Genomic DNA, 72089 nt, shown 5'->3' on the forward strand with positions numbered 1-72089 from the left:
AACTTACTCAGTAGTGGGGCGTTGGGCATTTGCCGGGCCTCCTGGATCCGAAGGTTCAATTGGACCTGCTTCCATCTCTTCAGGTCCGCTTGGTCGTGACGGACCTGCTCACCAGTCCTTGGAATCCCTGTGGCACTGGTGAGATCATGAGCCAACCGGTCCCACGCCTCAGCCCTATATGCTCCCCACAGGACCTGGCCCTGCATGAGTTGGGCCTCATGATTGTGGAATAGGAGTCATACCATGTATCTGGACTCCTCAATGCCCCACCTCTGTGCTTGAAAGCAACTACCCTCACCTAACCCTGACATTCTGGCTGCAAGTTAGTTCTACAATCGTTTATGCTGTGTATTCCCGCCTATGGGGCTTATATAGCCATTTTTCCCGCACATATCTGTGATTGGCCATTTTGGAATTGTATCAACTTCACAATACATGCTTTGTCATGCTCCACTTTGTATTCATTCCTAGATATTTGCTATTACTGCATTTCTAGGTACTGCTGTCATGGCTTAGTAGTTCAGTACCTTGACTATGGTGCATAGTATCCTGGGTTCGAACCTGGCCACTGCTTTTTATTTTTTATGACTGTCTAGACAAGCTAGGGGGTGTGTCTGTGTAAAGGCAGTTTTGATACAGCTTGCTCAACGTTGCCCGTCGGTTAGCTTGTTGGCGCGATGCACAGCTCCGCGCAAATGGGGTACGCTGGTTTACGCTTCATTTGGCTGTTAGCACGCATATTACGCTCAGCTCAGCTAGGGGCACACAGTTCCAGCATGTTAAACCACTGCTCACCTACAGGCACTCATTTTACACCTGTTAAACCACTGCTCACCTACGGGCAGATGCACTCACCTTGTTAAACTGTAGTTCAGCTATAGGCACATCTCGCATTTTTTATTGTTTTGTTATCTCACATTTCTTCAAAATGAATGCACTATTTCATTACATTTTACATAAACTATGATTTTATATGTGTACATATTTGTCAGGGACTTGTTTCGTGCTTATTTTACTAAAAATAAAAATTGATGTTGTGGGGGCTCTAACCATGAATGCCTGCTCTTCAGCCGACGTCTCTACAGCTACGCTATTGCTTCTTGGCTTACTTTGCATATTTAGTTCTTATATCCTTTTCCACTGACTGCTAACTGTGGCTAAGCTACGGGCATGCCCGCTCAAACGAGCGCACTCACGGGCAAACATCTTTACGATTTAAAAAAAATATATAACATGTTCATTTATATATTTTATGTTCATAGTCTGTGGGGGCATGTGTTGTGTTGTGTTTATTCACATTTCCATGGCCTCTGTCGTGGGTGTTTACTTTGGGCAATTTTACTCTTCTGGGGGCGTGTCCGCTTGCAGGGCTCGGCCTATGGACACGCCCCCTACTGTCTTCCATGGACCGTGTTAGCCTTAGGTGTGATTCAGCATGCCCTCATGTATATGCATGACATGCTGACATCACACCGTTTAACTGCAGCCTCCGTGTAAGCAATGTATCTCTTACACGGAGGCTTCGTGAATCCTGCCCACAGTCTTTTGTGTAGGTTCCTACACAGTCCTAAGGTTCTTTTCTACATCTGGATTCCTCTTGTCTGCCATTTGATGCAGAAGATTAATGGTCTGAGCTATTAATATTTATATCCTGTAGTCAAAGATAAGAGACTGATATACATACAAATAACAAGGTAAATGATTTGATTCCTTCCACTACCATTTGCATTCTGTATGACTATGAACAAGTCATAGAATCAGACAACGTTTTTAGGTTTCCCCCAGAAAAAAGACACTTCATCCAGTAAGCTTATCTGGTTAACAAATAGTGAAATAAGTAAATAAATAAATAAACTAATAAAAAACGTACATGAAGATGTCCTTGCTCTTTCCAAGATACAGTGTATTAGACTGTCTATGTTACAGTGTAATACACACACACACACACACACACACACACACACACACACACACACACACACACACACACACACACACACACACACACACACACACTCACACACACACACACACACACACACACACACACACACATATATATATAGATAGATTGACTGATAGATACAAGATGGCATTTGTTTTTCTAGTGAACGCTTTCACCAGGAGTATAATATAATTGATTCCAGTAAGACATCATGCAATAAGTGGGAGCAGTGATGTACAATTGTTATAAAGATGAATTAAAAAGGATCATGAATTCAAGATTTAAGAACACAGTTACACTGAAGGGTCGATGCATTGAATTTTAATTTTAAAGAAAGACTAGATGTAAAGGTGGTTGGGGTGGGATGATACCTTCTTCTCTCCTGCTGGATGGAGATGTAAATGGATGTAATGTAAGAACACTTAATAAACAAAACACAGACTGGTTGTGGTTTACTTTCCATGAGATCTACATTTATGCTCAATTCTCTGGGACTTATGTGTAGCATATGATTTGCAAGTCACTGTGACTAGCTCATTAACATTGAATTTATACACCCTATATCAGGCATCCCCATTTGTTAATGTCAATACATACATGTCTTTAAGGTAGTATGCATTGCATTATTAACTTTGACACCAACTAAGTATGTAATGTGTTATATACATCAAATATTAAACTTTTGTACAAATCATTTGTGGTTCTCACATACCTCAGAGGTGAGAGCCAATATTATGTGAGAGTTCTATGCTATAGCCCTTGCACTTGAGGTTCTGTGAGTCATAGACTCTTCCCACATTAAAATAAAGATGCCACCTGGTAAACTGAGCAGTAGGAGGTATGTAAACTGCAAAATGTTTTGCTCCATCAAGTGCTAGGTGGTCTGTATTGTGCAAAACATCATCTACACTGTGTAGGCAGGCCCACTGAGGCAATTATTATGACTTCCATTTATGGCATACATGTGACCACACATATGGTACACATGTGACTTGAATCAATGGTTTTGTGAGGGGTGACATCCCACAGGGGCATATCATAGCTCTCAATTTATAGATTTTTGCAGGATGCCCCAAATTTTGCCTTGTATTTTGGTCTGTTTTTCATAAAATTGTGTTTTCCTGGCAAATTAGTGACAAATCATTAAAGACTGAAGTTAGAAAATAATGACAGACATTTGAGTTTCAGACTTCATGCCCTTCAGAAAATTCATGATAATGCAAAACCTGCTATTCTGTCAACTTTCTAAGTTTGTAAGATAAATATTTAAAAACTCTTCCTATTTTTGGGCCTTTGTCCCACTTTTATATATGGCTTTATACAGATTTATTGCTCTAAGAGGTTGAGAGGTATGACCATATTGTTGATAATACTGGATATACCTTAAAACCCTGACTCATGACACCCCTCAGAAATCCAAATAATCAAACTCTCTGAGGTAGAACTATGCACTATCATAAACCAGAAACAACACTGAGCATGGGAATGGTCTGGTGAAGGCATGCTTTTGCTGTCTAGATACATCTGGCGGTGCCCTGTATCATGACTCTGCATGAATGTCAAAGTACTGACTATATATGCAATTATTAGACAATATTTTAGTTAGGTGGCAGTTACAGCAGGATGACCTCTTGCAGGGCCAGCAATTGCCAGTACCACAGGCAGTGGAAGCTGAGACAGATAAAGAGTCACTGCTACTGTTTAATGTAATTTTATATTTCTAAAATATTCATTTTGTCTTGTTTTCCTTTATAAACCTGACACATAGAATTCTCTTTCTTCTGTTTAGGATTTCTACAGTCTGACTTAACATGATTCTGCTCAGGGTTATTTTGTCTCTTAGTATATACTACCCTCTTCTCTTTTTTGATTTTTCTTTTTGAGGTTGTTCTATTTCTGTCTCTGGGTGGATGAGCACTAGTCTCTGACTTTTTTCTCTTCTCTAGGATGCTCTCCATCTGTCTCACTGTAAGCTACATCAAACTCAAGTTTTCTTTATCCTCTCTGAGTTACTTTCCCTCTGTAAATGGTATTCAAGAACAACATTTATTTATATGTTAATTTTTCCTTACTTACAGGCATCTGTTTCCTAGAGTCTTCACCTACTTAAACGGTAGCATTGTCACCTCACAGTAAGATGCTGTCCGGTTCAACTCTCAGCTAGAGCGTCTTCTGCATGGAGACATGTGTGAAAGGGCGTACCTTCATTGAAGGTTGTGCATCAGGGCTGGCAACTCGGCACGTAAAAATCAACTGCCAATCATTAGCGGACCGGAGTTCCGCTGTGGCGACCCTTAACCGGGAAAAGCCGAAAGACACAACAACAACAACAATTTTGAGAAAAATTAAGTTTAGAACCCAGAATAAGCAGTGTTTCTGTTTTATTTTACTGGGCCAGTGAAGCCATTCATATTGATAAATCAGCCTTTCTTGTGCTTCTTAGAATTCTGAATTTTTGAGGGTTTCTGTTTAGCGTTATAAAAAGTTTTGAATTCTGTTCAGGTTGTGAATTTTTCATGCTTCTTTATTTCACTTTCACCAGTATATTTTTTCACTGAGAAAGTCCTTCTTTTTAATTTTACTAGTTTCTTATTCCCTGTTTTGCAACGCTTTCCTACTGCAATATTTTATTGTGCAGGTTGGTTTGGTTCATGCTGACATATCTCTGTATTCTCACAGCAGTTTTTGATATTTTTAAGATCATTCCTTTATCTTTTTTGTACTGCTATACTGAGTATGTCTGGTAGCTTATGTCTTCAGTTTTCCATGTCAAGCATAGGTATAGCAATAAGATCATTGACTTCGTGATTCCCTTCATAGCACTGATGAGGTGGTGTATCAAAAGGACTGCCTTCTTTCTATAGCATCCATTCATTTTTAAAGTGGGGGAAATCTTTCCATAACATCATAATATATGTTAAATTTGGAACTACAGCAAGTGGAGACATTGTTTACGATCTTCATGCATGTAGAACAATTTAGCTGTTTTTTTCAGTAAGGGTCTACTTTCTATACAATTACTGTTCCTTTCTAAGTTTAAAGTTACTACTTTGATCTGCTATTCCCTGTAGCCACTTGCAATCAGTTAAACCATTACACTTAACAAACTTTTCAATAGCACAATAGCAGACAATTGACTTACCATTCATTGCAGAGAGTTTATCACACAGTGTGGGTTCAATATAATTGGCAACATGGTTTTCTGTGGTTACAGTTTTTATAGGTAGAATGATCTTAGTGTCAGCATTACTAGTACAAAATATAGAAATACCACCCATTTCCCAAAGTTAAAACAGAGTATGCCTACAACTAGTGCGTTCTATTTCTTATATCTAGGCTTTTGAGTTTTAAACATGGTTTCATTGTGTAGCAATCTCTGCACCAGTCCAACAAAATATTCAACATGCTTAAGTTCGGTTTAAAACACATATATTGATAAAGAAGTAGGCAAAGCCCTCTTTAAATTTTTTAATACCTAACATTTCTATTGAAGTACTTTAATATTTTGACCCTCACAATCTAGATGCAACCTTTAAATCACATCTTTCTGTTTTGTTAGGTAAAAATGTTCAATTTTGAAACTTTTGAGCATGTGTCTCAGAAGCAGCAGTGAATTTATTAACCATTCCTTTTTTTATTGTTTCATAGTCCTAATGTTCAGATGCTTTAACATCCTTGAAAGCTTTTAAGGTTTCCCCACTAACAGATCTGAGGTGATTTTAGCTTAACCAATGTATTGCTATTCCAAATAGAGGGCCTTCCATTAGAAGGCTACCAGTCACCCTTTGAGGACTTCTTCACTGGCCAGCTGCTTTATTGGTGCAACAATATTTAGAATTGCTATGGCTTTTCAACCTTTGCCATCCATGAGACTGCAATAGCAATGGTCTGTGGCAGATGTCATATTCCTGAGAAGGCAAATGCAGGTGCATTCCAAAAAGAAGTTCCTACTGTGCAGCATTGGACTGCTTTCCTTTTCAGTCAGTAAAATGACTCAAACAGTTTTGTTCATAACACTCAATAGTGTCTGTCTAGTTGGGAAAATGTACTCACACAAATGGGGTTTGTGCAAGCAGTGAAAGCTATAAATTCAGGATTTTGTCATGAAGAAATGCAGCAGAATATGCCTGTATTCTCCACCAATGTGCTATATACAAAATACAGCACACTTTATAAGTTCGTAAAACCAGTATAATTGTATTAATCACAGCCAAATCTGTCAAGGCAAACTCTTTTCAAGTAAACGGAACCAATGGAAATAATGTGAAGTTCCTTTTCTGGTTCATAGGTTCATAGGTTCATAGGTTAGTACTAGGCTAATTGCCCCTTGTGGGCCATTTTAAGCCTAGCCAATTACCCTGTGTGAGAATCAAACCCTGCACCTTGTGTTTGCCAGGTAAACACCTTAACCATTATGCCATCCTAACCAAAAATACAGTCTTTTGTATAGGTTCCTACACAGTCCTAAGGTTCTTTTCTAAATCTGGATTTCTCTTGTCTGCCATTTGATGCAGAAGATTAATGGTCTGAGCTATTAATATTTATTTCCTGTAGTCAAAGATACAAGACTGATATACATATACATAACAAGGTAAATGATTTGATTCCTTCCACTACCATTTGCATTCTGTATGACTATGAACAAGTCATAGAATCAGACAATGTTTTTAGGTTTCCCCCAGAAAAAATACACTTCATCCAGTAAGCTTATCTGGTTAACAAATAGTGAAATAAGTAAATAAATAAATAAACTAATAAAAAACGTACATGAAGATGTCCTTGCTCTTTCCAAGATACAGTGTATTAGACTGTCTATGTTACAGTGTAATACACACACACACACACACACACACACACACACACACACACACACACACACACACACACACACACACACACACACACACACACATACACACACACACATATATATATATAGATAGATTAACTGATAGATACAAGATGGCATTTGTTTTTCTAGTGAACGCTTTCACCAGGAGTGTAATATAATTGATTCTACTAGGACATCATGCAATAAGTGGGAGCGGTGATGTACGATTGTTATAAAGATGAATTAAAAAGGATCATGAATTCGAGATTTAAGAACACAGTTACACTGAAGTGTCGATGCATTGAATTTTAATTTTGAAGAAAAACTAGATGCAAAGGTGGTTGGGGTGGGATGATACCTTCTTCTCTCCTGCTGGATGGAGATGTAAATGGATGTAATGTAAGAACACTTAATAAACAAAACACAGACTGGCTCTGGTTTACTTTCCATGAGATCTACATTTATGCTCAATTCTCTGGAACTTATGTGTAGCATATGATTTGCAAGTCACTGTGACTAGCTCATTAACATTGAATTTATACACCCTATATCAGGCATCCCCATTTGTTAATGTCAATACATACATGTCTTTAAGGTAGTATGCATTGCATTATTAACTTTGACACCAACTAAGTATGTAATGTGTTATATACATCAAATATTAAACTTTTGTACAAATCATTTGTGGTTCTCACATACCTCAGAGGTGAGAGCCAATATTATGTGAGAGTTCTATGCTATAGCCCTTGCACTTGAGGTTCTGTGAGTCATAGACTCTTCCCACATTAAAATAAAGATGCCAACTGGTAAACTGGGCAGTAGGAGCTATGTGAACTGCAAAATGTTTTGCTCCATCAAGTGCTAGGTGGTCTGTATTGTGCATAACATCATCTACAATGTGTAGGCAGGCCCACTGAGGCAATTTTTATGACTTCCACTTATGGCATAAATGTGACCACACATATGGTACACATGTGACTTGAATCAATGGTTTTGTGTGGGGTGACATCCCACAGGGGCATATCATAGCTCCCAATTTATAGATTTTTGCAGGATGCCCAAATTGTAGCCTCATATTTTTGGTCTGTTTTTCATAAAATTGTGTTTTCCTGGCAAATTAGTGACAAATCATTAAAGACTGAAGTTAGAAAATAATGACAGACATTTGAGTTTCAGACTTCATGCCCTTCAGAAAATTCATTACAATGCAAAACCTGTTATTCTGTCAACTTTCTAAGTTTGTAAGATAAATATTTAAAAACTGTTCCTATTTTTGGGCATTTGTCCCACTTTTATATATGGCTTTGTCCAGATTTATTGCTCTAAGAGGTTGAGAGGTATGACCATATTGTTGATAATACTGGATATACCCTAAAACCCTGACTCATGACACCCCTCATAAATCCATATAATCAAACTCACTGAGGTAGAACTATGCACTATCATAAACCAGAAACAACACTGAGCATGGGAATGGTCTGGTGAAGGCATGCTTTTGCTGTCTAGATACATCTGGTGGTGCCCTGTAGCATGACTCTGCATGAATGTCAAAGTACTGACTATATATGCTATTATCAGACAATGTTTTAGTTAGGTGGCAGTTACAGCAGGATGACCTCTTGCAGGGCCAGCAATTGCCAGTACCACAGGCAGTGGAAGCTGAGACAGATGAAGAGTCAGAGAAGGAGCTAGAAGAAGGGGATGACAATGTCAGATGGAGGTAGACACAGTATGGTTTGGCAGTAGCAAAGAGGAAGTGAAATGCAGATATCTTTACAGCATAACTATTAAAGAGTTACACAGATACACCACAGTAAAAATGATTTATGCAAAAATACCAGGCTGTGCTTACCTATACAAAGGCTGCCCACCCATTGCATCAGACATAGGCAAGTAAAAAGTACAAATGGGAGAGGGAGAGCACAGCTATCATTTGTACAGGTGAGCAAGGGAATAAAAGGGTTTATGTGTTTGAAATGGAAGTATGTGAGTGCTGTTGTATAACAAAGTAAAATATGATTTTATGGTTAGTGTGCAAACTGTTATGGAGAGTTAATGTTGGCAAGGGCCAGTATCAGTGTATATTTGGAATATGACTGAGGGGGGGGGTTGGCTCTATGTGTGTGTGTGTGTGTGTGTGTGTGTGTGTGTGTGTGTGTGTGTGTGTGTGTGTGTGTGTGTGTGTCTCCAGGGTCATGACCTCAGCAATTGGTGCAGCACTGTGGTTCAGCCTGCTAATATAGGGCATGGATTTCAGAAGGTTCAGCTTCCCATGCCAGCCCTGTCAGGAGTTGCACTGGCTGTGCCATGACCTTGGCTAGATGCTGATGTGCTCTGTGACCTCAAACAGTTTCTGTTGGAAGATGTTTGGGTGGGTACATACCCTTGTAAGGGTTGCAGTATATGTCCTTATATTGTTACAAGTTTTGCTGAAATAAATGGTGTTCGTTTTTATAGGTTCATAGGTTGATACTAGGCTATCAGCCCTAGGGCCTATACAAGCCTAGCCATAACAATTCCCTGGCTATTTCTTCCCACACTATTTCCTTCCCTGGACCCCTGTCTAGCAGGGTGACTGAAGTGATCCCCTGGGTGAATTTCGTTTCTCCCATCCAATCGTCAAGGTTCCTTTTGAAGAGGACCAAAGTGGCACTCTGCTTGACATGTATGGGCAATCTGTTCCAGAGTCTGGGGAGTCTCTGGGTCAGGAACCTATCCCTCCAGCATGTTTTGTTTATTGAGATGACAAGGTTTAGATCCCTGCAGTGTGTGGCTCTGAGGGATTGGGATTTCTTTAAGTGTAGCATGTCCAACAGCTCTGGGTTTGACATGGCCTTGTATGTTAAGCAAAGATCGCCTCTGAGTAGACGATATGCAACAGAGTAAAGCTGGAGTTTTTTAAGGTGGTCAACGTAGGGCATCTGCTTTAGGCCTGTGATTCTTTTAGTGAGGTATTTCTGTGGCCTTTCCAGTTGTTGCAGATGTCTTGAGAGGTACATACCAAACAGGGCATTGTATTCTATAATGGGTCTAATGAGGGATGAGTACAGTGGGGCAATGACCTCCTTTTTTCTGGATGAAAAGCCCCTAGTGATGAGGTGTGCCACATAGAAGGATTTCCTGACTGTTGTGGCGATGTGGTTATCAAAGGTGAGACCACTGTCCACCTGTGTCCCTAAGTCTCTTATCAAACTTTTGGTGTTTAGTGTACTGCCACCTATATGGTAATTCACGGATACATGTTTTTTCCCAAAGGGGATAACTATACATTTCTTGGCATTGAGCTTGAGCCCATGGCTCTGACACCAAGCATCTGTTTCTGTAAGGCCCTTTTGTAGAGTATCCACATCATTTGGGGATTCAATAATGGCTCCCAGTTAGCAGTCTTCTGCAAATGTTGTTATCCAGAGTCCCTTAGTGTTGGCCTGTACTTCAGAGAAGTAGATGCCAAACAAGAGCGGTCCCAGGACTGAACCCTGAGGTACTCCACTTGTCACTTGTCTGGAGCTGGATTTGGAGTCGGCTACTTTTACAGTGTGGGTTCTATCTGTAAGCCAGTTAGCAACCCATTGGGTGACGTAGGGATTAATGCCCAGCTTAGTAAGTTTATCTATGATTCCAGAGTGGGGGATGGTGTCAAAGGCCTTGGTAAGGTCTAGATAGGCTGTGTGGACCACCTTACCCTTGTCAATGGCTCTGGAGACTGATTCAAAGAAGTCAATCAAGTTCAGGAGAAAAGATTGGCCCTTCACGAACCCAAACTGGGTGGGGTCCAGTGTTTGAAGGTTGCCAATGTCTTTGTTTATAAGTTCCATGATAATACGCTCCATGGCCTTGCAGATAAGGCTTGTCAGACTGATGGGACGGTAGTTTCCAGGATCCAAGGTGGATCCCCCCTTGTGGAGTGGGATAACTGTAGCTGTGCGTCAGTCAGTGGGCACGAAACCTGAGGTGAGGCTATGATTAAACATGACACTTAGGTGAGGTGCCAGTTCATATTGTAGTTCATGTAGTACACAGCCCGGGATGTCATCTGGTCCTATGGATGCTGTATTCTTAGCTTTGGAAAGTGCATTTTTTACCTGTGTGGCAGTTATTACCGGAATTTGGCAATCTTCCGGTATTGAGATGGGCCATTTAGGGGGTGAGAGGGGGGGTGAAGATGGCACTGAATCGATCTGCCAGGATATTGGCAATATCCTTGGGATCAGTATATTTAATGCCATTCTGTTTTAGCTCAGAGCAAATCTGAGCATTGCCATTTAGATTCTTGACATAGTTATATAATGCCTTGTTGTTGTCTTTGGAATCTTTGGCAATTTTATTTTCGTAACTAGCTTTGGAGGATTTTATGAGGGATCTCAGTTTCTTACTGAGGCTGGTAAGGAAGTTTTTTGCATCCTGGGATTTTCCTCTTTTCTGCAACAGTTTCTTCCTTTTGTTGTAAAGTTTGTTTATGGCAGGGGACCACCAGATTGGCTTCTTTTTTTTGGATGAGAGCATCTTGGTTCTATTTGGGATGGCACGATTTATGCATGAGTGGATGTGCTTGTACAGTGCCTTAGTGTAGGATTCAGCAGTTGAACTTTCAGCTCCCATCTGCATGGGTGTCGTGAAGTTTGTCACTTCTGACTTGAGTAGCATGAAGTTGGCTTTGGAGAAGTTTTTTATGGAGGTTTCCTTACTGGGGGGTGGGGTTGGGATGTGGATGTTAAGGGTGATTAGCTTATGGTCAGACGTGGCTAACAAGGGGGTGACCATAGGTGTGGAGCATCTATTTCCCATGTTGTTAATGACCAGGTCTAGGATATTGGAGCCCCTGGTAGGACTATGGATTAGTTGATCCAGGGCGTTGGAATTTATGAATTCCAAGAACAGTTGGGCAAAGGTGTTGGTACATGAGTAGCTTTCCCAATTAATGGCAGGGTAGTTAAAATCACCCAATATTAGGGTGTTTGGTTCTATCTTAATATTTTCCAGTATGTTTAGAAAGGTGTAGTGAGAATCTTGGGGTATGGTAGGGGATCTGTAGCAAGCTACAATTTGGATTGCAGTCTTACCTAGTGTTAGTTGCACCTGGAGAATTTCAGATGTATTGTGTTGGGCAACTAGCCTGGTGGTGTGTATATCCTTGGTGAATATTGACACTCCACCACCTTTAGTGTTTCTGTCCTGCTTTGGTGGCCGAAAAGTGTGGTAAGAGTTTTAGCCTGGTATTGCAGGGGTGCTCTCTGGAGCCTTGAACCAGGTCTCAGTTACTGCACAGATATCGATGTTCTCCATTTTTAGGAGTGCCTCGAGAGACTGCATTTTGAGGTTTAGACTTCTAGCATTGAGTAGCATTATCTTCAGATTTTGCATGCTTGTACCTGTTACAGTGGTGGTTTTGTTCTTTGAACTTTGCCTAAAAAAGGCACTATAGGGGTGGCAAGAGCCTTAGCCAGTAAACTGAATCCCAGAGGTGACAGGTGCAGACCATCTCTGGCAACGTATCGTGGTCTGTCAATCATGTCGTCCCAGGCAGACAGATACCGGATCCCCTTTGAATGACACCAGAAGCTTAGCCAATTGTTGAAGTCAATCATTTTGTCCTTATATTGTGGTATCATTCTGGGCGAAGGCAGAATGCTACTCAGGGCTAGGGTTATACCTGTCTAGGCCACATGATCCGAGAGCTCTTCCATATCTCTTTTCATGTAGTCCAGGGAGGTACGTCTCAAGTCATTCACTCCAACATCGACAATGACAGAGTCATATTTGCACTTGTTGTGGATTGACTTGAGTGCATGCGTTATGTGGCGGATCCTGGCACCCGACAGGCAGCTGACTGTAATTTTCTCCTTGTTCAACCTGGTAACAGGGACATCAGTGTGCCGGACTATAGAGTCACCTATGACTAAAGTGTTAGGTACATTGTCTTGCCTTAGGTGCTGTTGCTGGATGGCACACAGGTGTTTTGAACTATGTGACACTTTGGTTGTGATTGGTGTTTGTTTGCATTTCAGCTTCAGAGGTCCTTGTTGCTTGGGCAGGTTACAGTTAAGGGCCTCTGCATATGTGAATTTAGTATTGCTATATGTGGGTGTTGGTGGTGTGGGTTTAGAAGGGCTATGTGTTGCTTGAGATGTAGTGTGGGTGTTAACCTTCTCCTCTTGACTGTCTAGCATAATCTTGGGTGGAGAGAGCTTTGCTTCCATTTTGGCTATGTAAGTGCATCTCTCACAGGTTGTAGTGTCGGGTGGTAGGAGGAGAGTATTGTCTGTGTACATGAGACAATTGCTGCATTGCCCCAGTATGCCCAGATTCACCAGGTGGACAGGAGAAATCACCGGAAGCTGACCCTTGAACATGCCTGGTTTGATGCTTTTTTTTTTTTTGAAAAGTACAGGAGCTGTTTTCCCTTACCTTAGTAAGGTACTTTGCAATTATAGGCTGTTTAGTGCCTACTATTAATTTATCCTTATTAACAAGGAGAGCTGAGTGCTTGTATCAGTTTAAGGCTTCCTAGTGCTTTCCAGCAGGTATTAGAGAAAGTGCTAGTCAAAGGGATGCTTAAAAGTAAGATGAAAAAAATGCACACTGCAGTGTGCACTAGAGAAGGTAGACGTGAAAGTAGGTAACTTAAGTTTTACCTGTTTAAAAAGTTAAGGTTTAGTGGAGAGTTACTATTTTTAAATCAGCAAGATGGGTTGAAAGGGGTGGTCACTTTTGTATTCTGGTACTATGGAATACAGTAGGATGGCCAATAAATTTAAGTAGTTGAAGGGGAGGGGTTTTTGATTTAGTGATTACTCACACAAGCCACTGAAAGTAGAGAGGAAATGAGATATATGGTCAGATTAACATAAGAGGCAGGCAACTAGAAAGACAGTGGTATTTAACAAGACAACTAAGACTGGATGGAAGGGCGGGGAAAAAAAATTCTGCCTGACTCAGAAGATAGAGCGAGCTGTGGTCTCTTTTGAAGTTTTAATATGCTGTTAAAGCAGAATGCAGGTAAAACACAAGGTAAAGAAAACAAACTACAGTATTTAAAATATACAAAATACAAAAAAAATAAAAGCAAAGTAACCTTTCCTTCACAGCAAAGTGTAGTTCACCTATTAGTAGATTTTCTTGTGAGAGTGAAGGTGTCATATATGCCTTAAAATGCCTCTGTGATCTATATTACATAGGGGGAAGTAAAAGAAAATTTAAAGTAAAAATACAAGAACACATTATGGACATAAAAAAGAATAAGGTTGAGAGTAATATTGCCATGCATTTTAAAGCAAGACATAATGGTGATTATTCCCTACTGCAGGGTTGTGTTTTGGAACAAGTTTCGGTGCAAATTTGGGAAATGTGTAATATTAAGGACAAACTGCTTTATAAGGAATCCATTTAAATTTTGAAATTTGATACAATGTTATCTGTGGGTTTAAATTTGGAATTAAATTAGAAACAATTATTATGCAATTGATTTATTGGTTTTAATTAATGCATTATATAAGCTGTGTGATTTTTGTAGTGTGTATATTACTCCTGGAAGGCTGTGAGCCTAGGCGCTAGAGTGTCTTAGGTGCTGAACTTTTTTTTTACTGTGGCTGGTTGTGGATTTTCTGTTGGAAGATGTGCTAGCATGATGATAGCCATTAGAATGGAGACACCTTCTTCTGAGTGTTGACACCTCCACTATTGATGTTACTGTGGCACTGCTAGAACTTTATGGGTGGAATCTTGCTCATCAATGGCCATGTTGAATAACAACTCTATGTTGCAGATGACTGGCTGCACAGACAGAACCTTAACCTGGCCAAATCACAAGTGAAGACAAAAAATGGTTCAAAGTGTTATTCAGTCTTTCCAAGGAATTACACACATGGCACATGCACTTCTCTATGTCAGTGTAAACAGCCTGTATTACCCTCATTATCTTTGCCATGGCTACATGATAGCCCTGAAGATATGTTGGGTTACACCACTGACACACCAACTTCTGGGGCGGGGATGTAACCATATCTCCAGCAATCACCATTGCCAACCCCCCTATATAGACGTTCCTGCCCACATGTGCTATGTGCAAACTCAGACATCAGTCTACTGGGGCCAGCACACTTCTCTGATCTATACTGTCCCCATAAACCTGTCATCTCACAGATGTTTGTGTATCCTGGGTATGCAGAGAGAGCGAATGTGTCCATGGTTTGTGTAGGGAATCCTGTGGTCACTCTCCCTGTAAGCACACACCCTGCATCCCCTGATTATGTCAACTCATCCCTGTCATCATTATTGGGGCTACTGGTCCTCCAGTATCAAACAGGATAGTTCTACAGTGCTGGTACCAGATAAAGTTTCATCTGTGAATACAACAAAAGAAAAAAAATTCCAGTATAAGTATGACCCAGCACCACAAGTACATATGCAACTGGCATTTTTTCCATTATAACCATGAGACAAAATAACAGTTTGGATGATACCTTATGCAGATAGATAGCCATGCTTTGCAAGTCTAAATACATCTCTATACTGTAAGTCAGACATATTTAATGAAGTACAATGCACCAATTGGAATGTACCTGGCTAGACATCTCCAGCAGCTGGAGAGACCACAGAGGTATCTAACCAAGAGGATTACTGGCCTCAAACAGTTGCCCTATGCAGCACAATTGAAAAAGCTAAGACTGTTCTCTGTTGCATACCGCTTTCTCAGAGGTGATCTCTGTCTAACGTACAGAGCCATATCCAACCCAGAATTGTTGAACATGCTCCATCTTAGCAAAACCAAATCTACTCGAGCTACACACTCTAGGGCTATAAACCTCAACACAACAATGAATAGAACAGGCTGGAGGGATATATTCCCTTTGCAGAGACTTCCCTTACTATGGAACAGGGTCCCAATCTACATACGGCAGAGCCCCTCACTATCACTCTTCAAGAGGAACCTTGATGAGTGGATGGGTAACAGAAAGTTCACACCAGGGATCACACCAACAGCACTACTAGATAGGGGCCAAGGGTACCAGCTGCTAGTACAATGGTCTAGGGAACTACTAAAGGGGCGGTGAATACCGCACAATGTGGCTGGGCTAATATATGCCTTCGGGCAGATAGCCCGGTACCAACCTATGAACCTAAGTGTCGGAGACTACAAATAATGAGAACTTACAGATGTAGATGCAATGAACTATGACAACATACCTCGGGCATGTGCAGTTGAAAGTCTCTGGAGCTTATAAAGCTTCAGCTCAACATTAAGTACTGTACTGTGGGATTGTGTGGAGGTGGTAAGTGAGACCAGGAACTCCTTTGTCTCTATAAGAGGTGGTTCAGTTGGTGGTCCTCTACTGTTTGCCTTTTGTTCCTGAGCTAAGGTTTCCAAACTCTCTGGGCAGCAGTATGGATCATATTCATGGCCCTGTGGAAGACCATTTCATAACCATGGTCCAGACCACCCTCAACATTAATGTTGTTGACAATTTCAGCTTATGCATGGTCATAGAAGGGCTGGTTGGCAGAATGTACAGCAAAGAGTGATCACCTATGGAGATGGAGGTTCTCCAGTACAACCTCATTTTCAGCTTGTGTAAACCTAGGCTTGTGGGTGGATGTGGAAACATCAAAAGATGCAGTAGTTTGTTTGGGACCTGGTTTTAAAGAATAGGTCTGTTGGGTATGGAAAACAGTGGAATAAACAGCCATCCCACAGTATGGCCCTTACTGATCTCTACACTACTACTGTCCTACTAGGCCATATACTATAGTATAATTGTATGTGCCAATTAAAAATCTGTATCCACAATCTTTCAGTAAATGTCAGATGTGTTGTGTATTGTGAACAGATTCTCAGCAGCACAAGCACATACACTAGAAAGAAACAACATGTGCAGTACATTACAATAGTACTGTTATAAAGGTCGTAGCAAATTACATATGTTCAAGGCACACAACATTACAATAGTATTGAACTTTTCTCTCAGTAGAACCTTTGGAGTGGGTCTACTATTTGCATGAGCAATCCTGAATGCTTCTATAAAAGTATACTTCCAGTGTCACATTTAGTTTACTTTAGGATAACTTGTGTACAAGTTCTGACAAAATGTCAACCATTATAGGCCTTACAGTAAATAGCAGACAAAAACAATCACTGTATAAATCTAGATATCTAAAAGGTAACACCTTAGTTAAGCAGATACACAAACATCTTTTTTTTTTTTTTTTTTTTTTTTTGCAGGAGGCAATCCCTCTCACTCCAACACCCTCTGTTAATTACATATACTAACTCGAAGGTCAAACAGTACCTGGAAAAGGGGCATATTTCCCAACCGAAGAGATTATCAATCTCATATGCCTGTCAGTCATCTGTGTTGTCAAACAAAGTATGTCAGCAAAGCGGGTATCAACATTTGGGAGTTTTTATCAGTCACTACTCCAATATATATATATATATATATATATATATATATATATATATATATGTATATATATATATATATATATATATATATATATATATATATATATATATATATGGGTCTACTTCATATGATCAAAAGACCATTTGACCGAAACCCATTTGATCGAAAGTTCATTTGATCAAAAACCAGTATTCAAGGCATAAAACTGGGAATTGTCCCCCTCCCCAATGTCGTGCGGCCCTGGTGTTGGTAAATATAGTTAGGGTGTGTGTGGGGGATGTGGTGGGCAAAGCCCCTCACCTATTTTCATTTAAAATCTGTATTTTTTGTTTTATTTTATTCTTTTAAAGGAAACTGGGTGGACGGCTTCACCCCCCACACCCCCCCACTAACTATATATACTACCTCCCGGGTTTCACACCATTGGGGAGGGGGACAAATCCCAGTTTTATGCCTTGAATACTGGTTTTCAATCAAATGAACTTTCGATCAAATGGGTTTCAGTCAAATGGTCTTTCGATCATATGAAGTAGACCCATATATCTATCTTTATATATATATATATATATATATATATATATATATATATATATATATATATATATATATATATATATATATATATATATATATATATATGGGTCTATCTGAGATGGTCGACAGGCCATATGATCGACACTCATTTGGTCAACAATTCATTTGGTCGACAGGCAGATTTGACCCCCTCCCCAATGTTATGCAACCCTGGAGTTGATATATATAGCTGGGGGGGTGTGGGGGGCACATCCCCCCACATTGGGAATGCGGGGGGTGAAGCCCCCCACATAACATGCCTGTCGACCAAATGAATTGTCGACCAAATGAATGTCGATCATATGGCCTGGTCGACCATCTCAGGTAGACCCATATATATATATATATATATATATATATATATATATCCGTGCGGTAGCATTGTTGCCTCACAGCAAGAAGTTCTCCCATTTGATTCTCAACTGGAGTGTGGGGAGTGCCTTCTGTGTCGAGTCTGCATGTCCTTCCCGCAGTTGGGTGGACGTTCGAAAGACATGCGTAAATGGGCATGCCTTCATTGAAGGTTGCCCGTCGAGCTGGCACCTCAGCATTTGTGAAAATCTACTGCCAATCATTAGTGGACCAGAGTTCCGATGTTAGGACCCCTAACCGGGAAAACCGAAAGACAAACAACAGATATATATATATATATATATATATATATATATATATATAAATATATATAAATATATATATATATATATATATATATATATATGCATATATATATATATATATATATATATATATATGTGTATATATTTATATATATATATATATATATATATATATATATATATATGTATATGTATATATACATATATATATATTGGATTTATATCATAATGAGTTTCAGAAAATCAAATTTTATTTGGTTGAGACCGTATGTTCAAGTTTCTGAAAACATGAATGTAAAAAAAAAAATCAATGTTTTGGTTGCACCCCATTCAATCCCTGCAAATTACATATATCAACTCAGAGATCACACTACATTGAGGAAAAGGGTAAATTCTCAGATCATTATGGCACCGTAATCTACAAGGACATGTTTTGAAAGGGAATTTACCCTTTTCCCCACTATTGTGCGTTCTCAGAGTTGCTAGATAAAATTTGCAAGGGGTGTGAGGGTGCAGCCCCCCACAATAGCTGTCCATACTTTACTCAGGCTATGATGTGGTCCAACACTATCTTCCCATAAGTCCATACTGTGGCCTAGATGTGGACATGCTCATCTTGCAAACATGGCTGGCTACATGCATTCTTAATGAGACTTGGGGACTGTCATGCATTCATGGTAAACAGTGTTGACTTGACCACAGTTTTGGTTGTGGCATTTCCGAATCCCTGGCTGATCTTACTTTTGAGAGCTGTTTTTGCTTCATGAAATTTCATTTTAGCACCAAACTTCAAAAGTCTCTTTTTGCAAGTCTTGAGTATCACAGGTTTTATCTCTAATTTCTTGTAACAGAACTGTCTGAGACAAATCTGGTTACTTTGTTTTCAGAAATTTCAGCTTCAATGCATTTCTCTTGTACAACATCTATGATTTCTTCTACATATCTTACCCTCTTTTACACAATCTACACAGGACTTTGACTCAGTCGTATTATCCATCTTCACCATCAGGCTATGTTGTTTTCCATGTCTTATAATTTATATATATATATATATATATATATATATATATATATATATATATATATATATATATATATATATATATATATATATCTATATAATGTGTGTGTGTGTGTGTGTGTGTGTGTGGATCTATGTGGTTTTATCGAAGTTTCAAAATTTCGAAACCCATATGGCCGAGACCATATGATCGAAGTTTTGAAACTTCAAAAATACAAAAAAACACCAAACAAAACCAAAACATTTTACGTTTTTTTGCAGGGGAGCAAGCCCCCTTGAATCTCGCAGGTGGGGGGCCACACCTCCCAAACCCACTGCTATTTAAATATACCAACTCTGAGATCATACGACAGTGAGGTAAATGGTAAATCTCTCATTGCGTGCTGTACAGCGATCTCAAATCACAATGTTCGAAGTTTCAAAACTTTGATCATATACTCTTGGCCATATTGATTTTGAAGTTTTGAAACTTCGATAAAATAAGGTAGACTATATATATATATATATATATATATATATATATATATATATATATATATATATATATATATATATACACACACACACATATAGATAGATATATGTATGTATATATATATATATATATATATATATATATATATATATATATATTTTTTTTTTTTTTTTCCCAGTTTCTGTCATTGTGTTGTTTCCATCTTTTCTAATTTCTTTCAGCATCTCATTTACTTTATGGTGATTTTCAGGTAATAATACTACAGTTGAAGTGGTTAGTATACTTTTCAGTCTTCAATCCATTTACATTAGAGCTGGTGATAAACTAAGTATCTACAATGGGCTATCATTTTCCAGAAAAGCAGCATGACAATCTAAATAGCGTTCGCTCTAGCTCTTTGTCATAATATTGTATATTGTTTAGATAGTTACTGCATGTTGTCCATTGGCTAGCTGATAGCATGGCTTGGGCCTAAAATGTTTGAATTACAAGCCAGACACAAATTTTCTGAATTCCTGGTTCCTGGTTTGTATATTGTGGACTTGACTTTTTGCTCTTTAGAAGTTCAGAATGCTTTTGAATCTATTAACAAAGGTTATTTGTTTTTAATTCTTCAAAAGATAAATCTTCCTTCTACTTTTGGTGATTTAACAAGGGACCTTTTTAACCAAATAAAGTATTTCATTAATTTTAATGCAGCTGACTCAAAGTTTATGATACAACATTCTGGTGTCCATCAAGGATACCTTTTATCACCCACTTTACTCTTAATGGCTAGTAATTGTATCCTTAAATAATTTTTTTTATTTATTTATTATTTTTCCTTTTGTTGACTGATTTAGTCCCACTAGGCTAGAGCTCGTTTTCAGGGGAGATCCCAGGTGGTCTTTTCATTACTAGTGGAAATTTGATCAAAGGACTGGGGAAGTTCCCCTATTCCTTTTCATCAGTGCCATGGGAACTTTTACATTCACCCAAGCTACCACCAACTGAAGCAGATGAGGTCTTGGTTTATTATCTCATCTGAAGGATGGCATACTCAGGGGCGCAGCAACCCCTTATACTGCGCTGCATTGTCAACAATTGATCTACCTTGTGTGGCAATAGAACCTGCAGCCTTCAGCACCATAGATGAATGTGCTTCCTGTTGCTTCACTAACAGTACTCTTTCTGTCTTTCTCTCTCTTTATATAGACAGATATCTATATCTATATCTATGTCTGTATCTATATATACATCTATATCTTTCTCTCTCTCTCTCTTTATATATATATATATATATATATATATATATATATATATATATATATATATATATAGATAGATATATATATATATTTATATATAGAAAGAGAAAGAGAGAGCGAAGCATGACAGATTGAAACTGGTATTGATCATGAAATACAGATATCTCATTTGATTAAACAACCAGTTAAATTAGTTGCATAAGCTGACAGTTTATTACTATTAAAAATCAAACCAACTTCTTTATACTACATTTTGGAGGAATTCAGAAAAGTACAATGAGGTGTACACCTTACTGCACTCATCGCAGTTCAGCAGTCACCCTAACACAGTGCTGCTTAGTCCTCTACCATGAAGACGTAACCATCACATAAGGCTAGGCTCAAGGCCAAGCTGAATGATAATGAGGCATTCTGGGTGAGAGACAAATGCTAGTTAGCCATATGCTGTCTCCCCAGAAACACCTCCAGGAAGATATCTTCAGTTCTGAGCCATTCTAGAAACTCCTCAGCAGTGTAGATCAGCATGGCTGTCCCCAAAATGTTGCAGTATAGAACATAGTAAAAAAGGCTGTGATCAGTTGGCTACCTTGAATGTCATACAGGGATTAGGGATTGCAGGAACCAGTAGATCTCCAGGAGTTACACTTAAAGTGTTGTAATGACATCAACAACACAAGCAGGACTGAGGATGGGGGTAACTACTAGATACTATGGATACTCGCAAACAGAGGTGCTGCAAGGTCACTCTCACTGTAGGAGGATCCGTGGATGCTGGGATACCAAGGATTACTCTTAAAATGAAGTAAGTTCACCAGCAGTACTAGAGGATCCAGAATGTGGCAATACACTAGACACCAGGGCATAATAGATACGTGTCGTGATAACAATTCAACTATTACAGGGTGAAAGGAAAACAGGAGGGCACACAAGTTAGGGAGAGGTATGGGACTGGTGCATATTAAATGTCTTTGTGTGTGTGTGTGTGTGTGTGTGTGTGTGTGTGTGTGTGTGTGTGTGTGTGTGTGTGTGTGTGTGTGTGTGTGTGGGAGAGTGAGTGGGGGGACTGCCACTGTCTAAATGAGCAGCAATTTACTAACACAATGTGCTGATCAGCAATGATCTGCATATTGTGGTACTAAATGTGATTCATAGATCTGCAAATTAACTGATAATGAGGTCTTTTTCCTTCACAAATGGGTACTTTGTGGGAGAAGGGCCTTTTAAGAATGAGTCATATGGCTTGTGCTAGACACTTTAATGAATTCCAGGTATGACTTGTATCATAGGTTCATAGGATCATAGGTGTGTACTAGGCTAATGGCCCTGGGGCCTTTACAAGCCTAGTCCATAGGATTACCCTGGCATCATGCCACCCAATCTTAGTTGCCAGTGCCTCTGTCGAGTAAAGCCACTGGAGAGATCCCTGGGGTGAATTTTATATTTCCCATCCACTCATCAAGATTTCTCTTGAAGAGGGCCAGTGAGGTGTTCTGCTTGACATGTATGGGAAGTCTATTCCATAGCATGGGCAGTTTCTGGGATATGAACTTGTCCCTCCAGCATGTTCTGTTGATTGTGGTAATAAGGTTGAGTTCTCTGGAGCGTGTGGTATGGAGGAATTGAGATTTCTTTAGATGCAGCATTTCTAATTGAGCTGGGTCAGACATGGCTTTGTAAGTCAAACAGAGATCACCTCTAAGTAGGCGATATGGGACAGAATAGTTGGAGTTTTTTAGTCTGTCCATCTAGGACAAAAGTTTAAGGCCTAGGATCCTCTTTGTGAAGTACTTTTGTGGCCTCTCCAGTTGTTGCAGGTGTTTAGTGAGGTACACGCCAAATGGGGCATTGCACTCAATGATTTGCCTAATGAGGGAAGACTAGAGGGAGACCATGATCTCTTTCTTCCTGGATGCAAAACCCTTAGTAAAGAGATGTGCCACATAGAAGGACTTTCTGACAACAGTGGCAATGTGGTGGTCAAAAGAGAGGTTGCTATCAACCTGTGTTCCCAGTTGTGTTATAAGGCCTTCTGTGTTCAGTGGACTACCATCAATGTGGTAATTCGTGGCAACTGGGTTTTTCCCAAAGGGGATGATGACACATTTTTTGGGATTGAGCTTAAGGCCATGGTTCTGACACCAGTCGTTGGTCTCAGTGAGGCCTTTCTGTAGGATGTCAACATAACTTGAGGAGTTAATAATAGCCAGAACTGTTTGTAAGCTTCTGAGCCCCTCCAAGCCTTCCTGTTACTTAAGAAGTTACCTTGTGAGTGTAAATGTGTCAACTACAATATTAATTTTAGGAAATCAAAATTATTATTTATTTCAACCTATCAAATGATTGCTATGCAATTACAATAATACAACATCTGAAATTATGTGAAAAAGGAAGACCTGGATATACAGTTGTGCTCCACCGATATATTTACTTATTCAAGGTTATGATCTGAGAGTTCATCAGTTGTTTTGGAATCAGCTGTAGTCGTGGCACGACTCCATAAAACATGTGTTTCCTCATTTGCATGTGCTGCCTAAGGATTCTTTTAAGTCTTCTTTCAGAAACGTATATGTTGGAAGAATCCTTACAAACACATAGTAGTGGCTTACCCCCAAATCTAAGTTGTATTGGAATCCAGATATGCATCCCTAGACCAAGACTATTGAATGACTGTATTTGTAACCATAGAATGTTGGCTGGTAGTAGCCATTTTCAGAAGAAAATGTTAATTTAGAGGAGAGATCCTTAAAGGTCTTGGATGTGGGATAATAAGTTATGCTGAGTTGTCACTCCACACCTGATTCTGAGTTTAAGCTAATGAGTACTATGCCCATTTCCAAAAGAGGAAATGGACATGCAAAGCCAAACTACGTCAATGTTCTACATTGATAAAGTTCACTGGGTATGACTTTTTTCATCATCTAAAAGATTTTACTGATTATAATGCCATGGAGGATCCTGTTGAATTCAATGAGGTAAGTTGACAAATCAGTAACTCCATGTGTATGTGAGACTAAGTACTGCAGGGAGCACCTATTGGGGAACCAGACTGCCTGTAGTGGAAAGTTCCACCTAGTAGATGGAGCTGTACTACAAGTGCCAGAAGTTCAGGGGATCCTTAGACCTTGCACAAATTAAATTCATTTGGGGACTGCAATGTTGTTTTGTTAAAAAATAGATTTGACTCCTTGGTATGCTTGTGACCCCACATGTCTATCCCATTTTTTGGATGAGGTGAATGCATGCACATTGGCTGTGCTAGCCATCATGCCTGAATTCATCAGGTTGGCCAATACAAATATTGCTGTTGCTCTGGATTGTCTGAAGTAAGTGCAGTTCCACCTGTATGTCAGACCAGATATTTCTCGTAGGCTTTTTCTCTGCAATACTAGGCCTGACATAAAGATGAAGCTGTTGTGCCAGAGCACTTTAGCAAGATTCATCTGCTCTTTAGGGAACCCTGGGCTACGCTTGGATTTGGTGATTAAATAAACCACCATTGGGTGTAGGGATTGGCATAATTGTTAAGGTTTTCACTTAATAAACACAAGGCACAAGGTTGGATTCCAAGCTCCAGCTATTTGAGACACATGGCTAGGCTATTGGTGCCACCTTTTCAACAGGTCAAAGTGGGCCACAAGGGTGATACCAAGGTGACACTAGCCACACCATGTAGCCATGACATCCCCATAGGGATGGTATGCTGCTGAGTATGACAGTGTGACGTTATTCCAGCATACTGAAATTCCTCACAAGCCATTTAAATTATATGGCTATACCAGAAAAGTGAAGCCTTACTATAAAAACACTTTTTTTACTTATGTTATATAGCTGCAATGGTAAAAATTAAATTTTACTTGGGGAAAACACTACACATATAACAAAACAAATCAGTATGTTTATTATAAATTTAAATAGAACAAAACTCAAAATTCTACAAGTTGCACACAAAGCATAACTATTCTAAACAGGAAAAATAAAAAATCTACATATCACACATTACAATTACACTAAATAAATCACTTATTTATTTTTAACCATGTACTTTCCATTTGGTTTGATTACATGATGAAGTGCCCTCTTTGAAATAATGTTTGAATAAAAGTCACTGCATTTCATCTGGTAAGGTATACTCTCCATTAACTCAGCTTTTGACAAGTCCATGCTGCAACAATTTCTTATATCTGTTCACTTATTTTTAACCAAAAAAAACTCTCTCCTCAAGTGAATTGTATTTTGGTATTGTTAATACCCTAGCAATTACCAGATAGAGTGAAGTCATCTTGGGCCCTTTTCTAAAAAAAATGTCTCCACAAATTAATTGTATGTTGGCATTGCTAATACCCTAGTAACTACCAAATATAGTGAAGGCAGATTGGGCCCTTCTTTGAAAAGTTAAATCCACTTTTCTCCTGGTGATAAGCCTGACATACATAATTCTTGGAGAAAGGGCTTGATTGTTAAGTAGTCCTGGAAAAGACTGTCTTCATCAATGTTCTGCAAACTGAGGGCAGTGGTCACACTGAGTAGGTCAGTGAATACAAAGGGCTCAGTTAAGTGCAACTTTGACAGGGTAAACAAGTAGTTGCTTTCACTAAAGTAAAACCACTGTTCTAACTGCTTGACTGTTGTCTCCAAGAACACAATGAAGTCTCTTTTCAGCTTATTTTAGGAAGTGCTATTTAATGAGTTCATAATTACCCCCAAGTTTTCCTGCTCTTTCCCAAAGTTTTTTTTTTTCTTGAGAGAGCTATCACTGTAAATGTCTCTATGGCAGTAAGTGCTGCTTTTTTTAGTGTACTTTTGTGCTCATTGAAATCAATGAGACCAATCCTGGGAATGTGCAAATAGTGCTAGAGCAACGTAGTCAATTTATTCTAACCATGCTTATTATCTGAAAAGTAATACAACTGTAATACTGGAAGATTTTATACTACTCTTTCAATGGTTAGCAAGAGTAACACCTACCTTATTGGCACTGCCACATGTCTTAGGAGATTCTCTAAATCCATGCTACAGAGCTGAAAAAAGTGTTTTGGGTCTGTGTCTGGTCATTGTGGCAAAATCCGAGAAATGACTGAAAAGTTTCATAATAAAGACTTCCACATCATAAGGCAGTTGTGCTATAGGTAGTTTGGAATTATATGGACACCACACTTAGCTTTCTGGATGTGATGGGTACATTTCCTTTAATCTGTTATACACCACAGATTTCTTTCCTTAGTTGGCAGTGATATCATCAATCCCACATGCTGAAATGGTGCTTCAGGGCAAGGAGTGTTATCCACAATGGTAGGAAGTTCTATGACCTGGGCAGATTCATCAGAGTCTTCACAGAAGTCCAAAAGGTAATTCACCAGCCCTTCTTCTTTTGAAATATATCACACAACAAGTGGAAATAATGTTATGCTTCCCATATTAAAAGCACCAGGTGATATGGGAAATGAAGTGTCTGGTTTCTGCAGGTTGTACAGAAGGCAATCCAATGAGTGCGATCTAAGAACATTATCAGTGATGGTTTTAGCCTTGAGCCTTTTTCAAGACAGTTTCTTTGCAATGTTCAAGTCCTTGTACAACTGGCTGGCAAATTTTACTCCACAGTCAAAATTGTTATGGGAGATGTTGTGCTTAACTTCATGGAACAATTCAGAGGATTCTGCTGCAATGGTCTTGAGTTCTGGTCCATCAAGATTTGTGTTCCTTGCCCACTTTGTCATCATGTCACTTGTTTTTGCTTGGAAAATAGCAGTCTTCTGTTGGTCAGTTGCCTCATGTCATGTGACATAATTTTTCCACCATGGGAGACAAAGATTTTCTTTTTGCAGTACCTGCAGAATGCTTTCAGATCATTGCATTTCTTTATGTAGTTGAATTCCATTTTCCAATCATCCTGGCACTTGCACTTTTTCTTATTGGCAATACACTGTGATTAAGCTACTTACTTCATTCTTACCTATGTCCTTACCTGGTTTACAATGCATTTAGTAGAACTGTGTTAGTAAGATACCATTACATAGCAGAACTGTCATTTTAAAACACCAGCATTTAAAAGAACTGGCTGAAAGATACTGGCATAAAAATGGTAAATGTAATAAAACATTAGTAAATATAGGAAAATGCAAGTTTTTCCCCAAAGGGCACTTATCTGCCCAGCAAAAGCAAAGGGTAGCTCAAGCTGACCATCAGTCCTTGAAAGGCTCAGAGGAAAATACTCTTCAGTGATAGAAAAATTCTGAAGGGCTTCTCACCTAAACCTGTATTTTAGTCAGCTCATCTTGAGCTGCCTGTCAGTTTGGGCATGTGGAAAGTGCTCTGAAGCTTTGGAAGCTGGCTGGCTTTTATATCCTTGGTTGTATATAACCCATATAGCTAAGTTTATTGTAGAAGTGGTTTATATATGAAACATCTTTTATTGCATCATATTCAGATTCTGAAACACTGGTGTTTGTAGCACTGGATTTCAAACAAATCTGGCACTATGCATCTTAGCAGCATATGCATCCTTACTTGGCAGTATGGTTTAAAGATACTAAGACTATGAAATGTTGTTAAGTTTCTGAACTATAGTTATGTTATGAGTGCCTCTACTGCCCTCTGGATACTTTCTAATTTGGAGCAAGTCTATTAACAGGCCAATTCTCCATGACCATGTCTGAAGGAAGGACTTTGCACTGATAGGACTGATCCAGTGAAGAAGGGAATAAAGTAGAAAATATGTTCAGCTGCAAATGACCCCTAGCAAGCATACTATTCCTCAGGGGTGCAATTGTTTATTATCCAAATATGTGTTGTAGTAAACTATACCTGTAAATTAACCTTCTTCAGGATCAAACAGTAGGCAAGACTAGTGTAAGCTGAGGATGAAAAAAGGGCTTCAACTTGTCGATTATTTTATTTCTTTTATTTGTTTATTTATTTAATTTGATAGCTGGGCAAATGCAGTAGTTCATAAAGCATCATCTGTGAAGACTTGGCTTAGAGATAAAACAACATAATTAAACAATCCAAAATTTAGGCGATAATAAATACATTCATCAAAAAGCATAGCAAGTTAGCAACACAATAAAATCAAACATTGAATCAGTACAGGTATTGCTGTGTAAGTTCAAACATAAGAAGAGTCATAGACAAATGAGGCAATAACAAATGGTCAGCATGGATGGCTAGAAACCAGTTGAAATAGATTTGTATTCAGACCAATAAGTGCACTGAAGAGTTTTGGGGATAGATGAATGTTATACTGATAGTACTACTTATTTGCAAACTGTTACACAAATGGATATGCCTGGAGAGGTATAAGAAATTATTACAGACCTCCAGAACATGGCAGAACAAGGCAGAATCTAGTATAGAAACAAAGACCCAAGATAGTGAACATGTGTCCTACCAATTACTTTAAAACAACTTCATTTACATAGTACATACATAAAATCTTTTAGTTTTAATTTAAACTGGCTAGCTTGATTTTATTTCTGGTGTGGGTAAGAAGACAATTACAGATAGCAAGGGATACTTTGACTAAATTTTCTGTCTCCAGAGACCAGAATGAATGGAGGCATATTGAAGGAAAAATCCTGAGGAAGATGCAAAGAGACATAGCTAAGCTTTCTATGCATATGACAAATGCAGGCAAGACCCTTAATCTGAGCAGAATCATTCCCTCTTCACAAATGATGTCTATGTACAAAGAAAACGATGAATTGATTTGGCAATACTTAAATAATTGATGTCAGTCTTGGAAGAGCCAGTATTTATGAAATACTTGAGAGTCCTTACAGCAGGGTATTTCAACTCCAAAACAAGTAACCACAACTTCAAAAGAGTGGATGAAAGAAAAGTCAATACAAAAAAATCTATAAGTATATTTAATAAATCTATAAAAACATAAATAAACTAGGATTAAACATTTTTGTCTCTCGTGAGAGATTTCTTCAGAATACAAGAATGCAGTTTCCCCTCCCTTTTATATCTTCTCCAAATTAGATAATAGGAACTTAAAACCATAAATTAATCATTTGAATACTGAAGAGATTATCAATCTCATATGCCTGTATTTGTTTCCCCAGAATTTCAAAATTAATTAACACCACTTATATAACTTATAATATTACAGTTCATTCAAGTATATTTAAATACTTTAAACATAACATTAAACTAGCTCAGAATTAATGTATTAATCAGATTTTTCATAAAAATATAAAACAAAAATCATACAAAGATGGCCAGTGTGGAATTAATGCAAATAACCTGCAATTAATTAATAAAGACTATAAAAGCAACCAACTGCATTTAAAAACCTAAAATTAATATATCATTTTTTTTTTAAATTAGTCCTAAAACTCCAAAAATGTTATTTAAAGGAATATATAGACATATAAACATATGTTCATATTAAAATAATTCAGGAATAATGACCTTGCTCATATTTTCAGGGCTCTAAGCTTCACTGCTGGTTGGAAAGCAATACTGTTATTTAAACCAGGGTGGCAAACCACATTTGACCTAAGATACCAAATTATTTCTTTGTACTCAAGGAACTTCTCCCAATCCCTCCAGGATCTCTGTCAACTGTCTATAATTCCAAATAAATATTTATTGCTGTTGCTACAAGTTTCTGAATGTATATAGTTTACTATGTGGGATGTTCAGTTTGTAATACATTCTATATTGACAAAATTAACTGGGCTTTCAAAGATAGAATATTAGAACATCATATTGATATCTTAAAAGGAATAGTTACAAATGCTGTAGCCAAGGATGTGATGGACTGTGGGACACAGCATGTCTTTAATTTCTTTATGTTAGAAATAGTCCATACAAGTGATAGGGAGGGTAATCTAACAAATAAAACTGAGTGTGCTGAACAGAGATGGATACCATTACTTAGAGCCTTTGTTGAACTAGGTTTAAAAGACAGGATATCACTGAAACCTGTTTTAAAATCACAGCCACTATGACACTGAAATGGGAGCTTTGTATATAGAAGCGATTTCATTGGAGATATGTAGGTCATGTGACTTGTTATAATATGTGAATGAGTGTTTTTTTTTATTCGAATCATGTGTTTTTTATTTTTTATATGATTGGGTTTTATACTATTTAAATGCTTTGTTATTTTGTATTGGTCTGATGAAGCAGTATCTTATACTGCAAAAGCACTCACTATTTGTATATCTCTGTTTGTATATTAAAATTTGATTCTTGGAAGTCATGACAGTTTGGAGTACTTTGTTGTTTCTTGCTTAGCAAGTTTCTGAATGCATAGCCAGGGTGTTATTTATATTCATTGTACAAATGTTGTAATGATGGTCATATATCCTTTTTCTCAACACTTCTCCATCATTTTGCCTATACAGAACCCATTACACCTAGAACACTTGACCAAATAGATGTTACCTATTGTGCCACAATTACCATTCTTAAAAATAACCTTGGACTTCATATTGTTATTTAAAAAAATAGTTTCCCTTTTGAGAATCCAGGAACATTGTTTACAGACTACACTTTTTAGCACCTGTTATGGGCTTTCCACCCTTCATATACCTATTACTTTCAAGTAATTTCTTATAATTGAACAAAGTCACGAATAAATATTGGTTTATTACCCATCACTTTACCTAATTCATTACTACCCTTCAAAAATTTCCAAGTGATTTTTATAATGCTCTTAACATTATCTGACAAATTGTTATAGCCCACTACACAGGCTCTATCAAAGTATGTATTGCTTCCCAAAAGTTGTTCAGGTTCATTCTTAGCCACATTCCCTCCTTCTCCTAGTAGGGGTTTAAATTTCATTCCCCATGAATTTGTTACCTCAGCAATGATTTCCTGTATCATGGGTTCAGGATATCCCCTCTCAATAAACATATTTTTAAGCAAATTAATTTCATTTTCCAAATCTTTGAAACTTGAGATCATCCTTGCAACCCTAATACATTAGCCCCTAATGAGGTTCTTCATTAGCATGAAGGGATGTAAATTGGTAAAATCCAAATAGGAGTTATTAAAAGTTGATTTCATAAACATTTTGGTTTTGAAACCAACCAGTTTCCTCAACTTGAATGTTTAGATAATTAATAGTTAATTTAAAAAATGGAATAGATCTGTGCATAATTTTAATTCAACTCATTGACATTATCTTCTGAGCTAGTCCATAGGATAAATTTATCATCTAAAACCTAAAACAACACCTAATAAACTTAAAATATTAATATGAAAAAAATCTTATTTTTCTCCTAAATGAGCAATACTGCATTTGCATATATTGGGGCACAAGAGGCCCCCAGTGCCACTTGTTTCAGCTGTTTACAAACCTCTCCCTCAAAATAAATAAAATTATTTAGCACTATATTTATTAAATATAACAAAATTCTAATACTATCCACGGTTAAAAATTCACATTCACTTAGGGTGTATATTACGTTATCAAACTTTTAGCACCAACACCCACACATACCAACACTAAATCCACATATGCGGAGGCCCTTAACTGTAACCTGTCCAAGCGACAAGGACCTTCTAAGCTGAAATGCAAACAAACACCAATCACATTCAAAGTGTCACATAGCTCACAACACCAGTGTGCCACCCAGCAACAGCCCCTAAGGCAAGACAACGTACCTAACACTTTAGTCATAGGTGACTCTATAGTCAGGCATACTTTATGTCCCTCTCACCAGGCTGAACAAGAAGAAAATTACAGTGAGCTGCCTTTGGGTGCCAGGATCCGCCACATAAATCATGCTCTCAAGTCACTCCACAACAAGAACAAATATGACTCTGTCATTGTCCATGTTGGAGTGAATGACTTGAGATGTACCTCCCTTGACTACATGAAAATAGACATGGAAGAGCTCTCAGATCATGTGGCCCAGGCAGGTATGACCCTAGCCCTGAGTAGCATCCTGCTTTCACCCAAAATGATACTACAATATAATGACAAAATGATTGACTTCAACAATTGGCTAAGCCTCTAGTGTCATTCAAAGGGGATCCAGTATCTGTCTGCCTGGGAAAACATGATCGGCAGACCACAATGTTTTGCCAGAGATGGTCTGCACCTGTTGCCCCTGGGTTTCAGGTTACTGGCTAAGGCTCTTGCAACCCCTATAGTGCCTTTTTTAGGCAAAGTTCAAAGGACAAAACCACCACTGTAACAGGCACAAGCATGCAAAATCTGAAGGTAATGCTACTCAATGCTAAAAGTCTAAACCTCAAAATGCACTCTCTCAAGGCACTCCTAAAAATGGAGAACATCAATATCTGTGCAGTAACTGAGACCTGGTTCAAGGCTCCAGAGAGCACGCCTGCTACGACTCTTACTACACTTTTCAGCCACCAAACCAGGATCGAAACTCTAAAGGTGGAGGAGTGTCCATATTCACCAAGGATATCCACACCACCAAGTTAGTTGCCCAACACAATGTGTCTGAAATTCTCCAGGTGCAACTAACAGTAGGTAAGACTGCAATCCCAATTGTAGCTTGCTACAGATCCCCCACCATGCCCCAAGATTCTCACTACACCTTTCTAAACATACTGGAAAATATTAATATACAACCAAACACCCTAATACTGGGTGATTTCAACTATCCTGCCATTAACTGGGAAAACTACTCATGTACCAACACCTTTGCCCAACGGTTCTTGGAATTCATAAATTCCAATGTTCTGGATCAACTAATCCATAGTCCCATCAGGGGCTCTAATATCCTAGACCTGGTTATTACCAACATGGGAAATCGATGCTCCACACCTATGGTCACTCCCTCGTTGGTCAGGTCAGACCATAAGCTAAACAGCCTTAACATCCACATCGCACCCCCACCTCCCAGTAAGGAAACCTCCATAAAAAAACTTCTCCAAAGCCAACTTCATGCTGCTCAAGTCAGAAGTTACAAACTTCATGACACCCATGCAGACGGGAATTGAAAGTTCGACTGCTGAGACCTACACTAAGGCATTGTACGAGCACATCCACTCATGCATGAATCACGCCATCCCAAATAGAACCAAGATGCTCTCCTCCCAAAAAAGGAAGCCAATCTGGTGGTCCCCTGCCATAAACAAACTTTACAACAGAAGGAAGAAACTGTTGTAGAAAAGAGGAAAATCCCAGGATGCAACAAACTCCCTTACCAGCCTCAGTAAGAAGCTGAAATCCCTCATAAAATCCTCCAAAGCTAGTTACGAAAATAAAATTGCCAAAGATTCTGAAGACAACCACAAGGCATTCTATAATTATGCCAAGAATCTAAATGGCAATGCTCAGATCTGCTCTGAGCTAAACAGAATGGCATTAAATATACTGATCCCAGGGATATTGCCAATACCCTGGCAGATCGATTCAGTTCCAACTTCACCCCCCTCTCACCCCCTAAATGGCCCATCTCAATACCAGAAGCCTGCCAAATTCCAGTAATAATGGCCACACAGGTAAAAAAACTCAAAGCTAAGAATACAGCATCCATGGGACCAGATGAAATCCCGGGTGTGTACTACATGAACTATAAAATGAACTGGCACCTCACCTAAGTGTCATGTTTAACTATGCCCTCACCTCATGCTTCATGCCCACTGAGTGGTGTACAGCTACAGTTATCCCACTCCACAAGGGGGAATCCACCTTGGATCCCAGGATCTACTGCCCCATCAGTCTGATGAGCCTGATCTGCAAGGCCATGGAATGTATTATCATGGAACTTATAAACAAAGACATTGGCAACCTTAAAACACTGGACCCCACCCAGTTTGGGTTCGTGAAGGGCCTATCTTGTCTCCTGATCCTGATTGACTTCTTCAGATCAGTCTCCAGAGCCATGGATGAGGGTAAGGCAGTCCACACAGCCTATCTGGACCTCGCCAAGGCCTTTGACACCATCCCCCACTCTGTAATCATAGATAAGCTTACTAAGCTGGGCATTAATCCCTACATCACTTGATGGGTTGCCAACTGGCTTAGTGAGAGAACCGACACTATAAAAGTAGCTGACTCCAAATCCAGCTCCAGACAAGTGACAAGTGAAGTACCTCAGGGTTTAGTCCTGGGACCTCTCTTGTTTGGCATCTACTTCTCAGAAGTACAGGCCAACACTAAGGGACTCTGGCTAACAAAGTTCACAGATGACTGCAAACTGGGAGCCATTACTGAATCCCCAGATGATGTGGATACTCTACAAAAGGGCCTTACAGAAACAGATGCTTGGTGCCAGAGCCATGGGCTGAAGCTCAATGCCAAGAAATGTATAGTTATCCCCTTTATGAAAAAACATGTACCTGTGAATTACCACATAGGTGGCAGTACACTAAACACCAAAAGTGTGATAAGAGACTTAGGGACACAGGTGGACAGTGGTCTCACCTTCAATAACCACATTGCCACAACAGTCAGAAAATCCTTCTATGTGGCACACCTCATCACTAAGGGCTTTTCATCCAGAAAAAGGAGGTCATTGCCCCACTGTATTCATCCCTCATTAGACCCATTATAGAATACAATGCCCCATTTGGTATGTACCTCTCAAGACATCTGCAACAACTGGAAAGGCCACAGAAATACCTCACCAAAAGAATCACAGACCTAAAGCAGATGCCCTATGCTGACCACCTTAAAACCCCCCAGCTATATTCTGTCTCATATCATCTACTCAAAGGCGATCTTTGCTTAATGTACAAGGCCATGTCAAAGCTAGAGCTGTTGGACATGCTACACTTAAAGAAATCCCAATCCCTCAGAGCCACACCCTCCAGGGATCTAAACCTTGTCATTACAATAAACAAAACATGCTGGAGGGATATGTTCCTGACCCAGAGACTTCCCAGACTCTGGAATAGACTGCCCATATATGTCAAGCAGAGCGCCTCTTTGGACCTCTTCAAAAGGAACCTTGATGATTGGATGGGAGAAAGGAAATTCACCCCAGGGATCACGTCAGTTGCCCTGCTAGACAGGGGTCCAGGGAAGTAAATAGTGTGGGAAGAAATAGCCAGGAAATTGTTATGGCTAGGCTTGAATAGGCCCTAGGGCCGATAGCCTAGTACCAACCTATGAACCTATGGTCAACACCATATGATTAACTTTCAAAAGTTTGAACATTTCAACTCAGATCTTCATACAGTGCAGTATGGGAAGATTTCCCTTTCCTGCACTGTAGTGCAATCTCGGAGTTGGTATATTTAAAGAGCGGGAGGTTTGGGGGGTGATGCCCCCAGTGGGTGGTGCAGGGGGGCTTGCCCCCCTGCTTAAAATGGTCAGGTAGGTTTTTTCTGTTGTTTATTTTTTTTTAGCTTTTCGTAGTTTTAAAAGTTCGATCATATGGCTTTTACCATATGATGTTCAAACTTTTAAAAGTTCAATAATGTAATATTCAATAATGTAATCCTTCAATTAATGTATCCAGGAAGAATGAAAGTCCCTCATCCAGTGGTATCAAGTTGAACAGATCTACAACATTGATAATTAATGAGGTCCCATTCTCTGGTGTTAACCTCCTCAAAAAGTTCGAAGACTTCCTCAACAAATGGGATTCCTGCCCATAAATCGGCTTTAATGTTTCTATCTATACAAATACCCAAGAAATGGGTCTTGGAACCAGCAGCAGAGATAATTGGTCTGTAAGAGGGTTTAATCAGATCCTTATGTACCCTAGGTATTTCAGATATGGTGGGAATATATGTTTTTTCCACTCTTTTGAAACTATAAACCTCCATGGTTATTTTATCTTTTAAAAGGAGCTCCTCAAGGTACATATCAATTCATCTATATGCTAAAATGACCTCATTTCTTGATACGATTGTGTAACATTTTGAGTTGTATAAAACATTAATCATACTACTGACATAATCAATAGTATCTCAGATCACTATTCCCCCACCTTTGTCTGGATTCATAATTTTAACTGATTTATCCTTTGTAAGGGTATTCATTAGTTCAGATACTTCCTTACTTAAGTTAAACCTTCTTTTTTAATTTTTACTTTTAAATCATTTATAAATATCTTCCATAACTGCCAGCTCAAAAGCCATCAACATCAGGTATAAAGGGGGGGGGGTGGCTGAATACACTCTTCCTTGCAAATTTGTTTTCATTAATTCTTGCTTTACCACCCTATCATCCTTATCAAAAAATTTCCTTTCATGCCATTCAAACTGCAAAATTATATGTGCATGCTTGGCTGGTATAAATATAAAAACTTTTTTCTAAACGTGTAAAAAAAATCCAAGGTGAATTAAATGACAGTAATTATATATATTAAAACCATCCTTTGTTAAAAAGATTCCTCCATAACGACATTCTGTTGCCTCCTTCTGGAGTTGGTGGTGTACCTCAGGGGTGCAAATTCCTTTGTCATCTGTTTGGTGGGTGGCACCACAATGGATCCCGGAAACTATCGCCCTATAAGTCGGACTAGCCTGGTCTGCAAGGCTATGGAGGGCATCATCATGGATCTCATAAACAAGGTCATTGGGAGCCTCCAGACACTGGACCCTACCCAATTCTGCTTTATTAAGTGCAGATCTTGCCTCCTAAACCCAACTGACTTCTTTGAAATAGCTAAAAAGGCCATAGATGAGGGAAAGGTAGTCCACATAGCCTACCTGGACCTTGCAAAGGCCTTCAACACAATACCCCACTCTGGCATCATAAATAAGCTTATGAGCTTAAATATCAACCCATATGTCAGAAGATGGGTTGCAAACTTGCTCAGGGATAGAACTCACATGGTCAGAGTTGTGGGTGCCATGTCCGACTCTAAACCGGTTGCAAGTGGCGTCCCACAGGGCTCAGTCCTGGGACCCCTCTTGTTCGATACATACTTGTCTGAGGTACAGGCAAGCATGGGAGAACTGTGGCTTACCAAGTTTGCAGGTGATTGCAAACTAGGAGCCATAATCGACTCTCCAGCTGACATAAGCATCCTCCAAAAGGGTCTCATGGAGATGGATACCTGGTGTCAGAACCATGGCCTCAAGCTAAATGCCAAAATGTGCATAGTCATCCCCTTTGGGAAAAGCAAAGTGCCCACAAAATACCACATAGGTGGTAATCCACTAAGTACAGAAGAAGTAATTAGGGATCTGGGAACCCAAGTAGATAGTAACCTCTCCTTTGACAATCCCATTGCCAAAGTGGTTAGAAAAACCGTCTATATAGCTCACCTAATCACAAAAGGGTTTACATCTAGATCAAGAGAGGTCATTGTGCCCCTCTACTCATCACTCATCAGGCCCTTAATTGAGTACAATGCCCCATTTGAGATGTATCTTACCCGACACCTGCAACAGCTGGAGAGACCTCAGAAGCACCTCACCAAGAGGATCGTGGGCCTCAAACAGATGCCCTATGCAGCTCGACTAAAGAAACTCCAACTCTACTCAGTTGCTTACCGCCTACTCAGAGGCGATCTCTGCCTGATGTACAAGGCCATGTCTAACCCAGAATTGACGGACATGCTCCACCTCAAGAAAGCCAAATCCATTAGAGCTACATGCTCCAGGGATTTAAACCTCAGCACAACAATAAATAGGACATGCTGGAGGGCTAGATTCATATCCCAGAGGCTTCCCTCGCTCTGGAATATAATCCCAGTCCATGTTAGGCAGAGCCCCTCGCTGACCCTCTTCAAGAAAAATCTTGATGAGTGGATGGGAAATCGTAAATTTACTCCTGAGATCACTTCTATGGCCCTGCTGGACAGAGGCTCAGGAATCTAGTCTAAAAGCGTGGCAAAAGCCACCACATTCTGGCTAGGCTTATTAATGCCCTAGGGCAGATAGCGTAGTACCTACCTATGAACCTATGAAAAAGAATACAAGGTGTAAAAAACCTGCCTTATGCAGACTGCCTTAAAGCCTATTCCCTCTACACAGTCTCCTATCAATTGCTGAGGGGTGATCTATGACTGACTTTTAGGGCATCCACAAACTCCACACATATGAATCACCTACATATTTGTAAGTCAAAGAGTACCAGAAATACAAGGTCAAGGGATCTGAATTTTGTTTTGTCACTTAAACAGAGCATGCTGGAGAGATAGATATGTGTCTGAGAGACTGCCCATCCTATGGATCAGGCTTCCCATCCATATGAAGCTGAGTTTGTCTATTACCCAATTTAAGCACAACCTAAACAACTGGATGGGGAATAGGACATTTACACCATGCTTGGCACCCATGTCCCTTATGGACAGAGGTAGCTTCTAAATGCCTGGCCCTTAGCATCTTATTTGTATGCAGGGCATCATTATTCTTTTGAGAAAACTTGGCTAGACTTAGGAAGGCCCCTCTGGTCATTAGCCTAGTAACAGTCTATGAATCTATGATTTTGACTTGATTTAGCTCTAAAAATGTCCTTCAAAATTTGCTTTTCACTTTCTGAAGTGGTATAGTATATATTTGTGATTATTTCTTGTTTCAAGTTAAATGAAGACTAAACTTTTAATTCAACTTCATTACTACTTATATTTTCTACATAATTTTTATAATAAATAGCAGCTTTTTTTTCTAAAAAGAAAATACTAATTACCATTACCATTACTTTCACAGCTTTGGTGAATTATGGCCTCTTCTATTTAAATAGTAACCCACTGAAAATTTAAATGAGAATTCTATCTTATATGGGCTGTAGCCAGGAAAACTATGACTAAGAACTGGAAATCTTTTTGGAGATAAAGTCCGAAGATTTTTACATTCTCCAAAAGGAAGTCACAATTAAAGAAATCAAAGTAAAAGAAGGAAGAATATATCCAAATGAACTAAGGAATAATCCTTGGATGAAAGTGTTGGCCCTTATTGACTAATCATTGTCATCTATTTAATTATCCGGACTATTATTATTGTTTTGTTTGTATTACTATTTTGTTAGTCTCAGGCTTTTTGTATATATTTTAAATAGTTATAATTTTATTTGTTTTCTAAAAATGGTAATTCATTATTTACTTGAATTATATTATGTTCAAATTTTATCTTTTTTGTAATTTTTGCTTTTAAAATAACAATAAAAATATTTCAGATATTTCAGAAAAAAAGACTTATTTAATATCGGTTAAAAAATAATTCTGTCTAAACAAAAACATTTTATGACTAAAGATCAATGCATTTTAAAAATTATTTTAAGACTTTCCTTGGAGCTACTACATTGATCTATGGTGTGATCTCTATGTGCTAGTTATGCATGCTTTGGGGATGACATCTTACGAACTTTGAATTATATTGTTTTTAAAATGTGTTACCTAGATATTACCATTGTCAGAATTAGATACTGCTTTTACAACATTCAACATATTCATATTTTCTTTTGTGATTTTTTTTCTTTCTTCCCATCTTAGGAGTAATAGGGCTAGGCCTTCAGGTAGTTTGAGAAAAACTAGTCTCAAGTTTATTTCACTGTAATCTCTACAAGCTGACAACTCTATGAAATCAAACCAACTGCATATTTGGATTTCTGCAGTCCTTACATACATAACATATTTGTTTGTTATCTCAATTATCAGTAAAATATTTTCATTTAATTTTTAGGGTATTTACCTGATATAATAATTGATTCATGATATGTGAAAAGAATTCATAATATCAGCAAGTGTAAACTCTTTTGACACATTTTTTACGAATCTGCTTCTAATGCCATTTTTATTCAGGAATACCACCTATTATACAATCAGAATGCTTAGTACACAAAACGTGGATCAGACATTATGGGAACTAGCTCCAAGAAATCTGGAGTTGCAATTTTAGTAATAACTCTTTCACAGGCACCATTACTGATTCCAGCTATGATTAATTTGGTAGATGTTGCTTTATTAGATTTAGAAATAACTGTTTTTTTCTAAACATTTTCTTTACTTCACCCTCTATTTACCTTCTACTCAGCAAGTAGACATGTTGTCCCAAATTACAAACATTCTTAAAAATTTCAGGGATTGCTTATGTCTTTCAGAGGGAGATTGGAACACATTAATTGATCCAAAACAGATAGAAATAGTTCATATTGAAATTCTAACTCAAATATCTCACAAGCTATTTTATATCTTCAAACTGAATTTGAACTTGCTAAAGCAATTACATTTGCTGCTCACACATATAATTAATTCACTTTCTACACTGCCTGTTTCAAATCATGGCCACACATAGTCTTTTTCCTTATATCATCTATTCTAGTCAGAAATGGAACTAAATTTTTAACAGAACCATGTATCATATTGGGCCATTCTAAAATCCAAATTAAATTAAACCTTTCTTTATCTACAGCAAATACATACTATTTAAATAACTGGAACTATAATCTTCTTTTATTAGACAATTATGAATTATTCCAAGGGATAAACTCTTTCTCAGTGATTTTATTAATACCATATCCACTGACTATTCAAAACTTGACATCCAGTGGGCTACATTGAAAGATCAATTATCTGACCTTTTAATTAGTAAAACCACTTATTTAAAAAATAATGCAAAAGCAATAGGAAACTAGGAAACTAATATCAAACTTAAACTCAAGCAATTGGAAAAAAGCTTAGCAAGAAATTTCAACTCTGCAGTTGAACTCCAAATCAAACATCCTTATCCAATCCTCAGAATTAATTTGGTATGAAAACTATACTCTAGCCAAATACTCTTAAATAAGCCAATTTTAATGCAAAAATACTCCTCCTTTTATCCAAACAATGCAAGTGGAAAATCCCGCCTACGATATTACCCATGAAATAATAAAGTTTGAAGATTTTTGCCAGAATCCGTACAAATCTGTGTTATGAAAAACACTAGCCAAGCTGGAAAGTTGCAAAAAGTAAAGAAAATTGTAAAAAGAAAACCAGACTAGAATCTTTGGTGTTAGTAAAAAATCCATATAAAACTGCTGCTGTTTGTGTTTTTTCTTTTTGTATAAATCTGTGCCTACTACATTTCCTATAAATGATCTAAATTCAATTTAATTAAAATTTTCCCAGACAACCTCACAATATGAAGAAATGCTTTCTAAACCTATCCAAATTTTAGAAAGTAAACAAACTATTAAACTCCTAAAGAATGGATCTGTGCTGGGCCCAAATGGTTTTCCAAATGAGTTATATAAAGTCTTCCATGATTAACTACTAAATATTTTATTTCAGGTTTTTAACTTTATAAGTACTGATAGCATAGAGCCAGAACAATACTAATTCATAAAAAATCTAAATAATAACTGCAAAATCAGTAGTTATAGACCTACTGCTCTAATTGATTTAGACCTCAAAATATACAACACTATATTTGCCAATAGTTTGAAACACATCATGCCTACTATAATTTCTCCTTTTCAGTCTGGCTTTTTAAAAGACAAACATCAGACCAAATAATTACTTTCATGACCCTCCAACTTTTCAAAACCATTTATAATGCCAACATCTATGGTGTCTCCATAAACACTTTCAAAGCTTTTGATAAAATAAATATTAAATATTACTTTTCTATTTATAATAGACCCACAGTGGTGGTACTGCGGTAACGTTGTTACTTCACAGTAAGATGCTGTCTGCTTCGATTCTCAGCTAGAGCGTCTTCTGCATGGTGATATGCATGAATAGGCATACCTTGGTTGAAGGTTATGCATCAGGGCTGGTAACTCGGCACACAAAAATCAACTACCAATCATTAGTGGACCGGAGTTCCATTGTGGCGACCCTTAACCGGGAAAAGCCGAAAGATACAACAACTTTTCTATTTATAATCTTAATTAAATCTGGATGCACCCCCACATTTATACAGTATATAAAGTTTCTTTACTCTAACCCTTCAACCAATGTGATAATAAACAATTTACTTAATCTATTTTCCACAAAAATGGAGTTTGTCAAAGGTGTCCTCTTTCACCTTACCTACTTAATACTTATATAGAAGTATTATTTATCTCTTTAACTAAGCTAACCATTTGTGTGCTTCCAATCCCTACAATTTTAAAATCCCATTCATAACAGTCACTGATGATGCTAAAATTTACCTGAGTTGTTGAAATGCTGACATCCCCCAAATCCTTGAAGGTATCCAAATATTTTCACACTTTGCCAATTACGAGTTAAACCTACAAAAACAATCACTATTTCAATTATTAGTTAAAACAATTACCCACTGATTTTTCCAATCTTGATGGTCCATATATGAACTACTCTATAAAATATTTAGGAATTAACATCTTTTTTTTTTTCTTCCACACTCAGCTATCAAAACAATATATGCAAAACATGTGTACATATCACATCAGATTTCAAAAGATCGTAGCCTATGCATTTTACTTTCCTGTCTAAAGTTGCAATTATAAAAAATAAACAGTTTTCCGAGGATTTTCTGCCTTATTATAGTTACATTTCATCCAATCACTAAAAAGAACTATTCAATCGTATTCATATTCATCTTACCAAATGCATCTGCCATCTTAAATCTACTAGAATATCATTCAATAAATCAGTATGTCCCAAAAAAAAAGGAAGCATGAACCTTTCAGATTTTTATATTTATTAACTAATCATAAGAGTTTCCCCATCTCTTAAAGGCCATCAGCCTTAAATTTATTAGTAATCATTGAAGTCCAACCTGACTAAATTTTTGGCATAATGCTATTAAAATTTATAATTGTAATCCATGTGCCATTCCTTTCCTATACCCCCGATGTAATAAGGTACTCATAATAGACAACACACTGAAAACCACATGGATTATTTTCAAGAACGAATATTTATTTATTGGCATTTGTTTACCAGGAAAGTCCACTGGGCCAAGCAGAGTCCATTTTAAGTGAAGGCGCAGGGAGAAAAGCTCCACAAAAATTCATTTGTAATATAAGAAGCACTGCATAAAATACTTTTGGAATAAACACATAAATAAAATAAATCTTTTGTGTCTATAAAATACTGCTTCCTTATTTACCTACTCACAATAACCCTATATTTTAATAAATAACCAAATGCCGTTATCCAACTTACATTATTAAAAGGATTGCTTAGTTTGGGACTTTATTGCCAGTGAACCTAATTCAGTTGTAGATCTTCTGTGCTATTTAAATGTTCCAAAAGGTTACTGCCCACCTTTAATATAATATATAACACTTAAAATAAAAATTCAACTTTAATAAAAAAGGGCAAAGCCAAATCAACTATTATCACAAATTGATGCTAGCTTTAGTTATACAGAAATTTACTTCATTAGCTTATAAAATCTTATAATATATATATATGTCAAATACAGATTTTCCAAAACAGCTTATCACTCTCAATATCAAACACACTCCTTTTAAAAAAAATCTATTACACTCATTTCAGGATACATAGCATCCTGCTTAATATTTCCCATTTCAATCCTTCATTCTCTAGTAACTGTACTGCAGGTGGCTTACCAAATGTTGATATTCTGCATATCTTTTGGAACTACAGCTTTTCTGGAAATCTTTGGTTAACTGTACAAGCTAAAATCCAAACAGTATTATCAGAACTACAACCTCTGTTTTGGCATTTTGCCAATACAAATTCACTTAACTTAAAATTACTTATATATCTTCCATTATAAAATACTATATTACAACTAAATGGAATTCTCTTATGACAATAAACTGGTCTGAATTTGTTAAAATGCCTGTGAAATACTACAATACATTTAAACTAATTCCCAGTATTAATCCTAAGATGGACATCATGCTTGGGAATTAGTCCTAGTGTTATTTTTTAATGACTTATGCTATAAACAGCTCTCCATGTTCATTATTGCTTTTTATTACACTAATCAGAAGTTTACTTAGTTAATCACAAAGGAACTATAGCTGATGTAGACAGCATGTACATCATCAGTAGGGTAAAACTAACCTATCTTATGACAGTCTAATCCCAGCTCATGTTCAGTATTGGTGAGTGAACAATCCAACACATGTTGAATTCCGCTTCACAATGATAGGAAGATCCAACATTAAAGGATCAAAAAGCAATGCTGCTATAAATGCTTGGCTGCCAGAAGCCAGTTATCCCTGTGGAAACTTTCTAGATACCACCTGCTAAAAACGCAAAAAGCCAGAAGGATGATGAGGCCCCGCTTTCATGGTCTGTATTCATACTGAAAATCAAGATCAAGTGAGCTTTTGCCTTTCTGCTCCATGGGAGGTTTCTGTCTGACCCTGAGCTTTTCTTAGGACACCTGCCTTACTCTTTGACAGGTGTACCACACCAATAAAACTCCCCAGCTGACAGTGTCCACAGAGCAGGTTGTGCCAGGATGCCAGGGCGCTTAAAGCCAGAAGCGAGACCACCATTGGGCCTCACCCAGTGCTCACCGAGTAAGTGACAAAATAATAAAAGTAGTGGTATTTCACCAGGGCTGAAGCCTCACACACACACACACACACACACACACACACACACACACACACACACACACACACACACACACATATATATCTATATCTATATATTTATAGGCTTGAAATCAGTATGTTGAATGTGCCTTGTGTGCAATTGATATGTGTGGTAGTCAGAATGCAGAAAACCCTTTTGTAGATGGTTGGAATGTTGACTCTGGAAGACTGAAGACCAGGACAGTGCAGATCAGTAGAATTACCCTTTTCCACACTGTAGTGCAATCTCGGAGTTGGAATATATAAATGGCAGAGAGAGGGGAGTGTTCAGCCCCCATGGGGGAATGCAGGGGGGCTTGCCCCCCTGCAAAGACATAACTGTCAGCACTTTGTAGTATGGATCTGGTCCATACATACTGCTGCAAAGGGAACACCGGAGTGCAGAAATTGAATTCAACTTCGCCTGTTAGTGTCTGATATTTCACCCTACTTTGTATTATAAACATTGAACATGTAAACCGCATTTTTGGTAGGTTGGTTTACATTCTGATGTTTGATATTTTAATAGTAAACCATATATGTATATATATATATGTATATGTATGTGTGTGTATATATATATATATATATATATATATATATATATATATATCTACACATGTGTATACATATACACACACTCACACACACACACACACACACACACACACACACACACACACACACACACACACACACACACACACACACACACGCATAAGTATTAGCTTTTGCATTTCGATTTGTTGCTTATATTTTCAGTTGTTCATCCTGAATAAAATGCATGTTAAAAAGAAAGAATTCTAAGCATATAAAGGAATGAAAAATGTATGCAGAAGTAATACAGAAGCAGGCCTTTTCTCAATTAGGTATATGCTAGATGTTCACTTGATACTGCAATCCTCACCTCCATCTACCAACCTCCACTCTATTTTGTGGTGCCTGACTGAGTTCAGCCATCTTGTACATGCAGTTTAATATTGTGCAATATACAACTATCTTTTACAATAATTATACTGGTAAATAATTGTCTGGCTTACATAAACTTTCTGCATGTAAAGTAACTACTATCTAAGGTAATGCAATACCAAATGAAAATATGTGGAAAGTCAAATATTTTTTTTTTTGCTTTCTGTATAAATACATGAACAAGTAGTTGTAATTGTACTCATGCAGATGTATATCTATGATTTACATATATATATATATATATATATATATATATATATATATATATATATATCAAAAGCATAAAAACGTCCCATGCTAGTATAATTAGCTTTCATCCCTTTTAATGTATCAGGACTTCATCAGATGAATAAAATTACAATAGCTTTAAAATATAACAGTGCAGTGGAACCTCATGAATATTAAATGCAAGCCAACAGCCAATAATTACCAGTAAACTATTTCAAATGAACTGTACATAAAGTCAGACGTGTTATTTACAAATACACAGGATTCAATGAAAAAATTAGAGCAGAATAAATATCTTTCATAAAGTTGTTAAACTAAAGTGGGCGTGTTTAACAAAATGAGCTTTTGACAATGAAAGTCTTATTGAAGCCATTTTAAATCACATTTGAGATTAGAGGATTCATTTAGACCAGGACTAAATTAAGCATTCAAACGCAATAGTTTACTGTTAATTATTGGCAGTTGTCTTACATTTAATATTCATTAGATTCCACTGCACTATTATATTTTGTAACTATTGTAATTTGATTCATCTGATGAAGTTCCAATACATTAAAAGGGACGAAAGCTAATTTTACTAGCATGGAATGCTTTTGTGTTTTTTTATTTTTGAAATATTTCTATAGTAGAAGTGATTTTTACATTTAATTATACTTCTTCTTGTAATTTTTGTTTGATTTGCTATATGTATATATATATATATATATATATATATATATATATATATATATATATATATATATAAAGAGAGAGAGAGAGAGAGAGACTTATTTTCTTCATACACGTTATATTTATATTTATACAGGCAGTTACTTTAGCACATACATATTGTATTTATTTGTATACAAATGCAGTTTTGTATACGGATATGTTTATGCTTTATTTTATATCATTATAATAACATTACAGATACATTTTTGCAGGTACTCATATTTTTTCTTGCAATTACCTTCAGCTATGCAACCTTCTTGTAGTTTAATTTTTAAACCTAGGTTCATATGATCAAATAAACATAATAAACATAATAATAATAATAATAATAATAATAATAATAATAATAATAATAATAATAATTATAATAACAATAATAGTAATACTTACTATAGAACTCCGGCCTTCTACCTGATCAAAACACTCAAGCAACTGGTCAGGGTTATGCTTCTGCAGGTTACTGTACCTGTGGCAGCACTGTTAGATCATGTGATCCCTGTCAGGAATGACACGTGCTCTGGTACTCAACCAACTCTTGCCAGATGCCAGTCTTTTTCCACTCACTTCCTCTTGGGCACTCCTTGATTTTATTCAGATATGACTCTCCAAGGAGGTGGATCATTATTAACATCTTCTTGTTGGACCAGCTTAGATTGCACCCTCATGCGTTCACATGTACTACCATCATTTGGAGTACCAGAACCAGGATGAAGAAAGCATGAGCAGCATTGTGGTTCCCAAAATTAGAACCACTCCCTGTGTTGTCTGTCACTACCTTAATCAAACTCAGATGACCAAAAGGGGTATTACAGCAGGCATTGTTGTTATTGGCAAGTTTGGTTTAACCAAACTAGTTTGTCACATGCATTTTTTAAAAGCATACACTTACATTTCACTTATATGGTGCATAAAAACAGTATCTACCCAATACTTTTTTGTTTGTATTACTTAAAATGTCTGCTGATGTGCATTGCCTTGTCTACCTTTTCAGGAGTATTACACCCGAATGTCATTTATTCTTGCAGTAGAACAGTGCAGCGGTATTTTAGTATTTTTTGGGAGGGGGTGCAGAAATACATATTCCTTTATGTGTAATTGCCACCTTTTATTAAGTGTTGAGTGATTTGATATGAATAGGTTTGTCAGATAATGTTAGATGGGCAAAGATTACACTTCATGGTTGTGCAAACTGTCATACATATGATTCATTTTTCTTTTCTAAATATATTCGGCTTTGAGTACACCTGAGGCTATCTATGTGTTCTTATAGTATGCTGAGAACTGCTTCAAACTCTGTCACTTTCTGCAAAGCATTCACATGAACCTGAGTCCACTTTCATAAGCAACCAGAATTACTTACATGCATAAGTGGCTGTACAGAAATATTCTTTACAGAGATTCATAGAGCTAAGCATAAAAGGGACTAATTTTTATATATGAAATGTGTAAATGGACCTGAATGTATGTGAAATAGTTTAACACCACCATATTAAGTTCTGATCACTTGAGTCAGGCAGCACATGGCTTAGGAAACCACAGACTTCATAAATAAGAAATAAATAATAAAAATATTAATATTTAATCTAAAACACTTCAAAATAATGTAAAAATAGTGAGTTACCTTAAAGAAATGTTTATTTTACTGACATGACATGCATATTGTCATGGCTTTAGTGAATAATATAACGCTGTCATTTATAACTGGAAAATAACTACAGCAGCAGTGGGAAATCACAAGTGATCCAAGAAAAAATCATTTACTTTGGTATCAAGTAGTGATCGTGCATACATATGTATTTTAATTGTGAAGTACTGAAGCAGTAGGGATGTGTTGCTGGCATACACATGTCCTTTCTTGACGATTTCTGAGTGTAAATGAAGAATGAAAAATGGCAATATTATGAATAAATGAAAATGATAACGACCAGGGGATGAATTAATCGAAGTAAATGCTGCAGGCATCAGTATGGCACAACTTTAATTTGCTGGATGGAGATTTTGTTTATATATGTAATTATAGAGTTTGTGATAACTTTTTTATAGGAGGATGGAAGGTATACAAGATCATTGTTGTGTTGTTTGTCTGATTAGATTTTTTTTGTGTGCATGAATAGCCTTTTTTCGACAGAAAACAAGGGATTAAGGTGGAAAAAGGACAATATCAGCAATGAGGAAAATTGCATCCTCTTGAAAGCCCTTAGGACATATAGATTCATAGGTTCATAGGTTTATACTAGGCTATCTGCCCTAAGGTATTTATAAGCCTAGTCCACAGTTCTGTGGCTTACGCCACCCCTTATATGAACAAATACTGTACCCATTAGTTTGTTGTGCCTCTGTCCAGCAGTGACACAGAGATGATTCCCTGGGTAAACCTACGATCTCCCATCCACAGGTCAAGATTTCTCTTGAACAGAGCCAGCGAGGTGCTCTGCCTCACATGGACCGGGATTTTATTCCACAGCATTGGGAGTCTCTGAGTGATAAATCTATCCCTCCAGCACGTCCTATTTATATCCGTGCTAAGGTTTAAGTCACTTGCTCTAGTGGTTTTGGTGGATTTGGATTTTTTGAGGTGGAGCATGTCCATTAATTCCGGGTTGGACATGGCCTTGTCAGGCACATGTCACCTCTGAGCAGACGGTATGCGACTGAATAGAGCTGGAGTTTCTTCAATCTGGCAGCATATGGCAGATTTTGGAGTCCCTTTATCCTTTTGGTGAGGAACTTTTGGGGTCTCTCCAATTGCTGCAGATGTCGGGTGAGATACATCCCGAATGGGGCATTGTACTCGATCACTGGTCTGATAAGTGAAGAGTACAGGGGAACAATGACCTCACTAGATCTGGATGTGAATCCCTTCATGATCAGGTGGGCAATGTAGAAGGTCTTTCTAACCACTTTAGCAACATGAGTGTCAAAAGAAAGGCCACTGTCAACCTGGGTCCCCAGGTCCCTGATAACCTCTTCTGTGCTTAGTGGATTGCCACCTATATGGTAGCTTGGGGTTACCTTGTTTTTCTCGAAGGGTATGACTACACATTTTTTGGCGTTTAACTTCAGGCCATGGCTCTGGCACCAGCTATCTGTTTCTGTGAGTCCCTTCTGAAGGATATCCATGTCCGATGCACTTTCAACTATGGCGCCCAGTTTGCAGTCGTCTGCAAACTTTGTCAGCCAAAGTCCTCCCATGTTGGCCTGTACTTCTAAGAAGTAGATGCCGAACAATAGGGGGCCAAGGAATGAGCCCTGTGGGACACCACTTGTGACCGGCTTGGAGTCTGACATAGCACCAGCAACTCTAACCCTGAGGGTTCTGTCCTTAAGCCAGTTTGCAACCCATCTTGTGACATATGGGTTTACATTTAAGCTGGTAAGTTTTTCTACAATACCCGAGTGGGGTATTGTGTCGAAAGCCTTTGCAAGGTCAAGGTAGGCTGTATGGACTGCCTTTCCCTCATCAATGGCCTTGGTGACTGTTTCGAAGAAGTTGACCAAGTTCAAAAGGCATGATCTGCCCTTGACGAAGCCAAACTGGGTCGGGTCCAATGTCTGCAAGTCCCCTATATCTTTGTTTATGAGCTAAATTATGATCCTCTCCATAGCTTTGCAGACTAGACTTGTTAAGCTTATGGGGCAGTAATTACCAGGGTCCGTAGAGGCACCGCCTTTGTGGAGTGGGACCACAGTTGCCGTACACCACTCCTTGGGCACGTATCCTGTGGTAAGGCTGAGATTAAACAGCTGCCTTATGTGCGGGTTTAATTCCTCATTTAGCTCGTGTAGCACACAGCCGGGGACACCATCCAGTCCCATTGATGCTGTGTTTTTAGCTTTAGAGAGAGCAGCTTTCACCTGCGCATTTGAGATGTCTGGGAGGCTACACTCCGCTGGGATAGTTATCTCTCCTTTAGGGGGGGGGGGTGAAGTTTGCACTGAACCTGTCTGCCAGTATGTTGGCAATGTCTGTGGGTTCAGTGATTTTTGTATCATTTTGGACTAATTCTGAGCATATCTGGGAGTTTCCACCCAGGTTCCTAACATAGCTGAAAAAGGCCTTATGATTGTCCTTTGAATCCATGGCAATTTTTCTCTCAAAATTGGCCTTAGTTGATTTTATGAGTGCTCGTATTTTTTTACTAATAATGATCAGGGGTGACTTCCCTTTTATGGATTTTGTTCTATCATGTAATAGCTTTCTCCTGTTATTGTAAAGTTTGTTAATGGCTGGCATCCACCAGACTGGACGTTTGCCCTTTGTGGAAAGAGTATTGGTTTTATTTGGGATTGCCTGATCCATGCAGTCCTGGAGGTGTTCATAGAAGGCATTTGTAAGGGCTTCCGCAGCTTGGGTTGTGATTTCCACTGGCTCAGGGGCCTTGAAGGATACCACACCAGTCTTGAGTAGTGTGAAGTTTGCTTTAGAGAAGTTCTTCACTGTGGTCTTTTTGTTTGGGGTGGGGGCGGGATGTGGATTTCCAGTGAGATTAGTTTATGATCAGATCTCGCCAATGAGGGATATACTTCCGGTGTGGAGCATTTTGTCCCCATGTTTGTGATAATGAGATCTAGTATATTTTCTCCTCTCATGGGAACAGTGACTAGCTGTTCCATGGCATTTGAATTTATGAACTCCAGGAACCGTTGGGCTAGAAAGTTAGGGCTTGAGTAATGTTCCCAGTCTATATTCGGGTAGTTGAAGTCACCCAATATGATGGTGTTTGGAGATACATTTATTCCATCCAGTGTCTTCAGGAAGGCTGTGTGGGGTTTGAGTTTGAGAGGGTGGCCTGTAGCATGCTACAATTTGTAGGGCAGTTTTGCCTATGGTTAGTTGCACCTGGAATGTTTCCTAAGCTTCGTGCATTGCCACCAATCTGGAGGTGTGGGTATCCTTTATGAATATGGATACACCCCCTCCTTTTGTGGTGTGGTCCAGGTTTTGGGACCAGAACGCATGATATGAGGTAAAACCTAATAGTGCCGGGGTGCTCTCAGGAGCCTTGAACCAGGTTTCAGTTACAGCACAGACATCGATGTTCTCCATACTGAGAAGGGCCTCGAGTGCGTGCATTTTGAGATTTAGACTTCTGGCATTGAGCAGCATTACCCTCGGTTTCTTCCCATTTTTGTTTTCTAGGGTGGTAGGTTTAGAATTTGAGCCTTGCCTAAAAAAGGCACTATGGGGGTGGCAAGAGCCTTAGCCAATATCCAGAATCCCAGGGTGACAGGTGCAAGCCGTCCCTTCAAGCAGCGTGGCTTGTCAAGCATGTCATCCCAGGCAGACAGACACTGGATCCCCTTTGAATAACACCAGACATTAAGCCAATTGTTAAAGCTGATCATCTTGTCTCTATATTGTGGCATCATTCTTGGTGAAGGAAGGATACTGCTCAGGGTCAGGGTCATACCTGCCTGGGCTACATAATCAGAAAGCTCCTCTATGTCTCTTTTCATGTAGTCCAGGGAGGTACGTCTCAGGTCATTCACACCAGCATGGACAATGACTGTGTCATATTTGTACTTGCCATGGAGTGACCCGAGTGCTTGTGTTATGTGGTGGATTCTAGTGCCCGATAGGCAGTTTACTGTGACCCTCTCCTTGTTCAGCCTGGTGAGTGGGATGTCAGTGTGTCTGACTATGGAGTCACCTATGACAAATATGTTTGGTGTTGTATTTGTCCTTAAGGGCTGTGACTGCTTTGCACACTGGTTTTGTGGTTTATGTGTTGCTTGTGGGGTGTCTTGAGGTAGCAGTTGTTTGGGTGTCTGCTTTAGAGGCCTCTGCTGTTTAGGTAAATTTTTACTCAGAGCCTCCGAGTATGTCTTTGTGTGTTTATGTGTTTGATTCAGTGGTGTGGTAGCATTATGTGAGGCTGGTTTTGTGGTGTGTGTAGTTGTCTTCTCCTCCTGTCTGGTCTTGCCAGTTCTGAGTTGAGAGAGCTCAGCCTCCAGTTTGGCTAAATAGCTGCATCTCTCGCAAGTATTTGTGTTATGTGGGAGGAGGAGAGGGTTGTCTGTGTACATGAGGCAGTTATAACATTGCCTCAAGATTCCCAGATTCACCAGCTGGACCGGAGAGGAGATTGACAACTGGCCTTTGGACATGCTAGAATAATATTGGGAATTCCTTAATAATTGAAAACAAGGGCCAGTGGGGAGTGAGGGTGTAGTGCTTTTAATTTTTGGTGCTGACTTATATAATTGCTTTAGAGAGCAAGTGCCAGGTAACTTGAGTGCAATGTGTTACAAGTAACTAAATGCAAAAACAACAAACAGTAACTTTCTTTCAAGTGAAACAAGGAAATAAGTACAGTAAGCAATGCAGATATCACTAGTGATCCACAGAAGAGCTGAGAAGCCACGTATTAGGTGGAATTAGCATTCCAGGGAAATAACAAGCAAACAAACAACAAGCATATAAACAAAGCTAGATTCAGCAGGCCTGGATCTAGTCTATGCTACAGCAAACAAGGTGTACCAATTTCAGTAAGATACAGTTCAAATATTCAGGCACTATAAACCTTTAACCAGAAATTCCCAGCTCAGAAGAGCAGAGTCCAGCCTCTTCTCCCACAAGAGTGCAGACCACGAACCCTCTTAATGTAAAATAACTGGCCTGAAGCCCAAGTGCTTAAACCAGAACTAATACACTTGGACACTGTGCTCTCAATCAGCAGTTCCCAACTTAGAAGGATGAAAGCTACCTGTCCTGCCACCACAGTGCTTGCCTCAAACCTTCCTAATGTAAAACAACTGGTCTGAAGCCCAAGTGCTTAATCCAAAAGACTTAGAATGATAGCTACACTTTAATCAAGTTACAACCAAGCAGTAATAAATACAATTGAATACTTTAGAGAATGTCTGGATTAGTGCTCAAGTTACACAAACAAAGCTAGATCCAGCAGGCCCGAATCCAGTCTATGCCACAGCAAACAAGGCACACCAACTTCAGTAAGAAGCAGTTCAGATATGCATGCACTATAAGCCTTTCACCAGAAATTCCCAGCTCAGAAGGGCAGAGTCCAGCCTCTCCTCCCACAAGAGTGGAGACCACGAACCCTCTTAATGTAAAATAACTGGCCTGAAAGCCCAAGTGCTTAAACCAGAATTAATACACTTTTAGAATAACAGACACTGAGTCCTCAATCAGCAGTTCCCAACCTAGAAGGATGTAAGCTACCTGTTCTGCCACAACAGTGCAGACCACAAACCCTCTCAGTGCAAAACAACTGGTCCGAAGCCCAAGTGTTTAAACCAAAAGGCTTAGAATGAGTTACACCAAGCAGTAATAAATACAACTGAGTATTTTTAAGATGATGCAAAAGTAAAATGAAGTAGGTAGAAATATCTGTTTGTTAAAGGGAGGAGTCAAACAGGCTGAAAGGTCAAAAGCCTGGAATCAAGTAGTCCTGGACATTAATGTATAGGGTGACAGAAACTGCACATTGACACAGTGCATGAAGAGGGAAAATAATATTGTAGGACATGTTAAAAACAAGGCTAGGCAGAATGCAATTGCCCATACCGGCACTGGGTTACTGGGGGGGGGGGGGTACTACAACTATTGTCCCTTTAATACCAGATGACAAATACCTGCTCTTCATCTGTGGAAATGGTATGACACAGATGATGATGACATTGGAATAATCAGAGGTTGTGAGGGTGCTATTACCAACATCTGCAGTACTTGTCTGCTCAGGAAGACAGGTTTTAAAACAGGTACATATATTTATATACAGAATTCAAAGCTGATAAGGAATGATTACATTAAACATATGACAATTACTATTAATAGGTGAACCTTCTACATCTGCACAGAATGACAATGAAGGCAGCGTGCATAGTATGTCCCCCTCATCTCCTTAATAAGCATACAGTAGTGTATGCTATATCTTTATTAGTAATGTTTTCAAATATTTTTTTATAGGGTCAGCAGTGGAAATAAACAGTTCCACTATACCAATCAGTTTAGAGGATACCAGCAGCAGGATGGCTGTTGAAGATGATGACTGTAATGATAACATAGTTGCATTTGTGAGGCAGCCTGAGGAAAGTGGCACCAAGTTTAATGGCAGGATCTCACACCCCCTCTACACATTAGTGACACTGTTTGAAGTGACAGTGCATCACAAAGTCAAGCACATGCTGACATTACACTCAGGCTTGCACAGGGGGAGAGCCTAAGCACCTCTGCACCAGTATCTCCAAACCCATGTACCTCTACACCAGTATCTCCAAACCCTTGCACCTCTACACCAGTATCTCCAAACCTATGCACCTCTATACCAGTATGTCCAAACTCATGTACCTCTACACCAGTATCTCCAAACCCATGCACCTCTACAGCATATCTCCATACCTATGAACCTCTACACCAGTATCTACAAACCTATGCCTGTATCTCCAAACCCATGCACCTCTACACCAGTATCTCCAAACCCATGCACCTCTACACCAGTATCTCCATACCTATGCACCTCTGCACCAGTATCTCCAAACCCCTGTACCTCTACACCAGTATATCTGAGCCCATGCACCTCTACACCAGTATGTCCATACCAATGTACCTCTACACCAGTATCTCCAAACCCCTGCACTGCTACACCAGTATCACAAAACCCAGATAAACAGTTTCAGTATGATGGCAGACATAGTTAACAGTATCAACAGTGGCACCTTTGCAAAGGGTAGCCAGGCACAGGAATTTATTGCAGCTTCCCCAGGAAACATATAAAGCATTGGCTGCAAAGCATGTCCTCAAGGGTATATATAAGGATTTCTAGCACTACTTGGAAATGGCACAGAACAGGGATAATGCTATTATCACAATGATATACAGTATGGTGGCGAATCAGACATCGATGGCCATCTCTATTTATACATGAGTTAGGACTTAATAAGACTCAAGCAGGAGTCACTTCAAACAGTTGGAATGCTGGAATGTTCACAATGGTTTCTTACCAGGAGAGTTCAGGCCATGAATACCCTGTTTTACACTGATAGCCAAAAGGCTCTGTCTCTGTATTCAGTCTTCTACAGGCAGCTGAGAGGGGTATTTGCTTGTGTAACAAGGCTTTCCCAGACCCATCCCTGATGAATATGCTGCATGTGCACAAAACATACACTACCCGATACACTAGATCCAGGATCTGAACTTTGCTTGTGACATAAACAGTACATGCTAGAGAGACAGATATGTGTCTCAGGGGATCCCTGCACTATGGAATAGGCCCTACATCCATGTAAAACAGAATTCATCCATCACTCTCTTCAAACAAAACCTTGACAACTGGATGGAAAATCATAAATGTTTCCCCAGTTTGGCCCCCTTGCCCCCTATAGACACAGGCCATCAATAAGAAAAGCATTATCCTAACACCCCCAATACTTATTTACTTCCCTATTATCATCCCCCCAATGGTGTGGGGTACATGGCAATGTTTATAAGGGCACAATTAGTAAATCCAAGTGCAGCAAATATCCAACATGCAAAAACACACCAAACTGTAGAACTATTACTTTATTTAAAACACAAAGCTTTCGGGAACACCACATCCCTTCTTCAATGTATGAAAGACTTTGACTTGACCACATAAACAGTAGATAAAGCAAGTCACTTGTTTTATCTGTTATTTATGTGAAGTCAGTTCAATGTCTTTTATATACTGAAGAAGGAATATGGTGTTTGGTGTGTTTTTGCTTGAAGGTTTATAAGGGCCCTGGTGGTTGTTAACCTAGTAGCAACCTATGAACCTATGACAGCATGGAAAAATGAGACAAGTTCACTATGAATTGAAAAATGTCATTAGCAGATGTCATTTTACATCATTCTTCATTAAGACTTCATTTGCTTAGGCTTATTTGTGGCCACCACGTGTTAGCATATGTGACCTCTGTAAATCAGGGTTTAGCTGTGTCCATTCACGGACAGTGAGGATAGACATAATGCTTCTGTGCAATGACTATAGAAAATACTCTTAACTGTTGGGTCATGGAGACATAAGCCTCCTGCGAAAATAATTGATACTTTTTCTAATTGTATTTGTTATGTTAACTTTTCATTAACCTTATTATTCAACATTGTTGAGTAACATGGAATTAAGAAAAGTCACACAAATGAGTCTCAGCTATATAGTGGTCATTTTACTGCCATGCACCCCTCAAGCTTTGAGATAATATTAGGCACAATGCAGATTTAATCTTTCATTAGCATAAATCAAGAGGTAGCAGTGTCTACAAGAATACTACATTTATAGAAATGCTTTGTAAATCAGTATTTTGAACTTGTTGGACAGAATTTATCAGACAATTCCACAGCTTTTGCCACAGTAGAAGAGGATTTTGACCCAACCTGCTCCATGAGTGTAAATGCATAGTTACTTAAAAATAAATTAAACCAAAGGTACCATTTTCAGCTGTTTCTCATTTTGTCATCTGAATGAGACGGCCTTGTTTATTTAGAGTGGCTCTCAGACACACTGAGAGGTAAATGATTCTAATTTTACATAAGTTCAATGTCATATAATAATGTGGTATTATAAAGCATATAATTGTGACAGCAGTTTCTAATTATGGTGATGCTGGAATTTTTTTAATCAGAAGAGGGAAAAGAACGTATATGCTATAAGCCTATGATATACAGAGTATGAACACTGCAGTGTGTATATGTCTGTTTGTATATTTGTGTGCATGTGTGTGTGTGTGTGTGTGTGTGTGTGTGTGTGTGTGTGTGTGTGTGTGTGTGCATATGCATGTGCTTGCCAGTTTATGTTAGTAATTGTGGTTCTTTTTTTCTCAAAATTCTTTTATTAAACTTGATGAGCAAAGGCAGATTACTTAACAGGAAAAGATAGGCTATTATTAACATCACAAATGCACAACCAAATAAAAAGCAACTGTATGCAATATACAATATTTATAGTTGTGCTTCTTTTTATCTGCAGTAATTGTTTCCTTCTCACAATCATTAAAAGGATAAAAGAACTATAAACTCACTTGTACAAATTCACAACAAACACTAAGAAGAATTGATCGCTTAAAGACTGATTCTGCAGGATAAAACATTACCTACATCTTTGGTCTTGACGTCTAATCAAGGGGAAACTCAGTAGATGGAGTGACTGAATATTACTGTTATCTGTTCTCATTGTTTATGACAACTAATAGCTTCTCCATAATCTGGATTGAGTACTGTTTGAGAAGATAAATAGCAAAGTGCAAAATTATCTTGTTGTCGTGACACTGAGCAGGTATAAGAGACAGTCTATATTTGAAATGAGTCATCACCTTATTATGTATTATTATTGGCAGCTTCTTTCAAGGATAGCAAAATAAATAAATGAATAACTTACAGGTTACACTTTTCAAACACGGAGACATAAAAAATCTTGCAGTAGACAGCTTTTCCTAAGTAGAACTAAAGGGAATGTTATACCTTCTTCCCATTTTTAATGACATTTAAATAGATTGGAAAATTTCCCTTGTTTAACACAGTTTAATTAAATTTCATAATTTAAATATCAGTTTAAGAATGCAAAGATAGATCATCCAATGCCTACCTTTCAATGAAAGGAAATATAATGTTTCCAAAAAGCTTTTGCACAAAAGGTAATGTTTAGGTTATTACTGTTTGAGACTGATTCATTCAAGATGCATTTCACGAAAGGACTTTGTGTCCTTACTGAAGTTTTTAAAACTGAGTGCAGTCTCTAAATGTATTCCAAGACTACTGCATTTAGCATTTAGTTTACACTTAAAATTAAGTAACATTTCCAGTGTAGGGTGCCTCTGTTTTTAGCAAAGGTTTCAGAAAGAGCATTATTGTATTCAAGAAGAGATTGTGTTTCATTATATTTGAAACAATAGTTTTCTTATTCCATTCTTCATGGAAAATAATTTTCATGCTTATTCCATGCAGATGGGACATGAAAACAGGAACAGAAAGGTGGAACCATTGGTTTAAGTGAAACTGCTAAACTCCTGTAATAAAATGTAATCTGTATTTCCAAAATTAAATGTTTCTCTCTTTGTAAGGGATACAGTCTAATTATGAGTTGCACACCATCACAAAAGCATCCAAATGCTGACAGCATCCTAGAAATGGAATACCTTACCCTTGCCCAATAATTTACAAAATTATTTTTCTTCTCTTTTTTTCCTCACAGGTAATATTCAATTTCATTTTCAGAATGTGACCAAAGGAGGTTTGAGGTTCAGTTATGTTTAAAGTGTGGAAGCAACTTAGACAAATATAAACAGAAATTCTGCCATTGGAAAAGGAATATTTGGTCCAATTTCTATAGTTTCTTCACCTAGTGGGTAATCTGATGATTTTGCTAGATCAACTATATGTTTGTTTTTTCCATCCCTCATAAAAAATTCCTCTGTGCTAGATTTATGTATTTTTACTGCATTTGATCCTATTACCACTTCAGGAACACTATGTCAGTCATTCACTTTCTTGAAAAATACATCTTGAGACTACCAATGGAACTCCACCTAATATCTTTAGACTATAGCTGCTGCTTCTCACACCTATTTCAGTATATCCATTCTGTTACAGCACTTAAAATGTTTCTGTCATGTTTCTCTCCCCTGCCTTTTCCTTCAAGCTTATATAGATCTGAGGTGTGCAGTCTTGTGTTCGGCATGAAGGAGTAAAAGAGGATGTTTAATAAAGAAAATCCTGATCTTACTGAAGTAGTGAATGGGAACAGTGAAGGGAAAAGACCAACATGTAGGCGAGATAAAAGATGAATGTGTCACAAATGCTAAAGGGTATGTTGGATGCCCAACTAGCATAGACAACAGGCCTTCTAGATTGACTGGCATATGAGGAGAAAGATACAGGGAAACCAGTTTCCAAGGTATTAAAACTGAAACTCTATCCACTCTTTCATGAAAACATAATAACTGTGAAACAAAACAAAGATCAAAAAGTCCTCCGAAAAGTTAGAGCTACAGGGTCTATATTAGAACATTGAAGTTTCATAACTTCAAATGTTCTAATATCACCCCCTATTCAGCGAAAGCTGAAAACATCGAACATAGAGAACAGCAAATTTTTTCCTAGGGAAAAAAATTGCTGTTGCAAAACATATATACACAACACAAGCACACCAAACAAACAGCAATCCACACACATACACCTAAAATGTTACACCTAACACTACACTAAACTATAAACATACCACTAACTATCCACTTACCTTAACCCAAACCCTAACCCTAAGGTCTGTCACTATCGCACACTTGCCTCACCCATGCTCTAACCCTAACTCACCTACCCCACCCTAACCCTCACGTCCACACAATCACACACTTACCTGACCTGTGCCCTAACCCTAACTCACCTAACCCACCTTGACCCTCATGTCCACACAATCACACACATACCTAACCCACACCCTAACCCTAACTAACCTAACCTGCACACTTACCTGAACTTGACCCGTAACTTTCCACCAGAGAGCTGAAAATACTGAAGCAGCAGAAATGGACAACCAAATTCTTTCCCTAGGAAAACATTTGTTTTTCTGTTGCTTCGATATTTTCAGCTTTCGTTGAATAGGGGTCGAAATTAGAACATTCAAAGTTTTGAAACTTTGATGTTCTATTATAGACCCAAGCTACAGACTAGAAAAACACCTGAACTGGAAATGACTTGGAGAATTTCAGCAACAGGGAGCACTTGCTAATTGTTGAGGTCTCTTTGACTGACAGAGAAGAGGACTAAAGATCATATTTTACTGAACATCTGCTACTAGTACTGCAACTCTCATAAGACGGGGATTTTTCAGGAGACAGGATCCATAAAGGATGATGGGAGAGGAAATAGAGAGGTTCATTTCCTGTACAATATGAATTAATTTGGGAAAAGGAAAGAAATCTGATAAAAGACTTTTCAAGATTACTGAAGTCAGCTTGACATACATAGATATGCAGCTTATAAAGATATCAGAATCTAACTAAAGGAACTGTCTGTGATATCTTGGGGGCACCTATCAGTGAAACTGGAAGTATTACAAGATGACAAGTAAAGCATGATTGTTTCCCCAAAAGAGACCAAGCAGCTTGCCAATAGTTTAGATAAATGTACTCAGCAGTGTAGGCCAATGTTGCTTTTCACCTACAGTTTTAAGCAATGAAAGAAGTGGTGTTGGACTTAAGGGCTGCTCAGAAATATACACAAACACACACACACACACACACATATATATATATATGTATATATATATATATATATATATATATATATATATATATATATATATATATGCATATATATATATATATATATATATATATGGGAACACTACATAATCTTGGAAATTTTGAAATACCGAATTTCAAACTATTGAGACCATATAGCTGAAACCCCAAACTACCGAAAGACTAGAAGCTCGAATTTCAAAATCCCAACTATCTGGAGATTGAAATTCACGGTTCTGGTGTTGCAGTATGGTGGAAGGGCAGGTAAGTATTTCTTTTTAACTGTGTTGGTTAGAGGTTAGTGCGTAAGTGTGTGTTGTGAGTGTGATGTGTGTGCGAGAGGGATGTAGCTGTGTGGTGGTGTATTCATGTGTTTGTCTGGGTAGTGCGACCTTGGAGTTAAAATATTTAAGTGGAGGAGTATGGGGAGCATACATTAGGTTTGCGTGTTTGTGTTTTGGGGGAAGGTGTGTGTATGTGTCTGTGTGTGGTATATGTTGTGTGTAGTTTTCAGTAGTTTGAATTTCGCTGTTTTGGTTTATCGGTATTCTAGTGTTTCGGGTGTTTGGTCTTGGGATTTTTGGATCAGTAGAGTGAGTGTTCGGTATTTAGTAGTGGTTCCATATATATATATATATATATATATATATATATATATATATATATATATATATATATATATATATATATATATAGGTCTAGCACTGAAACACATTTGAATCTGCACAATTCACCAAAAGCTCAATTCACTGAAAGTTATATATGGCCTTTTCCCCACTGTAGTGAGACCATGGAGTTAGTATATAGTAAGGGAGGGTGTGGGGACCCCCCACACCCTCCCTTACTATATATACTAACTCCAGGGTCACACTACAGTGGGGAAAAGACCATATATAACTTTTAGTGAAATGTGTTTCGGTGAATTGTGTTTTCAGTGAATTGAGCTTTCAGGGATTTGATATATATATATATATATATATATATATATATATATATATATATATACACACACACACTCACATGCACACATATATATATATATATATATATATATATATATATATATATATGGGTCTACCTGAAAACACCAACATTTCTAAATGCCGACGACGAGAACACCGACACTGGAAGATCGACAGTGGAGAAGACTGACAGTTGAGAATCCCGATGCTGAGAACACCGATATGTTAATGTGGTGTGCGATAAGGACGGACATTAGGGTCAGGGTGAGGGTAAGGTAAGTGTGTGCTAGTGACAGATGTTAGGGTAGAGTGCGGGTCAGATAAGTGGGCGATAGTGACGGCCTTTAGGTTTAGGGGCGGGTTAAGTGAGTTAGGGTTAGGGTGCAAGTAAGGTAAGTGTGCGATAATGACGGACTTGAGGGTTAGGGGCAGATTAGGTGAGTTAGGGTTAGGGTGCAGGTAAGGTAAGTGTGCGATAGTGTCAGAGTTAAGGGTTAGGGGTGGATTAAGTGAGTTAGGGTTAGGATGCAGGTAAGGTAAGTGTGCGATTGTGACGGACCTTAGGGTTAGGATTTAGGTTAAGGTTAGTGCATAGATAGTTGTGTATATAAGGTTTAGTTCAGGTTTGTAAGGTTTTTGGTGTGCTTGTGTTGTGTGTGTGTTTTTCAGGAAAGGTATTTGTTTTGTTGATTGTTGGGGTTGTGGTTTGTCGGGCATGTGAAGTTTCGTGTTTTTGAACTTTCTTTTTTTTTCTGTTTTGTCATGTCGGTTATTTCGTTGTCGGTATTTTGGCATGTCGGTGGTATCAAGTAAACCCATATATATCTATATATATATATATATATATATATATATATATATATATATATATATATATATATATATATATACACACACACAAGTATAGACAGGTGGCATCCTGGAGAGAGCTGACATGGAAAATTACCATGTTTTTAATGAAAGTTGTATCACTGTGAGGTAAATATGTGTGCAGAAAGAACTTCCTGGAGCAATGATTAGAAAGGCTGTCTCACACTTGGGAATAGTAATGAGAAAAATAAGTGCAACTCTTGCTTGATAGGCTGGCAGCAAAAAAGGGAGAGGACATGGTTTTGGAAGAACCTCAAAAGCCATCTTTATGCAGTAGAGGGATAAACCCTTACTGTACAATGGGTGACTAGTTTTCAAAGAGCAGCTTGTGTGCCAGTAGGAAATGGTCAAAAAGAATGGAGTCAATAGCTTTTGCCATCTCACTTATTCTAGGCAGTAAGGAGGCAGCTTTGGCTTACCTGGCGAATGACAAACAGTGTAAGCACCAGCTGTTACTTAGTGCAAGCCAAGACTGTTGAGCCCACACTGTCATGGTGCTTTGACAAGAGTTTGGCATGCTTCCCTCAGGAAACAGCAATGGCATAGATTAGAGGAGCTGCCGGAGGGTACACCATGGAAGAAGTCATACCCCAGGACTAGCAAGATGGTCTATTTCCTGCCATTTGATTCTCACTAGGAAACAGAAGGACCATTTCAAATTCCCAGATAGGAAGAGATGAGCTCTAGAGCTCTTGCCAAGCCTGGGATTGTCTGGATCCCATTTCCTTGTAATAAATGGGCCAATTGGCTGTCTGTAGTTCAGCCACTTGGTGAGGTCTTGTTGGCGGTACAAAAAAGGAAACTAGCATAAAAGGTATGTGCCTACATTCTGTGAAGTGTTGAAATGTGAGCCACTGTGCAGGCAGGTTATACATTATGAAGTGCAAGGATCAGGGACAGGGAACAATGATGGAACAATTGAGTATTAGTCCAAGAATGCTGCTACATGTAAAACACCTATTTTGCATCCCCACCCCGTATGCTTTCTAACCTGTGTTGTCAGCCTCACCCAGTGATAAGCCCAGCTGTGTGTTAATAAAAAAACTATTCTGAAATAGTTGAATGGCACTCATGTGGAACTGGTGGAGATGATGAAGTGTAACTGGTGCTAGGTTATTTTGTATTGTGCTTTACAACAATAATGAAGTAACACAGTCATTTTAAATAATTATGTAAGCAATGTTTTGGAATTGTACTACTTTTCTGTCTAGAGCTATAATATTCTGCTTCAAGTTTTATAAGCTGAAACAGACTTTATTAAAATATTGTTAAGCCAGCACTATTTTGTGGTAAGAAGTGCTATTCTGAAACTATCAGACTATACTGTTCTAACTGTAACTCTGTCATAAAGGAGGGTCTTGACTGGAGCTATGACAATTTGCATTGCCCTTTACAGCAGTAGAATATACACTGTTAAAAATACACATTGCTATTAGTTTAGCATTATTGTAATTGAGGTATAATATAAAGCAAGATACAGCATTTAAAACTACATACCAAATTAAATGTAACCCTGTACTATTGCATTTGTGCCAGTGATTCTGGAATTAGCACCTTGTTTTTGTTGCTGGAATATTATAATGCAGTGTGTTGTATTCCTCCTCAGGTACTAAACCATATTTTCAATACTGACATGGCAGTCTAGGATTAGTGGGGTGCTGCACTCCTGTGTCCTTTGGATGAGATCTTAAACTGAGTTGGTGCTAACTCAGGTGGATGTAGAAGATGCCACTGCACGTTTCAAAATGGGTAGGAGATGTCCACTGGTGCTCCTGCAAAATTCCCCCATTCTTTATGGATTCCATTTCAGGTCTCACTTGTTGCTGCTCAAGTGGTGGAACTAACCTAGTCAACAAAGCATAAATAAATAAAGATGAGACATGTTGTCAAGAGAGCCCTGTTGTACACTGAGAGAAACCATTCTGAGTTGCCTTCTTGGGAGAGTCTCATTGAAGGTTTGATATTTTGCACTGCACTTTGCAGCAAAGGAGAAGGTAGTATACTTTATTAAAACAAATCAAACACATTCCCATCTCTCTGGGGTGGAGCTGTGACACAGAATAAGATTTTCTGCTGAGACCAGCATTGTCACTGCACTTAGCCAAAAGGTTGAGAAGAAACAATATAATATTGAATTTAAAAAAAAAAAAAGTGAACCACAAACTGTTAACAGTACAATGATATTTGCTAACAAAGCCCTATTCTGATGCTGGGTGCACGGACAGGGGTCCTGTAAATGTGACATTATGCAGCAGTTATTAAAGCAATGGAGAACTAACACAGGGAAGTAATCTCTGCTCAGAGTGTGACAATCTGGCAATTTAGCACATAGGCTTTGAGCTGCTAATAAACTTCATATTTTAATTCAGGGTTTCATTCCTTCAGTTTCATTTTGCTTTGCTGTGTGACTCTGAGCAAATCACTTAACTCCTGAAAAGAAAATGGTACCCAGTGGGTTTGCCTGCTTAACAAATGAATTAAAAAATATATTGACTCTCTCTTTTGCCATCTCTCTCTGTCTTGAATAACATAGGGTCAATATCGTTGGGGAGAAAACAGTGTTTACATCTAGGTACAAAATCCAAGCTATAAACCAATTTGCTCTTTCTGTCCTAACATACAGTTTTGTAGTGATTGACTGGCCCCAAAAGGTTTTGGATAGGTTGGACATGAAAAGAAGAAGGATGCATGCTCATCAAATGATTTATAAAAATCAGTGTATGTCAAGACTATATATTCCCCATTCTGGAGGAGGTATGGACTTCCTTGAAATTGATTACATGTATAGATCTACAATTGTAGGAATGCATACACACTTGCTGACCTCATAAGACCCAAACATAGTAAAACTCTTAGAACATGAGAAGAATAAGCCTAAAATTACTTCCCTGCTTTATTTAGCAGAGGCAAAGCTATAGTTAAAAAGAGCGTTACTAGTGTAAGTACCAGTAAACATATTCATTCTATAACTTTTCTTTACAGGATATTAACTCTAGCAACTATCCCTGAAAATATCCAGTATTTCACCTGTAATTTCTTTTAACTGCAGTGGGTGAATCCATTCAAATGACCAGGAACTGTAAAGTGCTGGAAGAAAAAAACTTGCAGCATCAAAAAAATCAACGTAGGTTATGGTCGAGACTCTAATTAATTAACTGGCTTGTCATTAGGGTATTTGGATAGCACATCACTAGAGGCAATATCAAGAAGTTTCTGTTTTATTTATCCCCCAAACCAAATATTATAAATAAGTTCTAAGTGTATTTGTCTCTCCTTAGTTGTTGGGTAAAATAGTAAGCTTAATTACCTATAGCTGTAGTTTTTCTCCATTGAGCTGTTGCTAGTGTATAATACTAAGAAATACAAAATTACCCTGTAGCTGTTTTGTGATTACTGTAGTCCGTTATGATCTTCCTGGAGTGTTGTTCACAAATAAATAAAATCTACTTGCTTTAAAAATAAACTTCACCAATGGACTACAGTTCCTTTAACTTCCTACCTATCTTCAATCCAGACCATTTTGTTGATTACTTTTTTCTGGTCACAAGCCCACTGACTGACTTTACCTGCTCTGTTTGCCTTCTCTTCACTTGAGCTCTCTCTGCTCCCCTAACCTACCCCCATTTCCCACCCAGCCCTGCTATGCCTAAAAGTATTCTCAAATTGCAATTCCCCCAAAGTAAAGCAATCTTATTACAGCTATGATAACTTCAAAATTGATATCATTCTAGTCATCCAATTAAACTGTATCATACTAACTCCCATATATCACACTCTACTTGCTTAACTACCTGCTACTTTACATCTTTTAGTGTAATAAGTCATAACCAAACAAAAAATAGCTTTAAATCCCTCACAAATCAAAACTCAATTAAAACTAACAATTATTCCTACTCAGCCATAACATTATTACTTTAACTTAGACATATCTGGAACATTAGTAGTAAGCAATATGATAACTTTATACCCATCAACCCTGCTATTTACATCTATTACAGCTCACATGATCTCTTACCATACAGCAGTTAATAACACATAATCTATATACACTACCCACTTCCCAGACCCATTAAAATCAAACATACAAATTTAATAATAGCACCAACCACCTATAATCCCACAAGCATAAACCATGCACCGTTTGCTTTACTCAAACAACAATCTTACCACAGTGTTGCACAGAAATATGATAAGTTTATGTCAAATACTTAAAATTTATAGTTCACATTGCATCACAGCTTTTACTTAGTGGGGACATTCACCCCAACCCTGGCCCCCAAACAAACTGATCTAAATCTTCACACCCAAACCCATCCCCGACAACTATTAACTCTTCCCAGAAATGGTATGGACTTACTACTACTTAATATAAATCTTAGGAGCATCATGAACAAAATTCAAGAATTGAATGCCACTCTTGCTCCCTATAAGCTACATATAGTCCTTATAACAGAAACCTGGCTAAAAACAGATATATCTAACAAGGAAATACTTCCCCCAGGATACAACATACATAGGCTAGATAGACAACATAAAAGAGGTGGTGGTATTGCCTTTTTATACAAAAAAAAAATCTCAGTTTAGAAACTTTAGTCTTAGCCATTCCAAATCTTAACAACAATGAAATACTGTTTACTAAATGAACAATTAATCCAAAGAAGCATCTGAATGTAGTGGGAGGCTACATCCCACCTGGGAACAATATGACTACTCTAGAACACTTCCTGAATTGGACAGAAACGTTGCTCCTGCAAGAAACAATTATAATGGGTGACTTTAATGTGGACTGGCTCTCCTGCAACTTTCAAAATCTCTCTGATCACATTAACTTACATGGTTTCTCCCAAACAATCCAAACTTGTACTAGAGTAGACAACACATCAAATAAACATTGGGTCCTAAACTGGATCCTTACAAACAGGCCAAATTTATCCCTATACTTTGGCTGTCTCCCAGACAGCCTCAGTGACTATAGTCTGACTTACATTCTCTGACACTGAATACATCCATATAAACTTTCCACCCACCAACATATTTGAGATAAGAAATCATTTATCCCCGAAGACTTCATAACTAGTCTAAAAAATGCAACTAGGCACCACCAAAAAGATCACTTTTTAGATATTGCAGTTGAATAGTTTAACTCAGCCTTCATCAATATCTTAAACATCTTGTACCCCCCCCCCCCCAGATCAATAAGGTAAAATCCAATTATGCTCCCTGGCTAACCAAAGAAACACAATCTCTGTTAAATACTAGAGCTAAGGTTTAGAATAAATGGCTCAATAACAAAAATACAACTAACAAACAAACATATCTAAAACTACAAAATAAAGCTAAAAATGTTTAGATAGGACAAAATAAATTACTATAGCAGTGTCCAATTAAAAAAAACTTAAAAAGCACTCACTGATTCTAAAGACAATATAGCCTCACAATTTAACAGATATTTCATTGAATCCATACTAGCCCTCACAAACAATAATTGTTCTTTCCCTACACAAACTCACAAAGTACCCACACTATATCCCAATAACTTCTTTTCCAACCTCTCCTGATAAACACTGTAATTAAATATCTCAAAAGGCTTAAACCTACTACACGTGTTGCCATCTGTCTACCTGACAAATATCTAAAAGTTGCTGCAGAAGCAGTATCCTATCCAGTATCAATATTAATAAATCAATCCATCTCAGAACAACACATCCCAAAAATTTGGAAAGTATTACATATCATCTCACTACATAAAAGTGAAAACTTGACAGAATTATCCAACTATTGGCCAATAGCTATACTATTACCATTATCAAAAATACTTGAGAGGTGCATCCATTCACAAATCTTGAAATATCTAATAACCAGCAGTATTCTGGCTAACATTCAGCATGGTTTATGTCCTAATCATAGCAATAATACCACCTTTAACTTTACTAACATTATTAACCACCATCATAATGATGGCAATTTAGTTTTTTCCATGTTTCTTAATCTGTCCAAAGCTTCTGATATTGTCTCCTATTCTAAACTCTTAACTACACTCTCAGAACTTAAACCTAGACATTCTGCACTTACTTGGTTCCAGCAATATCTAACTGGACACCAGCAAGCTGTAAAATGACAACAAAATCTCTCTTCATTACCGCCTGTAACCTTGGGAGTTACACAGGGATCTATTCTGGGCCCTCTCCTTTTTATTATCTTTACTAACAATCTTCATACTGCCACCCCACTTGCCTCCATAGTTCAAAATGAGGATGATTCCACCCGGATTTGTGCCGTCCCAACACTACAAAATCTCCAAAAAATCACCCAGCAGTTATTTAATGTTGTGGAGTCTTAGCTAAGCAAAGCACAACTTGTACTTAACCCTGCCAAAACAAAACTCATGCTCTTCTATCCAGCTAGAGCAGATACATATCCACCATTCAGTATCTTATCATTAAACCATACAATTATTTCTCCCATTTCCCAAACAAAATTACTTGGAGTGGTCATTGACCAAAATATAAAATTGAACATACACATACCACAAACCACAAAAAAATTCACAAAAAACTAGGAACCATGTACAGAAATAGTAAATAAATCTTCAAAGGCCACTATAGCAAAAACCCATCTTATCTCTACGCTACTATACGCCTCACAAATTCTTACAAACATTAAGAAATCTGACCTAACAAAACTCAAAACATTCTATAATAAACTCTTAAAGTTTGCTACAGTAACAAATTTCAGATTCCACCATTGTTTGGCTTTAAAACTACTATACTGGCTAGAACTACCAAATCTACTTGCTTAAAATCAATTCACCTTCACCCATCGAATACTAAATCAGCCAGAAAAAATACCAGAACTTCAAAGTCTACTAACACACTACTCCAAAAACAAGGTTTTATGTTCCAGTAACAAATCCTTCCTAAATATATCCAAATATAACAGTGCAGCTTGGGTTTCCCTTTACTCCCACACCATAGCCAAAACTTGGTATTCCCTGCCATTAAATATCAGAACAACTACTGACACTTCCAACTTTAAAATATTCTCAAATCACATCTGTCAGAATCATGAACTTGCTCTTGCTCAAACCCTGGTTAGGAAATAGATGTCTTAAGGCAGATAAAGGAATACAAACTCGTATTTTTCTATTTGAATAGTATACCAAAATCTACTGCCAATCATTAGCGGACCGGAGTTCCGCTGTGGCGACCCCTAACAGGGAAAAGCCAAAAGACAACAACAGCTAAACATATGTTTACTTAACTTGCTTGTTTTCTAACTCCATTCACAGTACTGCTACTATATCCTATCTAGGCTATATGATTGCATCAGTGAAATGTATAACATGTATTTTCATCTTGTACTTGTATCTGATATTGAATCAATATTTGTGTCTGTACATTGTATATGCATCTTATGGCTATTTATAAATGTGGAGCTTTTCTCCCCGGGGCTCTGCTGAAAAAGGAAATTTTGTCCAGTCAGACTGTCCAAGTAAATAAATGTAAAATAAATAAAATACCAGCATCAAGTGGGAATGGAAATTAAACCAGAAGTAGATAAAACTCAGGCAGCAGCTGAATGTGCCAAAAAAACAAAAGAAAGAATATAAGGCGAAGGATCAGATGAGAATGCAAGAAATGTGGAAAATGCACCATAACTATAGTTGCAAGTATAGAAAACTCTTAGAACAACTTCATGTTGATCAGGATCGAATGCAGGAATAATTAAGGAGCACTGAATTTAAACTAAAAGACGAAAGGTTAATATTGGTGCCCAAAAATAGTGGACTATATACACGTATGGTTTACAAAGTCCATTAAACATGTGGAAGAAACAGACAAATGTAGGTTTTGTAAAACAGAATTGGAAACATTCACACATCTTATTGCTGGTTGTGATATAGTAACCACAAAATGGCTGTATACTGAAAGGCATAATAATGTGGCAAGACTGTCGCATTGGAGATTGTGCAAACATTATAATACTGAAGTAGATGAAAATCTCTGGAACATGAGTCACAAACCATCATAGAAAATGATGAAGTGTATCACATAGGATCAATTATTACCAACACTTTAAAACATACGTGTGAGAAAACTAGATATAATAGTCCATGAAAAAAAGACAAAAGTAGCATTGGTCATTGAAATTGTTACAGCCAGTGACTATAGTGCCTTACATAGAGAGGGTCTCAAAATCATAAAATATCAGGATTTGCAAACAGAAACAAGGGCAATGTGGAAGAAGGATACTCAGACAATTCCAGTAGTAGTAATTGGAACAACTAGGTCTTACAAAATAGAATTTACAATCGTACTTAAATATGTTACTGATACATGTAACTCCGTACGAATTACAGGAGTCATCACTGGGCACATTGTGGGTGCTGTGAAGAGCATTTCTGGCTAACATCAAAGACTGAAACAAAACTAATGTCATGAATTTTAATCATAGTTTGACTTAGGAATGGGGTCCATTCCTGTCATGGTTTTAGGAACCCAAAAGACCAGTAGAAATTAAAAAAGGAGAAACATGTTTTAAATATCATAAGGTAGAAAACAGATAAGAATAAGGTTACTGTCATGCTTAATGAGGAGCTGTTAATGAAAAGATCATGCGGTAAATCAGCAGGAAGCATATCAACAACTGTACCTGTGATGCAGTGAAGGAAAATTCCACCTTCCAGAACATACTGCCTGGACAGGAGAGCTACCTACAGAAATCTGTCCTTCTGCTTAAATGAGAAATGGTATTGTGTATCTTAAGTATATATAGATAGATGGGAACTGCTTGTCAGTGGCCAAATATTTAAAACATTTGATTTTCCATATATTTACTGTCTGTCTCATTTGTAGGTTCTCTTCTCTTAACCCAGTGTCGGTAAGGGATTGTTTTGGGTGCTGTGGTAGTTTCTCTGGCATGTAAATCGCATGCTGTAGGCAAATTTGGCAATCTTCAAAACTGCCATCAAGTATGTATGTTTTGTGTGTTTGTGTGTGTTTGTGCGTGTGTGTGTGTGTGTGTGTGTGTGTGTGTGTGTGTGTGTGTGTGTGTGTGTGTGTGTGCGCGCATGTGTGCGCGCATGTATTCATGTGTCCTATGGTAGACTATCATCATATTTTTAATCTTAAGAAAAGAAAAGAAGATAGGGTAAGACTGAAGTAATCTCATGTAGCTCCCTGCACAGCATAAAAACCTTCAGTTGTGATTATATCTCTTTATTGTTTGAGACAATTGTACATCATTTGAAAAACAAATCAATGTATAGCAATATGCTTTCCTGTTAAATATTACAAAAATATAAATACAAATGATAGGAAAAATCCAATACCTATATTAGCTCTTTTTATAGATCATGGTACAGACAGCTGACACACCATTTTTTCTGGCTCCTGTGAAATGGCTGTGGCCTGCCAAAGTTGTTGGTGATTGTGAAGCCTTTAGTACTGCACATGGTACTCCAGTTTGGGAAGTACTAGCATCTTGCTTTCTGTTATTGCTATCTTTTAGAAAGCAACCTTGAATTCTGCCTGATGCCCACACTGCTATCTTACATTGCTTCCTTACTTTTAAGTCATACGATTTTATACCACAAGTCTTCTTCCCCATCTGTTTTGCTAATAGTCACTCTCAAACTGTGCATTACAGTTGTTTTAGGTGAAAGAAAGGAGAGAGGCTGTAT

This window comes from Protopterus annectens, chromosome 6.part0, assembly GCF_019279795.1.
Source record: "Protopterus annectens isolate FY-2018-M chromosome 6.part0, PAN1.0, whole genome shotgun sequence".
Taxonomy (NCBI): domain Eukaryota; kingdom Metazoa; phylum Chordata; order Ceratodontiformes; family Protopteridae; genus Protopterus; species Protopterus annectens.